Source organism: Mercurialis annua, linkage group LG5, assembly GCF_937616625.2.
Source record: "Mercurialis annua linkage group LG5, ddMerAnnu1.2, whole genome shotgun sequence".
NCBI classification, from domain to species: Eukaryota; Viridiplantae; Streptophyta; class Magnoliopsida; order Malpighiales; family Euphorbiaceae; genus Mercurialis; species Mercurialis annua.
In genome coordinates, this window is record NC_065574.1 from 32,562,778 (window position 1) to 32,634,866 (window position 72,089).

Here is a 72,089-nt window from a genome sequence, read left to right on the forward strand (position 1 = left end):
CCGCACTGGACACAACTATAACTCGAGCGCAACCTCAAATACTATCCCTATTAAAACCACTATATTCTGATACTACAGACTATTCACTCACAACGTAAACGTCCAATATCCATCATCATACAAGAGTATTTGTCTAGCTATCTTTCGGTAACAGTTTCAAAATCCTTTGAAATTCAACCACTTTATGAATAAGTTTATCACTATGTGACTCGCTAGCTCGTTTCAAAACATCTTTCACAAAACTCTTTATCGATAAAGTCATTTTATATAATTGTGCGCCAGGGTGATGACAGCTCTCATCCCCAAAGAGTTGCATCGAACTCTAATTATTTATATGCACGTGATGCATGTACTATTATGCATGTATCAATTATTAATTTATCTTTAATTAGTGAACATACATAGTGCTCAATGTAATCATATCTGTGACATTATAAATGCATGTTCATGATATGTCTGGGCACAATTACGTGTTGAAAATATTTCAAATATTTTAACAAATCAACCTTAGAAATCTATTTCCCAATAAAACATTTGCTAGACTTTACACTCTGTGAGATGTGCACTCGATAACCTCAAAATATATCTCAAACTCCATACTTGCAATCTACCGACATTCGATGTCATATAACAACTCAACCTAATATCTATGTTACAACTCTTCTGTAGAAGTATTCAACTAACCTCAATTCAAACTGAAACTTATACCCAAGGGAAAATAACACATCTCATACATTTCTACGTAAACTACCGCCAGCTCCCGCATCGCATCATAAATTGATGTAGCCACCAGTGTGTTAATACACTGATCAATCTCCTCCGGTCATAATTTCCAATATCCTTTCCAGGATAATCAGAAACCATCAACCATTTCAGGGGTATACTCACCTTCGTCTTTCTCGATATTGAAACCCAAAGATTTCGATCCACGAAACAAACCGCAAAACCCCGAGTAATTCAAAATCTAACAAGGTAACCAGGGTCAAGACAAAAGTCTTACCCAAAGGTCAAAATCATACATCGAGGTAAGTCAACCATGCCCATGATTAAATCATCTCACGTGCTACTCCGCACGAAGAGACGAACAAAATAATCACCTTAGTCCAACAGACAAGCGAGTTATACACCGCAATTTATTTCCAAAAGACATCAAATCTGAAAATTATAAGCCACGTAAGCATGTCATTCAGCAAAACAACTTAATCATTCCAAAAGACAATTATCAAGACATGCGAGGACAAGCTTTGAATTTTCGTATTAATATCCACTTCTAATCATATTATCTTTTAAGAGTACGCTTCAAAATTTATTTTGAAATTTAAAGTCCAATAGAAAAACTTCCAAAAGTTTTAATTGAGCTCCACGGTTAAAACAAATCACAATTTGTAAGAGTCTCTTCTTATTTATAAATTTCTTTAAAACGGATACCCAAGTATCTCAAACCATAAAATCATCGAGCTAGCCGAGTCATTACAACTATCAAGCTCAACTCCTAAATTTGGGTGACCCAAGTCGATCCCAAAACAATCGTTTATAAAACGTTTTCAAAATATTTTTAAATCCGGAAAAATATTTAAATAAATTTTTTTTCCCTTTTAAAATTAAGAGCTTAACAAACCCAAACGTGAAACAGAGATTTAAAACTCAAATGAGAAATCTTTAATCTCAAACAACCATTTTTTAAATCCCAATATTCTAAGACGTGACAAAATAAAATTAACGTTAAATTTTTAACACGACAAATTATCTTGTAAATAATAATCTTTAGGAAATCGTCGTTTGTCAACATCAAACCAAATATAATGTTTCAAAATACTATAATTTCTTTTACTGGTAATTTAACAAAAATCAAACTCATAAGGATATAAAATCAAACTTCTCCTTTGATTCTGTGTCAAAACACAAATCAAATAAAAATAACTTCCTCAATAAAAACCCTTAAAACAACATGTGATCAAACAAGTATGACCACAAAACATAATAAAAGATTTTATAATCGAAATCATTTATATTAGAAACAAGGCCAAAGCCTAACAAAATATTATTTTTTTAATTATCCATGTTCTCGGCCCAAGCCAAACTACTCACTAAATAACTCAAAGTTATTAAAATCATAAAAGGCAAAGTTTATCAAACAACATCATACCCAAGTATGAGTTTTAGAAAAATTTACCAACCTAAGTTTTCCCAAGAAATCGAAAGCAATAATAATCACCCAAGTGAAATAATCTTAACATGATAAAACACAGCAAGTAACATCCAAGTGAAATTAATTGTCAATCATAGCATTAACACCAAATAAAAACTGACAGACATCACCTTTAGGATGTAGGCTGAAAGTTTGAAAACAAATGATGACGTTTTAATGAAAAGACATGAATCCTAATTCCGCAGTAGTTCCTATGACACGACATCAACTTATTACCAAAATATTTAAACATATAACATGCAATAAGGCCTTGGTTTGATACCAAAGCTCTGATACCAAGTTTGTCACGACCCATTTTCATGAATCGTGACCGGTGCTAGGGTATGGGTATGGTTGTACCAAAACCCGTAGCAAGCCATATAAGTACATAAACCTGCAAGAAACCCATGCTCGGGGGCAACCGAGACTTCAGCCTAATTCTAGCAGTTTATAATAATCACATTTATATATTAAGTGCTCGAACAACTGCGAGTCTCCAACATGGCATAAATACATATTAACCCAAGTTAATATAAGAATGCTAAATAAAATATAAATCAATTGAATAATTGTATAACAAGTATTAGACAAATAAGACTTCTAATTACTACTGCGGTCTAAGAATAAAATCAATTTAATAACTTTAATAAAAATAAGACCTCCGAGGAAATAAAGAATCGGAGACCGGCTGACTCGCTCAAAATCATAACCCTGGAAAAATTGGGAAAACAACGGGGTCAGATATACTGAGATGAGTTCATATAACTATTTACATTTATTACGTGAAAACCTTTAAAACACTTTTAAAACATTTGTAAAGCAATTTATTATGGATAAGCATTGAAACCCTAAACCACAATATACTAAATCCATTGTCGTGTCGGTGAGACGTATCTCAATAACCGATCCCCGACTGTCACTCGAATAAAACATGTGAGTCCCAGGAGACGTATCTTCCACCGGCGCCCTCACTAGGTGAGACGTATCTCTAACCTACCTCAAATACCATATATGATCATACCGGTGCGCACACAGTCTCGATGATGCCCATCGAGTAGCCCGTTCCAATTCAGATCCATAATGCCGAAAACAGTTCGAAATCTGTTTATACAATATATACATATATACAAAATACAATTTACTTAATAAAGCGGTAAATAGCGATATAAACTCACTGCTTGCTAATCTACGTGAAAACTCCTGGCAAGCAGCTTAAACTCGGTTCGTCTCAAAAGCACGAATAGTCGACGAGTCTAAACAAATATAAATAATCATTAAAAACAGACCCTAACTCTATGGAGTACTAGACACCACATAGGACTAGCACAAACAACAAGTCAAGGTAAAGCCAAACAGAGTAAACGCAATACTCAAATAATTATACAGTTAACAACAAGTCAAGTTTATCGAGTTCTCGCTTTAAAGTCCTTTTCAGAAAATATTATTTAAATATTTATTAGATAATAACCCAAGTTAAAATCCATACCAGTGAGTCAGGCGAGTTATCAAAACTACCAAGCTTCTTCCCACTTGTCGGGCGACCAAAGTCTAACCCGACCTAAAAGCTTTATCAAAGTATAAACCCAAGTTTATAATTTTAAAACAACTTTAATAAATAATATATTACCCAAATTATAAACCATAGTTTATAATTAAATATAACATTGATAAAATAATTATACTTATATCCCAATTATAAACCATAGTTTATAATTATGAAAATAACTTTGATAATTAAAAATCAAAATTTAAAACGGAACTCAATAGCTTAAAGTTTAAGTAACCAAAGTTACAATCAAATACTTAACTAAAATAAGTTAAGAAAACGTTAGGGGCTAAACTGTAAATTAGCCAAGTTGACATTTCAATCAAAATTAAATATAATTACCCGAGTAATTATATTAATTAAGTTATAAAATATTTATCGTTTTCAAATTGCCCAATTATAAATCAAAATGAAATGAAAGTTATTATCACAATAATGACAATAGCTAGAAACAATCTTGAGGGGTTCAATTGATTAAAACAATAAACAATGAGAATTCAAATAGTTAAGGCAATTTTAACCCATGACTTAAAAATACCATTAGCCATCTCCTACATACAAAATCATGATTTCCCCGCCAACCACCATTTGAAAAATATCAAACATGTCAAGCCAAGAATGTAAGGTTTCTGAGTTTAGAAATCTAAATATTAATGAACCTCTAAACCTAAACTACCTAAAAGCGTGAAACCAAACCCACGACAGCCATAACAACTACGACATCTCAAGATTTACGGCGGCAACAAAGAACTTTCAAACGGCAAATTGAGACAACACCGAAGAACAATCACAATTCAAGTAAAAGGGTTTATTACTACATATATGAAAGATTACAGCAAGGCCATGGCAACCAGAATTCAAAAAGAACAACAATAGCAACGTGTGAAATCGATGGCGAAACGAACGGCATAGGAACGGGAGAATTTTACGTACCAATTTCGATACCATTGCCTTAGGATTATAGAGGACGATAAGCACGAAGCAACGCAGAAACCCATCTCGGAACGGTGCTAAGCAAAATGTAGAGACATGAGTTATACAACGGCAAAGCGATACCGAAAGGTTAACACGAAGAAGAGTAATGAAATCTTACCGAATCCACGAGCGAAGAAGAGGGATGAAGGATGTAATGTTTCAGAGCGTTTTGACAAGGTGGGACGGCCAGGGTTTGTGTTAAATTTAGGGTTTTAAAAGAATAAAAGAAAAGGGTCGTGTGGTAACAGGTCTATTTATAGACCTGTTACTGCCGCAGAAATAGGTGTGCGATCGCACACCTGAAGTGTGCGTTCGCACACTGCACAACTTCAAGAGTGTGCGTTCGCACACTAGGTGTGCGTTCGCACACTCGCACACTACTCCAATTTGACTTAAATTTTGATCCAACGGTCAACTTTTTATTATGCACAACATATCCAAAGATGAGCCCGATCCAACGGTGAAATTGGGAGATATGGATGGTTTATCAAAACACATCAGATTTAGAAGGCACACGAACACAACAGCGATTGTAATTCGGATACAAATCAAATCGTCATCGAAACTTCACGCGACACGTGCGACATATACAAGATACAACTCCAACCCCAAATAAAGTTTCACACTTGCTAAGTCCACCATTAATAATCCGAAACTAAGTCGGAAACACAGCAAAACCATGACTGAAAAATACAGGATATTACATAACATTTGTAAACGTTCGGCTTAAATCGCCAAAAAAGGTGAAACGTTTGGATTTGATTCGTAACGTTTGTAAACGTTTGGCTTAAATTGCTAAAAATTTGAAACGCTTGGATTTGTTCCGTAACGTTTGTAAACGTTTGGCTTGAATTACTAAAAAGGTGAAATGCTTGAATTTGTTTCAGAACGTTTGTAAACGTTTGGCTTAAATTGCTAAAAATGGAAAACGTTTCATGAAAATGGGTTGCTACGGGTTTTGGTACAACCATGCCCATATCCTAGCGCCAATCACGATTCATGAAAATGGGTCGTGACAAACTTGGTATCAGAGCTTTGGTTTCAAACCAAGGCCTTTTAGATGTTAAATGTGTAATTGTTTTGGCATGTTAAGTGATTAAATTGTCCTAGGGACTACTGCGGAATTAGGATTCGAGTCTTGTCTTTGAAAGATCATCTTTTGTTTTCAAAACTTTCTGCCTACTCCTATAGGAATGTCGTGAGTCAGCCGTGTGGATTTAATTGATGTATTACTTATTATATGGTTTATTTCAATTGGGTGATTACTTGTTGGATGATTCGCCATGTTGTGTTTATTTGGTTAGATTTTGTTTATATTTAGAAATTTTGTTTCATTCTTAGTAATGAATACTTGTATTCGTGCTGCGGCTCAGCAAAATGCTGAGGCTGATGACGCGATCTCTATGGAGGTGGACCAGAATGAACCAGAGGTTCGAGCTGCTAGAGGACTAGCAGGCAGAGGCCCAGCTGGTCGGGGTCGAGCTGGTCGAGGTCGAGGTGGCCGAGGCCAAGCTGGCAGAAGTAGAGGCAGAGGCGTCGGACGCGGTGCTACAGGGGGGTGCTCAAGCACCAGGTGTGGCACAACCTGAGTTGGACGATTTTGACTTCAACACTTTTCTGGCTGGAGTTGCTGCTCTACAACTCAATCAGGTTCAGCTGCAAGCGGGACAAGTCGCTTTGCAGGATCAGTATGCGGTTTTGGGTCAGATTGCTCAGCAACAGCAACCACAGGCTGGTGGTGCAGTAGTTGATGGTGTCGGAACCACTGACAGGGATCTGGTATTGGCTTACATGAGGCTGAAGCCAACTGAGTTTGACGGTTCTGGAGACGCTCTAGATTTTCTCGAGGAGGTTGAGCAGAATGCTCGGCGACTACAGGCTACTGAGCGTCAGACCGTCGTTCTAGTCGAGATGTCCATGAAGGGTTCAGCTGGGGACTGGTTTCGTAGCTCTATTCATGATGACATGGCTACCATCTCTTGGGCTCCGTTCGTGGCGAGATTCAGAGCTTTCTTCTTACCGTTTTCAGTGACAGAGGGTCACAGAGACAGGCGCTTACTAGGGATGATAGGTCAGTATCCGAGTACACGACAAAGTTTGTGAGGTTGGGTCGGTTCGCTCCGGACTTGCAGACAGATCAGCAAAGTGTGAACAACAGATACGTAAAAGGCTTAGGGCGCGATTTTGTGAGTTTGCTGACTGGGACACGCAGAGACTTTACAGACGTAGTAGACAGTGCTCGACGTATGGAGAGCTCGTTATTGCAGTTTGAGGATATTTCTGGTCCTGCTCAGACTAAGAAGTCTTCTGGCCCTGGACAGCAGAGTGGTGGTGGTAGCTGCCAATCGGCACCTTCTCAGTACAAGAACAAGAAGAGGGGTGTCAAGAAGAATTATCAGCCGTACACCTACAGTTCAGGCAACAACGGTAGCAGCCGCAGTTTTGGGCGTGGTAACATTGGAGGTGCTAGTTTTACTTTCTGCCAGAATTGCAGACGTCGACATCCAAGCGAGTGTCGTTTAGCAATAGGGGGTTCTTTTACTTGTGGCCATCCGGGACACTTTGTGAGAGAGTGTCAGGCATCTGGGCAGCATATGTCGGCAGCTAGCGTTGCTCAGCCATCCTATCAGAGTTAGACTAGTGTTCTCTGCACCAGCAGGGTTTTCTCAACCTGCTGCGTCTTTTGGTGGCCAGCGGGGCGGAGGTTGTGGAGGGCGTGATTTTGGAGGCCGTGGCAACGGCGGTAGAGGTTGTAGCAGCTATGGAACTGGACAAAGCTCTCAGCAGCAAAGTCAGGGTCAGGCCAGAGTTTTCGCTTTGACTCCTCAGGATGCACACGCATCTAAAGAAGTGGTGCAAGGTACTATTCAGATTGCCTTTGTAGATGCTTTAGTTTTATTTGATGCGGGTGCAACCCATTCTTTTGTATCTACGTGTTTTGTAGCTAAGTTTGGTGTAACACCAACGGGTTTGAGTGAACCTTTATCTATTTCTACTCCTTTGTCTGACTGTGTGGTGGTGGACGTTGTGTATCCATCGTCTTCCGTGGTGATCCATGGAAGAGATTTACGTGCTGATTTAGTTGTTTTGGATGTACTTTCGTTTGACGTGATTTTGGGGATGGATTGGCTGGCACGCCATTATGCTTCGATCGACTATCGAGAAAAGTCGGTTGAGTTTCGGATTCCAGGTGATCTACCATTTTCTTTTCAAGGGGAAAAGGCGGAGATACCGAAGAATCTGATTTCTGTGATCAAGGCAAAGCGGATGATGAGTAAGGGTTGTCAAGCTTTCTTAGCTGTGGTTCGAGACATGGATGCTGAGGTGGGCAGTATGAACACTGTCCTTATAGTGAATGAGTTCACTGACGTTTTTCCAGATGAGTTGCCTGGATTACCACCTGATTGGGATATCGAGTTTTGCATTGACGTTGTTCCTGGAACTGGTTCTATTTCGATACCGCCGTATCGGATGGCTCCTGCTGAGCTGAAGGAGTTGAAGGAACAGTTACAAGAACTTTTGGACAATGGCTTCATCAGACCGAGTACTTCTCCGTTGGGTGCTCCAGTTCTGTTTGTTAAGAAGAAGGATGGTTTCTTTCGGCTATGTATCGACTACATGCAGTTGAATAAGGCTACCATCAAGAACAGATATCCCCTTCCTCGCATCGACGACTTGTTTGATCAGTTGCAGGGTGCAAAGTGCTTTTCCAAGATTGACTTGAGATCCGGGTATCACAAACTTCAGATTCGGGATTTCGATGTGCCTAAGACTGCTTTCAGAACGCGTTATGGGCATTTTGAGTTTCTAGTCATGTCGTTTGGGTTGACTAACGCACCAGCAACGTTTATGGATATGATGAATCGGGTTTTCAAGCCGTTTTTGGATCAGTTTGTTATCGTCTTCATTGATGACTTCCTGATTTATTCTCGAAGTAAGGAGGAGCATGCTTATCACTTGAGGACTATACTACAGACCTTGCGAGAGCATCAGTTGTATGCTAAGTTCTCAAAGTGCGAGTTTTGGCTGGAACAAGTTACCTTCTTAGGACACGTGGTGTCGAAGGATGAGATCAAGGTTGATCCGAAGAAGATAGAGGCGGTTATGGATTGGCAGAGGCCGAGGTGAGTTACCGAGATCAGGAATTTTCTTAGGTTAGCTGGCTACTACCGTCGGTTCATGCAGGATTTCTATCGAATATCTGCACCATTGACTAAGCTGACACAGAAGGGTGTTAAGTTTGAGTGGAACGACAAGTGTGAGGCAAGTTTCGAGAAGCTGAAGGAGATTCTGACTACAGCTCCTGTTTTGGCGTTGCCTTCTGGCATTTAAGGTTTTTACTGTGTACTGCAATGCTTCTCGGATTGGCTTAGGTTGCGTGTTGATGCAACATGGACAGGTGATCGCCTATGCTTCCCGTCAGCTAAAGAAGTATGAGGTGAATTACCCTACACATGACTTGGAGTTAGCTGTTGTGGTTTTTGCTCTGAAGATCTGGAGGAACTACTTGTACGGTGCGACTTGCGAGATCTTCACTGATCACAAGAGTCTGAAGTACATCTTTGATCAGCGAGAGTTGAATCTGAGACAGAGGAGGTGGCTAGAGTTGCTGAAAGACTACGACTGTACTATTCAGTACCATCCTGGAAAAGCTAATGTGGTAGCCGATGCTTTGAGTCGCAATTCTTCGGGCAGTTTGGCCCATATTTCTGAGGTTGGGCGTAGACCCATGGTTCGAGAGTGGCATGGTTTGATAGCTTCAGGCTACGATTTTCAGGTTTCTCATAATGGTTTTGATTAATAGGATTAAAGCTTTACAAGCTGAGGATCCACAATTGAAACGGATTATGGATGAGATCCATCTGGATGGGAATTCCGAGTTTATTTTTGTTGACGGAGTTCTCAGGTTTGGTTCTAGACTGTGCGTTCCGGATTTGGATGGTTTGAGAGACCAGATTCTGGAGGAAGCGCATAGATCGGCTTACAGTGTTCATCCGGGATCTACCAAGATGTACCATGACCTCAAGGGTACGTATTGGTGGAGCAGAATGAAGAAAGATGTTGTAGAGTACGTTTCCAAGTGTCTGACTTGCCAGCAGGTGAAGCTGGAACATCAGAGGCCTTTTGGCTATCTGCAACCACTACCTATTCCAGAGTGGAAGTGGGAGCGGATTGCCATGGACTTTGTTGTTGGTTTACCACGTACTCGACAGGGGTACGATTCCATATGGGTGATAGTTGACCGTATGACCAAGTCAGCTCATTTCCTTCCGATCAAGGTTTCGTATCCTGCTTCGAAGTTGGCTCAGTTGTACATCGACAGGATTGTCAGTTTGCATGGTGTACCGGTTTCGATTGTTTCTGATAGAGGTTCTGTCTTCACTTCGAGGTTCTGGAAAGCGTTACAGGAGTCCTTGGGTTCTCGATTGGACTTCAGTACAACTTTTCATCCTCAGACTGATGGTCAGTCTGAGAGGACTATTTAGACATTGGAGGATATGCTCAAGATGTGCATTCTTGATTTTCAGGATAGCTGGGATACTCATTTGTCGTTGATTGAATTTTCCTACAACAACAGTTACCATGCGAGCATTGAGATGGCACCTTATGAGGCTCTGTACGGACGCAAGTGTCGATCTCCTATCTGCTGGAAAGAGGTCAGCGAGCGGAAGTTGTCTGGTGCTGAGATTATTCAGATTACCTCAGAGAAGGTACCGTTGATAAAACGGATGTTGGAGACAGCTTTTAGTCGGCATAAGAGTTATGCAGATCCGAAGAGGAAAGACATCGAATTTAAGGTGGGAGACTTTGTGTTTCTTCGGGTTTCGCCTATGAAAGGCGTGGTTCGTTTTGGTGTCAAGGGAAAGTTGGCACCGAGGTAAATTGGTCCCTATGAGATTTCAGAGAGGATTGGAGATGTGGCTTATCATCTGGTTCTGCCGCTAGACATGTCGTTAGTGCATCCTGTTTTTCATGTTTCTATGCTGAGGAAGTGCATCTCAGATCCTTCACATGTGATTGTGCCCCAGAGCGTTGAGATTGACCAGGAGCTGTCCTATGAGGAACAGCCAGTTGAGATTGCCGATACTCAAGTGCGTAGGTTACGGAACAAGGAGATTCCGATGGTCAAAGTTCTGTGGCGGAATCATTCTGTTGAGTGCACTTGGGGGACGGAGTCCGATATGCGGAAACAGTATCCTTTCCTCTTTTCTTGAGGTACGTGTATCGTTGCTTATGTGTTTTAGTTGATTGTTTCTGTGCTTGTTGTGTTGTTATGTTTATTTGTTGTGTTTAAATTCGAGGACGAATTTTTTTTACAAGTTGGGGAGAATGTAACATCCCGTATTTTTAAATTATTTTTCCGTCAAGCTTTAAATAATTTATTATTATAATTATATATTTTTATTTAATTTTTACTTTAGTCGCTCGTTAATTCGATCGTGCTTCGATTCGTGTTTAGTATGTATTATTAAATTTAAAAGAAAAAATTAAAAGCAAAAGAAAAATTAAATTGAAATGTGAATCATGGCATAAGCCCATTACGTTGGCTTTCAAAATCTAATGCATGGTAAGTCTTTTTTAAAAATCAATCAATCCCACCACTTTTCTATTATATGAATATATCATATTCATGTTGCATTATTAATGCACCATATGAAGCTTTTCTTTCTTTCCTATTAAAACGTTCTGTTACGTTTCTTTATCCCTAACCTAATATTTTCCATCACTTTTAATCAAACCTCAGCAGCCACTCTCCCTTAGAAATCCAGAAACTTCATCAATCGTCATCCTTCCATTTGATTCAAGTCTCTCGGTAAGTAATCGTTCGACTTATTTTATTGTTACGATATCGTCATAAAACGGTTCTTGAATTCTGTCTCGTTGTATTAGCTTACGTCTGATTATTCTTTGACGGTTCGCATCGACTCAACGTTCTCTTCGATCCCTACGTTTCGGAATCATAAACGGCACGTAAAACCCCCTCCGTTTGTCGCCGTTTCGATTTCGACGTGTTCTTGTTATGAAACTTCCGATATGATTATTTGCTGCTACGTTCTTTTATTTATCATTGCTGCAAATTCTGCTTTTGTTTCATATTATAGACGTACTCAAAAAGGAACCCTTACTTGATCTTGCGTTCGTTTCGTTTCTTTTTGAATCGCCATTGTTATTTTCGGATTGTTGCCAATGACGATAGATTCGTGATTGCTGCCGTTTAAGTCATGTGTATTGCCCTAATTTCATACTTCTAAGTTGTGTATGTGATTTAGTTTTAAAATCCAGTAGCTTGCAAATTGATGGCTTATTATGGTGTTGGTTTTAAATTGAAATAATGGCTCTGTGTTGGTTTGTTCTTTTTGGATGAAGAAGATGGCTAAATGGCCATTTCAATGAGCAAAGGATCACTTTCACCCCTGAACTTGTGTCAAAGTATCAAAAAAGTCCAAAGCTGGAAAATAGGATCACTTATACCCTGAACTTGCGTATTTCGGCTCAAAAACACCCCTCCCCACTCTCACCTCAGAGAGTGAGTTACACTCTCCGGTTTTAGATAGTGGTTTTCTTTTCAAAGTGGTTTTTAAAAAAAAAGGTTAAAATGGTGCTTAAAATTTTCAATTTTTTTAAATTAACATATAAAACTTTCAAATTAATAATTTAATTTAAAACTTTATTTATTTTCTTAATAGTATTTAAAATATAAGGACTTTATAGTATATTTTACATTTTTATTTATTTATTTTTATTAAAAAGTGTTTTCCCGCGAGGAGGAGCTCCTCCTCGCCGGAGCCGAGGAGCTTGCTCCTAAACTGAGGAGTAGAGCTCCTCGTTTTTCCGAGGAGCTTCTGCTCCTCGGATGAAGAGCAGAGCTCCTCTTCAACGAGGAGGCTGTGCTCCTCATCGGAGGAGCAGATCTACTCCTCCGATGAGGAGCAGATATGCTCCTCATCTGGGGAGCAGAGCCTCCTCGTGAAAACGAGGAGCACTGCTCCTCCGATGAGGAGCAGCGCCTCCTCTTTCATGAGTAGGCTCTGCTCCTCATCGGAGGAGCAGCGCCTCCTTTTTCATGAGGGGGCATGCTCCTCATCGGAGGAGCAGCGCCTCCTTTTTCATGAGGAGGCTCTGCTCCTCATCAGAAAGTTGAGGAGCTGCTGCTCCTCTGAAAAACGAGGAGCAGCAGCTCCCAAAAAAAAATTAAAAATATTTTTTTGGATAAAAATTAAAAAAGTCCCTCATTTATTTAATGGTATATTATAATTAATTAGTGGTAAAATTTGATTAATTAGTGTTGATTATAATTAATTAGTGTAAGATACGATTAATTTCAATCTCACTCTCCAATTAAGGTGCCACGTCAGCAAAGGGGTCTTTTTCAGCCGGTTTACACAAGTTCAGGGTATAAGTGATCCGGTTTTCCAGCTTTGGACTTTTTTGATACTTTGACGCAAGTTCGGGAATGAAAGTGACCCTTTATTCCCACTTCAATCATCAAACTATTTTGTTTAAATCAAGTGATCACTTCGAGTTAGTTTTGTTTATTGTTAATTGATTCGATATTAGCTTTTAGTTGGTTTCGAACTATAAATTGGTAAATTGAAAACGACTTGTACTTTATAACTAAAATTTATATTTAATTTTAATTTCGATTAATATGCCAATTTGGCTAATACAATTTAGCCCCTAAAGTTCATAAGAGCTTATTCAATTAAATTTTATCTATAAGATAAATTTTTGGACTTTAGTGATTTATAATTTAATAAACTAAGGACAAGCAATCAAATTAATTTCGAATATCGAATTATCATGAATTTGGCTAAATTACAATTTAACCCCTGAACGTTTTTATAACTTAATTAAGTAAGTTTTTGGGTTAGTAACTTTATACTTTGTTTTAATTATAACAAAAGTAATTAATTTGATTTCGGGTACCAAATTGGCTAAAGTACAGTTTAGTCCGTAATTGGCTAAAGTACAGTTTAGTCCGTAATTGGCTAAAGTACAGTTTAGTCCCTAATTGGCTAAAGTACAATTTAGTCCCTAATTGGCTAAAGTATAGTTTAGTCCCTAATACTTTATGATACTTATTTGATCAAGTTTTGGTTTGTAACTTAGGTTACGTAATTTGCATGATATTGAATTCCATTTTAAAATGGATAATTATTTTATTAAATTATTTTAATTTATAAACTCGGATTTATAAATTTAATAAGTTTTATTTTGGGTTAGACTGTGGTCGCCCGATAAGTGGGAAGAAGTTTGGTAGTTTTAAATAACTCGGCTGACTCACTAATATGGATTTTAACTCTGGTTTATTTAAATTATTTTACGAATCATTTTAAATATGTTTATATGATTTGTACTCTGTACCTTGAGTTATTTTTTGGAATGCATTTAATATAGGTGTTATTAAATGTGACTTGGTATTGTGTTGTGCTAGTCCTATGTGGTGTCTAGTACTCTTTAGAGTTAGGGCCTTATTTTAATTATGATATTAGTATTTTATTTAGACCCGTCGACTGTTCGTACTTCTGAGGCGAACCAGAGTTAGATTGCTTGTCAAGTTTCACGTGGAATAGCAAGCAGTGAGTTTATTATTTACCTCTTTATTAAGCAATTATTATATTTTTATATATAGATATGTATAAGCAGCTTTTGAACTGTTTTTTGGCATTGTGGATTTGATTTATAACGTGCTACTCGATGGGCATCATCGGGACTGCATGCGCGCCAGTAATGATTATGGTATTGAGGTAGGTTTGAGATACGTCTCACCTTAGTGAGGGCACCGGTAATGATTATGGTATTGAGGTAGGTTTGAGATACGTCTCACCTTAGTGAGGGCACCGGTGGAAGATACGTCTCCTGGGCTCACTATTTATTAAGTGATAGTCGGGAATCGATTATTGAGATACGTCTCACTAACACGACAATGGATTTAGAATTGTGGTTTAGGGTTTCATTGATAATCCATAATAAAATTGTTTTATTAAACGTTTTTAAAGGTTTTTAACTTAATAAATATAAATGGTTATATAAACTCTACTCAGTAAATCTGACCCCGTTGTTTTCCCAATTTTTCCAGGTTTGTGATTTGAACATTTGTCGATCTCCGTTTCTTCATTCCCGGAGGTTCTTTATTTATTTTCAGAATAAAAGAGTTGAACATTTGTAGTAGTATTGGATTATTTATGTTTTAGTCTTATACTTATTATTTTAGACTATTGTTTGTTGATATAGTTAAACTATGATTTTATCGCTTTTGCCATGATTACAGTATTTATGGTATTTATATTATATTGCCATACTGTTGGAGTTATAATTTGAGATAAGTATACTTTGAATATATGTTGCTTATTGTACTGTTAGACTAGGCTGAAGTCTCGGTTGCCCCCGAGCATGTGGTTTTCTGCAGGTACATTGTTTTAAATGATATAAGTTGGTTATCCGCAAGGCTAGCTACGGGTTTTGGTACAACCATACCCATACCCTAGCGCCGGTCATGATTCATGAAAATGGGTCGTGACAGTATTGTTTGTAAACGTTTGGCTTAAATTGCGAACAATGTGAAACGTTTTGTTACGTAAAGTTTATAAATGTTTGGCTTAAATTGTTAACAATGTGAAACGTTTTGATTTGTTCATAACGTTCTAAACGTTTGGTTTTGTTTCGTAATGTTTATATACGTTTGGCTTAAATCGCTAAAAAGGAGAAACGTTTAGATTTGTTTCGTAACGTTTGTAAACGTTTGGCTTAAATTGCTAAAAAGGTAAAACGTTTGGATTTGTTTCGTAAAATTTTGTAGGAGTTTGGCATTAATCGCTAAAAAGGGGAAACATTTGTAAATGTTTGGCTTAAATAGCTAAAAAGATAAAACATTTGTTTTTTTGTAACCTTTGTAAACGTTTGGCTTAAATTGCTAAAAAGGTAAAACATTTGGATTCGTATCGTAACGTTTGTAAACGTTTGGCTTAAATCGCTAAAAACGTGAAACGTTTAAATTTGTTTTATAACATTTGTATACGTTTGCCTTAAATTGCTAAAAAGGTGAAACGCTTGGATTTGTTTCGTAAGTTTGTATATGTTTGGCTTAAATCATTAAAAAGGGGAAACGTTTGGATTTGTTTCCTAATGTTTGTAAACGTTTGGCTTAAATAGCTAAAAAGGTGAAATGTTTTGATTTGTTTCATAACAATTTGTGAACATTTGGCATAAATCGCTAAAAACGCAAAACGGTTGTAAATGTTTGGCTTAAATCGCTAAAAAGGTGAAACGTTAAGATTTGTTTGGAAAAGTTTGTAATGGCTAGGCTTAAATCGCTAAAAAGGGAAAACATTTGGATTTGTTTCGTAATGTTTGTAAACGTTTGGCTTAAATCGCTAAAAAGGTGAAACGTTTGGATTTTTTCGTAACATTTGTATACGTTTGGCTTAAATTGCTTAAAAGGTGAAATGCTTGGATTTGTTTCGTGATATTTGTAAACGTTTTGCTTAAATTGTTAAAAATGTGAAATGCTTGGATTTGTTTCGTAACATTTGTAAGGGTTTGGCTTAAATCGCTAAAAATGTGAAACGTCTGGATTTGTTTCGTAACATTTGTATACGTTTGGCTTATATCGCTAAAAAGGTGAAACTTTTGGATTTGTTTCGTAACGTTTGTAAACGTTTTGGCTTAAATTGCTAAAAAGGCAAAACCTTTGGATTTGTTTCTAACATTTTTTAAACGTTTAGCATAAATCGCTAAAAAGGGGAAACATTTGTAAATGTTTAGCTTAAATCGCTAAAAAGATAAGACCTTTGGATTTTTTTGTAACTTTTGTAAATGTTTGGCTTAAATTGCTAAAAAGGTAAAACGCTTGGATCTGTTTCGTAAAGTTTGTAAATGTTTGGCATAAATTGCAAAAAAGGTAAAACGCTTGGTTCTGTTACTTATCGTTTGTAAACGTTTGGCTTAAATATCTAAAAAGGTGAAACACTTGGATTTGTTTCGTAACGTTTGTAAATGTTTGGCTTAAATTGCTAAAAAGGGGAAACATTTGAATTTGTTTCTTAACCTTTGTAAATGTTTGGCTTAAATCGCTAAAAATGCGAAATGTTTAGATTTTTTTGGTAACGTTTGTAAACGTTTGGCTTAAATTGCTAAAAAGGTGAAACGCTTGAATTTGTTTCATGACGTTTGTAAACATTTGGCTTAAATTGCTAAAAAGGTGAAACGCTTGGATTTGTTTCGTAACGTTTGTAAACATTTGGCTTGAATTGCTAAAAAGATGAAAAGTTTGCATTTGTTTCTAACCGTTTGTTAACGTTTGACTTAAATCGCTAAAAAGGTGAAGTGTTTTTGATTTGTTTCGTAACGTTTGTAAACGTTTGGCTTAAATTGCTAAAACGGTGAAACGCTTGGATTTGTTTCGTATAGTTTGTAAACGTTTGGCTTAAATTGCTAAAAGGGAGCAACGTTTGGATTTGTTTCGTAACGTTTGTAAACGTGTGGCTAAAACTGCTAACAATGTGAAACGTTTGAATTTATTTTGCAACGTTTGCAAACCTTTGGCTTTAATCGTTAAAAAGGTGAAACGTTTGGATTTGTTTTGTAACGTTTGTAAATGTTTGGCATTAATCTCTAAAAGATGAAACGTTTGGATTTGTTTCATAACGTTTTATACGTTTGGCTTAAATCGCTAAAACGGGGAAACGTTTGGATTTGTTTTGTAACGTTTGTAAATATTTGGCTTGAATTTCTAAAAAGGGGAAATGTTTAGTTTTGTTTCATAACGTTTGTAAACGTTTGGATTTGTTTCACAACGTTTGTAAACGTTTGACTTAAATCGCTAAAAAGGTGAAACGCTTGGATTTGTTTTGTAACGTTTGTAAATGTTATGCATAAATTACTAAAAAGTTGGGTTGGATTTGATTCAGAAAGTTTGTAAACGTTTGGCTAAAATTGCTAAAAAGGTGAAACGCTTGGATTTGTTTTGTAACGTTGGTAAACGTTTGGCTTAAATTGCAAATAAGGTGTAACGCTTGGTTTTATTTCATAACGTTTGTAAAGGTTTTGCTTAAATCGCTACAAATGTGAAACGTTTTGATTTGTTTCATAACGTTCTAAACGTTTGGTTTTATTTTGTAATGTTTGTATACGTTTGGCTTAATCGCTAAAAAGGGGGAACGTTTGGATTTGTTTCGTAACGTTTGTAAACGTTTGGCTTAAATTGCTAAAAAGGCAAAACGTTTGGATTTGATTCGTAATATTTTGTAAACGTTTGGCATAAATCGCTAAAAAGACAAAATGTTTGTAAATGTTTGGCTTAAATCACTAAAAAGATGAAACATTTAGATTTTTTTTGTAATGTTTGTAAATGTTTGGCTTAAATCGATTAAAAGGAGAAACGTTTGGATATGTTTCGTAAGGTTTGTAAAGGTTTGGCTTAAATCGCTAAAAACATGAAACGTTTGAATTTGTTTCGTAACATTTGTAAACTTTTGGCTTAAATTGCTAAAAACGTGAAACGCTTGGATTTGTTTCGTAACGTTTGTAAAGGATTGGCTAAAATCGCTAAAAATGTGGAACGTCTGGATTTGTTTCGTAATGTTCTAAACGTTTGTATTTGTTTCATAATGTTTAAATACGTTTGGCTTAAATCGCTAAAAAGGTGGAACGTTTGGATTTGTTTCATAACGTTTGTAAATGTTTGGCTTAAATTGCTAAAAAGGCAAAACGTTTGGATTTGTTTCGTAACATTTTGTAAACATTTGGCATAAATCGCTAAAAAAGGGAAACGTTTGTAAAGGTTTGTCTTAAATCGCTAAAAAGGTGAAACGTTTGGATTTGCTTCGTAAGGTTTGTAAGCTTAAATCGCTAAAAATGTGAAACGTTTGGATTTGTTTCGTAAAGTTTCTATACGTTTGGCTTATATTGGTAAAAAGGTGAAACGTTTGGATTTGTTTCGTAACGTTTGTAAACGTTTGGCTTAAATTGCTAAAAAGCTGAAACGCTTAGATTTGTTTCGTAACCTTTGTAAACCTTTGGCTTAAATTACTAAAAAAGTGGCTTGGATTTGATTCGGAAAGTTTGTAAACGTTTGGCTTAAATTGCTAAAAAGATGAAACGCTTGGATTTGTTTCGTAACGTTTGTAAACGTTTGACTTAAATTGCTTAAAAGGTGAAACGCTTGGATTTGTTTCGTAAAATTTGTAAACGTTTGGCTTAAATTACCAAAAACGTGAAACGCTTGGTTTTCTTTCGTAACATTTATAAACGTTTGGCTTAAATCTCTAAAAATGTAAAATTTTTGGATTTGTTTCGTAACCTTCTAAACGTTTAGTTAAGTTTCGTAATGTTAGTATAAGTTTGACTTAAATCGCTAAAAAGGTGGAACGTTTGGATTTGTTTCGTAAAGTTTTTAAACGTTTGGCTTAAATTGCTAAAAATGTGAAATGTTTGGATTTGTTTCGTAACATTTTGTAAACGTTTGGCATAAATCGCTAAAAAGGTGAAACGTTTGTAAATGTGTGGCTTAAATCGCTAAAAAGGTGAAACGTTTGGAATTGTTTTATAACGTTTGTAAACATTTGGCTTAAATCGCTAAAAAGGTGAAATGTTTGGATTTGTTTCGTAACGTTTGTAAACGTTTGGCTTAAATCGCTAAAAAGGTGAAACGTTTGGATTTGTTCCGAAACGTTTGTATACGTTTGGCTTAAATTGCTAAAAAGGTGAAATACTTGTATTGGTTTCGTAACATTTGTAAACGTTTGGCTTCAATTGCTAAAAAGGTGAAACACTTTGATTTGTTTCGTAACGTTTATAAACGTTTGGCTTAAATTGGTAAAAACGTGAAGCATTTTGATTTGTTTCGCAACCTATAAAACGTTAGGCTTAAATCACTAAAAAGGTGAAATGTTGAATTTGTTTCTAAACCTTTGTAAATGTTTGGCTTAAATTGCTAAAAAGGTGAAACGTTTGGATTTGTTTCATAACGTTTGTTAATGTTTGGCTTCAATCGCTAAAAAGGGGAAAAGTTTGGATTTGTTTCGTAACGTTTGTAAACAATTGGCTTCAATCGCCAAAAATTGAACTGTTTGGATTTGTTTCATAACGCTTGTAAACGTTAAGCATAAATCGCTAAAAAGGTGAAATTTTTGGATTTTTTTCGTAACGTTTTAAACGTTTGGCTTAAATCGCTAAAATGGAAAAACGTTTGGATTTGTTTTGTAACATTTGTAAACGTTCGGCTTAAATCACTAAAAAGGTGAAACGTTTGAATTTGTTTCGTAATGTTTGTAAACGTCCGGCTTAAATCGACAAAAAAGGTGAAAAGTTTGGATTTGATTCGTAACATTTGTAAAGGTTTGGATTAAATTGCTAAAAAGGTGAAACGCTTGGATTTTTTTTCGTAACGTTTGTAAACGTTTGGCTTAAATTACTAAAAAGGTGAAATGCTTGAATTTGTTTCGGAAAGTTTGTAAACGTTTGGCTTAAATTTCTAAAAATGTTAAACGCTCAGATTTTTTTCGTAACGTTTGCAAACGTTTGGTTTAAATATCTAAACAGGTGAAACGCTTGGTTTTGTTTCGTAATGTTTGTAAAGGTTTGGTTTAAATCGCTAAAAATGTGAAACGTTTGATTTTCTTTTGTAATATATGTAAACGTTAGGCTTAAATCGCTAAAAAGGTGAAACTTTTGGATTTGTTTGGTATCATTTGTATACGTTTGTCTTAAATTGCTAAAAAGGTAAAATTCTTGGATTTGTTTCATAACAGTTGTAAACGTTTTTCTTAAATTGCTAAAAAGGTGAAACACTTGGATTTGTTTCATAACGTTTGTAAAGGTTTGGCCTAAATCGCTAAAAATGTTTGGTTTTGTTTCGTAATGTTTGTATACGTTTGGCTTAAATCATTAAAAAGGGGATCGTTTGAATTTGTTTCGTAACGTTTCTAAATGTTTGGCTTAAATTGATAAAAAGACGAAACGTTTAAATTTGTTTCGTAACAATTTGTGAACGTTTGGCATAAATCGCTAAAAAGGCAAAATGTTTGTTAATGTTTGGCTTAAATCGCTAAAAAGGTGAAACGTTTAGATTTGTTTGAAAAAGTTTGTCAACGTTTGGCTTAAATCGCTAAAAAGGGGAAACGTTTGGATTTGTTTCGTAATGTTTGTAAACGTTTGGATTAAAACGCAAAAAAGGTGAAACGATTGGATTTGTTTCATAACATTTGTATACGTTTTGCTTAATTTGCTAAAAAGGAGAAACATTTGGATTTGTTTCGTAACGTTTGTAAATGTTTGGCTTAAATCGCTAAAAAGGTGAAACGCTTGGTTTTGTTTCATAACATTTTTAAACGTTTTGCTTAAATTGCTAAAAAGGTGAAACGTTTTGTTTTGTTTCGTAACGTTTGTAAACGTTTTGATTTATTTCGTAACGTTTGTAAACGTTTGGCTTAAATTGCTAATAAGGTTAAACGCTTCGATTTGTTTCGTAACGTTTGTAAACGTTTGACATAATTTACTAAAAAGGTAAAACGCGTGGATTTGTTTCAGAACGTTTGTAAACGTTTGCCTTAAATTACTAAAAAGGTAAAACACCTGGATTTGTTTCATAACGTTTGTAAACGTTTGGCTTAAATTGCAAAAAAGGTGAAACACTTGGTTTTGTTTCGTAACGTTTGTATAGGTTTGACTTAATTCGCTAATAATGCGAAACGTTTGAATTTGTTTCATAACGTTTTAAACGTTTGGTTTTGCTTTGTAACGTTTGGATTTGTTTGAATTTAAGCCAAATGTTTGGTTTTGGTTCGTAACGTTTGTAAACGTTTGGCTTAAATCGGTAAAAAGGGGAAACGTTTGGATTTCTTTCGTAACGTTTGTAAACGTTTGGCTTAAATTTCTAAAAAGGTAAAACGTTTGGATTTTATTCGTAAGATTTTGTAAATGTTTTGCTTAAATCGCTAAAAATGTGAAACGTTTGGATTTTATTTGCACTGTTTGTACATGTTTGGCTTAACTCGCTAAAAAGTTGAAACGTTTGGATTTGTTTTGTAACGTTTGTAAATGTTTGGCTTAAATCGCAAAAACGGTGAAACTGTAATAACCCGTAAAAAATTTTGAAAATTAAATTGCGAGTTTCGGAAATTATTTGAGTCGTTTTACGTATTTGAAATTCGAGTTGGTTCGATTCAAGTCCGGGTTGGGCGTGGTTCGACCAGTAGTGGGTTGAATCAGGCCTCGCTTGAACCAAAGGTCTCAAACGAGACCTGGTTTGGTTCGGTCTCGAACGAGAATTGGAAGTCTCATTCGAGACTTCACATCTTTGGCAGGTCTCGAACGAGACCTGCAATTTCTCGTTCGAGAACAGCCTCAGAATTGTGTTGAGGCACGATTCTGAAGCTCTTCTTCCCCGCATATCTCGCCCCAAATCCTGAACTATACTCACCACGATCCAAACCCTATTATACCTAATATAATCACAAACCCAGCCTCTCTTTTCCTCTTAAAAACATTCCAGAAATTCTGCACCAAATTTCCGTGGGAATTCAGTAAGTTTCTAGCTTTTGAACTCTGTTTTCAAACTGAAAACTACGTCTCCGTTCATAGCTGATATCTCTTTCGTTACAGAACCAAATCGTGTTCCGTTTGATTCCAGAGATTGTAGACTCAACCCTCTACAAGTCCGAGCTTAGTTTTCACACAACGGTACATTATCTTTCTCGTAATTGCTGTAACCGTTGCCGCGTTTACGTAAATTCTGTTTTTTAGTTTTAAATCGACCTCTTGGGATTTCAATTCGTTTGGTAGCCGTTCGGAGGTCGAAATCAATTCCGTTTGTTTCCTGTGAAAGTAGACTCACACATCTACGTTTCTACACCCTTCGTTCGTCAAACGGCACGTAAACGAACCCGTAGTAATCGCCGCCGTCTCGCCGTATTATTTTGTTTAAAACTGTTTAAGTGTTAGATTTGCTACTGCCGAATTCTTTAAGCCTATTAACTATGATTTTGTTTTCCTTTTGGGGTTATGATTATGCTAGACTATGATCATAAGTTTTGGTGTTAGAATCATTAAACTCTTAGCAAGTGTTTATCGTTCGGTTTTAGGATTCATCGTTTTTGTTTCTCGGTTTCAAGTTTCGGTAAATGGCTTCTTTGATTTTCGATTCATGTATCTTGCTTGGAGTATTGATCTTGATTATGTGTTGTTTGATTAATTATTGATTCATTAATGTTAGGATAAAAAAATTAGTAAAGGAAAGGTTAAGATGGAATTATCATGGTTTTAAATTATGAAGCTTGGGTTCGTTGTTTTGTTTCTGCAAATGTGAAGTTGGTAAGATGGAGAAGGTGATAAGGTGGCGGCTGCTTATTTGTTATTTTAAATTCCTATGGTAAAATATTCTTTTAAGTCATTGATTCATTTTGCTTAAAACATATTGATTCCTAAACTTAGTGTAGTAACTATTTTGTATTTGGTTTTTGATTTTAATTTATGAAATTGGTTTCGACTTATTAATTAGCGATTCAAATAATAATATTATTTATAATTTGAAATTACTCCGGGCATTAATATTTTAAGTTTAAATTAAATATTAATTTTATTATAGTTGTACGTAAAATTTTATATTGACTATATTAAATAAGTATTGGGGATTTTATTTTATTTAAAAGTTTGTCAAATTAATTATATTATTTTTTAAGGCATAAAAATAATATTTGAATATTTAAAAATTATATTAATAATTATTATTTAATTGTTAAATTGATATTTTTGGCTTAGAATGCCTTTGGAATTAAATTTATATTTTAGCTTTATTTTTTATTTAATTAATTGAGATAATTGTTGGTAATATTTAATTACTTGAGTTTCAAGCTATTGAGTTCTATTTTGATATTAATTAATATTTTATTTAATATTAATTATAAACTGGGGTTTATAAACTCTGAAATATCAGTTGGGTCGGTTTGGACTTGTGTCACCGACATGTGGGTTTAGCTTGGTAGTTTTGAAAAACTCGGCTAACCCACTATTTGAGGAATTGATTTTATTTATCAATTAGATATTATTTTAATAATATTTTCGGATTGGATTTAAGTGCGAACTCAATAGTCTTGAATTAATTACGACATTATAATTTATTTGAGAATTGTGTTTCTCTGTGATTTATTTGGTTATTTAATTGTGCTAGTCCTACGTGGTGTCTAGTGATCTTAGAGTTAGGGGTCGTACGGATTTTAACCTGTTTATTATTTTAGACCCGTCGACTGCTCGTGCTTCGGAGTCTACGCAGGGTTAGCTGTTTGCCAAGATCACGTGGATAAGCAAGCAGTGAGTTTGTAGTACTATTTACTGCTTTATTAAGTACCGCATCGTATTTTAATATTATAAATGTTTGTGAACTGTTTTTACGGATTATGGAACTGGATTGAAACGAGCTACTCGATAGGCTTGTATCGAGACTGTGTACACCGGTGAGTACTCTGGGAAACGGCAGACTAATGTCTTGCTTACGCTGGTATATATTTATGACGAGGATTTGTTCCCGTCCACTCTGGGTTTATCAGTATGCTATGTCATACTTACGCTGGGATCATTTCAATATTGTTTTTCCATAATCATACTATATTAGTATAAACTGTTTTGATTTAAGGGTTTTAAACTTAATAAATGTAAATAGTATTGCGAACTCATCTCAGTATATTTGACCCCGTTGTTTTCCCAAATTTTCCAGGTTTATGATTTAAAAGCTGGTCCACTCCGATTCTTTTGATTCCTCGGAGGTTTTTTTATGTTATTTAAACTAGTTACTGTTTTCGAACTCTTAGACCGCAGTAGAACTAGTTATTTATTTCATTTGATATTACACTTTGGAATTGTCGATATATTCGATTATTTATATTTGGCATGATTACTCAGGATTACGATATTGTTATATATAAGTCATGCTGGTGAACATTTAAGATATTTAAGTTATTTATATTAGAACTGTAATATAAATTGCGAGACCTAGGTTGGAGTCTCGGTTGCCCCTGAGCAGTTTTCTGCAGGTTTAAATGTTTATTTGATTTCCGCGAGGCTTGCTACGGGTTTTGGTACAACCATACCCATACCCTAGCGCCGGTCACGATTCATGAAATTGGGTCGTGACAGAAACGTTTGTATTTATTTCATAACGTTTGTAAACGTTTGGCTTAAATCTCTAAAAAGGTGAAATTTTTGAATTTGTTTTGAAACGTTTGTAAACGTTTGGCATAAATCGCTAAAAATGTTAAACGTTTGAATTTGTTTTGTAACGTTTTTAAACGTTTGGCTTATATTGCTGAAAAGGTGAAACATTTGAAATTTCGTAACGTTTGTAAACGTTTGGCTTAAATAGCTAAAAAGGTGAAGCACTTGGATTTGTTTTGTAATGTTTGTAAACGTTTGGGTTAAATTACTAATAAGGTGAAACATTTGTATTTGTTTCGTAACGTTTTAAACGTTCGGTTTTGTTTCGTAATGTTTGTAAAGGTTCGGCTTAAATCGCTAAAAATGTGAAACGTGTGTTTTTATTTCGTAGCGTTTGTAAACGTTTGTCTTAAATCTCTAAAAAGGGGAAACGTTTGGATTTGTTTCGTAATGTTTGTAAACGTTTGGCTTAAAACGCAAAAAAGGTGAAACGATTGGATTTGTTTCATAACATTTGTATACGTTTGGCTTAATTTGCTAAAAAGGAGAAACATTTGGATTTGTTTCGTAACGTTTGTAAATGTTTGGCTTAAATCGCTAAAAAGGTGAAACGCTTGGTTTTGTTTCATAACATTTTTAAACGTTTTGCTTAAATTGCTAAAAAGGTGAAACGTTTTGTTTTGTTTCGTAACGTTTGTAAACGTTTTGATTTATTTCGTAACGTTTGTAAACGTTTGGCTTAAATTGCTAATAAGGTTAAACGCTTCGATTTGTTTCGTAACGTTTGTAAACGTTTGACATAATTTACTAAAAAGGTAAAACGCGTGGATTTGTTTCAGAACGTTTGTAAACGTTTGCCTTAAATTACTAAAAAGGTAAAACACCTGGATTTGTTTCATAACGTTTGTAAACGTTTGGCTTAAATTGCAAAAAAGGTGAAACACTTGGTTTTGTTTCGTAACGTTTGTATAGGTTTGACTTAATTCGCTAATAATGCGAAACGTTTGAATTTGTTTCATAACGTTTTAAACGTTTGGTTTTGCTTTGTAACGTTTGGATTTGTTTGAATTTAAGCCAAATGTTTGGTTTTGGTTCGTAACGTTTGTAAACGTTTGGCTTAAATCGGTAAAAAGGGGAAACGTTTGGATTTCTTTCGTAACGTTTGTAAACGTTTGGCTTAAATTTCTAAAAAAGTAAAACGTTTGGATTTTATTCGTAAGATTTTGTAAATGTTTTGCTTAAATCGCTAAAAATGTGAAACGTTTGGATTTTATTTGCACTGTTTGTACATGTTTGGCTTAACTCGCTAAAAAGTTGAAACGTTTGGATTTGTTTTGTAACGTTTGTAAATGTTTGGCTTAAATCGCAAAAACGGTGAAACTGTAATAACCCGTAAAAAATTTTGAAAATTAAATTGCGAGTTTCGGAAATTATTTGAGTCGTTTTACGTATTTGAAATTCGAGTTGGTTCGATTCAAGTCCGGGTTGGGCGTGGTTCGACCAGTAGTGGGTTGAATCAGGCCTCGCTTGAACCAAAGGTCTCAAACGAGACCTGGTTTGGTTCGGTCTCGAACGAGAATTGGAAGTCTCATTCGAGACTTCACATCTTTGGCAGGTCTCGAACGAGACCTGCAATTTCTCGTTCGAGAACAGCCTCAGAATTGTGTTGAGGCACGATTCTGAAGCTCTTCTTCCCCGCATATCTCGCCCCAAATCCTGAACTATACTCACCACGATCCAAACCCTATTATACCTAATATAATCACAAACCCAGCCTCTCTTTTCCTCTTAAAAACATTCCAGAAATTCTGCACCAAATTTCCGTGGGAATTCAGTAAGTTTCTAGCTTTTGAACTCTGTTTTCAAACTGAAAACTACGTCTCCGTTCATAGCTGATATCTCTTTCGTTACAGAACCAAATCGTGTTCCGTTTGATTCCAGAGATTGTAGACTCAACCCTCTACAAGTCCGAGCTTAGTTTTCACACAACGGTACATTATCTTTCTCGTAATTGCTGTAACCGTTGCCGCGTTTACGTAAATTCTGTTTTTTAGTTTTAAATCGACCTCTTGGGATTTCAATTCGTTTGGTAGCCGTTCGGAGGTCGAAATCAATTCCGTTTGTTTCCTGTGAAAGTAGACTCACACATCTACGTTTCTACACCCTTCGTTCGTCAAACGGCACGTAAACGAACCCGTAGTAATCGCCGCCGTCTCGCCGTATTATTTTGTTTAAAACTGTTTAAGTGTTAGATTTGCTACTGCCGAATTCTTTAAGCCTATTAACTATGATTTTGTTTTCCTTTTGGGGTTATGATTATGCTAGACTATGATCATAAGTTTTGGTGTTAGAATCATTAAACTCTTAGCAAGTGTTTATCGTTCGGTTTTAGGATTCATCGTTTTTGTTTCTCGGTTTCAAGTTTCTGTAAATGGCTTCTTTGATTTTCGATTCATGTATCTTGCTTGGAGTATTGATCTTGATTATGTGTTGTTTGATTAATTATTGATTCATTAATGTTAGGATAAAAAAATTAGTAAAGGAAAGGTTAAGATGGAATTATCATGGTTTTAAATTATGAAGCTTGGGTTCGTTGTTTTGTTTCTGCAAATGTGAAGTTGGTAAGATGGAGAAGGTGATAAGGTGGCGGCTGCTTATTTGTTATTTTAAATTCCTATGGTAAAATATTCTTTTAAGTCATTGATTCATTTTGCTTAAAACATATTGATTCCTAAACTTAGTGTAGTAACTATTTTGTATTTGGTTTTTGATTTTAATTTATGAAATTGGTTTCGACTTATTAATTAGCGATTCAAATAATAATATTATTTATAATTTGAAATTACTCCGGGCATTAATATTTTAAGTTTAAATTAAATATTAATTTTATTATAGTTGTACGTAAAATTTTATATTGACTATATTAAATAAGTATTGGGGATTTTATTTTATTTAAAAGTTTGTCAAATTAATTATATTATTTTTTAAGGCATAAAAATAATATTTGAATATTTAAAAATTATATTAATAATTATTATTTAATTGTTAAATTGATATTTTTGGCTTAGAATGCCTTTGGAATTAAATTTATATTTTAGCTTTATTTTTTATTTAATTAATTGAGATAATTGTTGGTAATATTTAATTACTTGAGTTTCAAGCTATTGAGTTCTATTTTGATATTAATTAATATTTTATTTAATATTAATTATAAACTGGGGTTTATAAACTCTGAAATATCAGTTGGGTCGGTTTGGACTTGTGTCACCGACATGTGGGTTTAGCTTGGTAGTTTTGAAAAACTCGGCTAACCCACTATTTGAGGAATTGATTTTATTTATCAATTAGATATTATTTTAATAATATTTTCGGATTGGATTTAAGTGCGAACTCAATAGTCTTGAATTAATTACGACATTATAATTTATTTGAGAATTGTGTTTCTCTGTGATTTATTTGGTTATTTAATTGTGCTAGTCCTACGTGGTGTCTAGTGATCTTAGAGTTAGGGGTCGTACGGATTTTAACCTGTTTATTATTTTAGACCCGTCGACTGCTCGTGCTTCGGAGTCTACGCAGGGTTAGCTGTTTGCCAAGATCACGTGGATAAGCAAGCAGTGAGTTTGTAGTACTATTTACTGCTTTATTAAGTACCGCATCGTATTTTAATATTATAAATGTTTGTGAACTGTTTTTACGGATTATGGAACTGGATTGAAACGAGCTACTCGATAGGCTTGTATCGAGACTGTGTACACCGGTGAGTACTCTGGGAAACGGCAGACTAATGTCTTGCTTACGCTGGTATATATTTATGACGAGGATTTGTTCCCGTCCACTCTGGGTTTATCAGTATGCTATGTCATACTTACGCTGGGATCATTTCAATATTGTTTTTCCATAATCATACTATATTAGTATAAACTGTTTTGATTTAAGGGTTTTAAACTTAATAAATGTAAATAGTATTGCGAACTCATCTCAGTATATTTGACCCCGTTGTTTTCCCAAATTTTCCAGGTTTATGATTTAAAAGCTGGTCCACTCCGATTCTTTTGATTCCTCGGAGGTTTTTTTATGTTATTTAAACTAGTTACTGTTTTCGAACTCTTAGACCGCAGTAGAACTAGTTATTTATTTCATTTGATATTACACTTTGGAATTGTCGATATATTCGATTATTTATATTTGGCATGATTACTCAGGATTACGATATTGTTATATATAAGTCATGCTGGTGAACATTTAAGATATTTAAGTTATTTATATTAGAACTGTAATATAAATTGCGAGACCTAGGTTGGAGTCTCGGTTGCCCCTGAGCAGTTTTCTGCAGGTTTAAATGTTTATTTGATTTCCGCGAGGCTTGCTACGGGTTTTGGTACAACCATACCCATACCCTAGCGCCGGTCACGATTCATGAAATTGGGTCGTGACAGAAACGTTTGTATTTATTTCATAACGTTTGTAAACGTTTGGCTTAAATCTCTAAAAAGGTGAAATTTTTGAATTTGTTTTGAAACGTTTGTAAACGTTTGGCATAAATCGCTAAAAATGTTAAACGTTTGAATTTGTTTTGTAACGTTTTTAAACGTTTGGCTTATATTGCTGAAAAGGTGAAACATTTGAAATTTCGTAACGTTTGTAAACGTTTGGCTTAAATAGCTAAAAAGGTGAAGCACTTGGATTTGTTTTGTAATGTTTGTAAACGTTTGGGTTAAATTACTAATAAGGTGAAACATTTGTATTTGTTTCGTAACGTTTTAAACGTTCGGTTTTGTTTCGTAATGTTTGTAAAGGTTCGGCTTAAATCGCTAAAAATGTGAAACGTGTGTTTTTATTTCGTAGCGTTTGTAAACGTTTGTCTTAAATCTCTAAAAAGGTGAAACGTTTGGATTTGTTTCGTAACGTTTGTAAACGTTTGGCATAAATCACTAAAAAGGTTAAACGTTTGGATTCGTTTCGTAACGTTTCTAAACGTTTGGCTTAAATTCTTAAAAAGTTGAAACATTTGAAATTTCGTAACGTTTGTAAACTTTTGGCTTAAATAGCTAAAATGGAAAAGCACTTGAATTTGTTTCGTAGCGTTTGTAAACGTTTGGCATAAATACCTAAAAATGTGAAATGTTTTGTTTTATTTCATAACCTTTATAAACGTTTCGCTTAAATCGCTAAAAAGGTGAAACTTTTGGATTTGTTTAGTAACATTTGTAAACGTTTTTCTTAAATTGCTAAATAGGTGACACATTTGGATTTGTTTCGTAACCTTTGTAAACGTTTGGCTTAAATCGATAAAAAGGGGAAACGTTTGGATTTGTTTTGTAACGTTTGTAAACGTTTGGCTTAAATCGCTAAAAAGGTGATACGTTTGGATTTGTTTCATAACGTGTGTAAATGTTTGGCTTAAATCGCTAAAAAGGTGAAACACTTGGATTTCTTCCGTAACGTTTGAAAATATTTGGCTTAAATTGCAAAAAAGGTGAAACATTCGGTTTTGTTTCGTAAAGTTTTGTAAACGTTCATCTTAAATCGCTAAAATGGTGAAACGTTTGGATTTGTTTTGTAATGACGGGAAACGTTCGTCTTAATCCCTAAAAAAGGGGAAACGTTTGGATTTGTTTTGTAATGACGGGAAACGTTCGTCTTAATCCCTAAAAAGGGGAAACGTTTTTAAACATTTAGCTTAATTCGCTAAAAAGGTGAAACATTTGGATTTGTTTCATAACGTTTGCAAACGTTTCGCTTCAATTGTAAATAATGAAACGTTTAGATTTGTTTCGTAACGTTTGTAAACGTTTGACATAAATCGCTAAAAAAGGCGAAATGTTTGGATATGTTTCGTATCGTTTTAAACGTTTGGCTAAAATCGCTAAAATGGGGAAACGTTTGGAATTGTTTCGTAACGTTTATAAACGTTTGGCTTAAATTGCTAAAAAAGGTGAAATGTTTGGTTTTGTTTCGTAAAGTTTATAAACGTTCGGCTTAAATCCCTGAAAAGGTGAAACGTTTTGATTTGTTTCGTAATGTTTATAAACATTTGGCTTAAATTGCTAAAAAGGTGAAACGCTTCGATTTGTTTCGAAACGTTTGTAAACGTCTGGCTTAAATTACTAAAAAGGTGAAACGCTTGAATTTTTTTTGGAACGTTTGTAAACGTTTGGCTTAAATTGCTAAAAAGGTGAAACGCTTGGTTTTGTTTCGCAACGTTTGTAAGGGTTTGGCTCAAATCGCTAAAAATTTGAAACGTTTGGATTTGTTTCGTAACGTTTTAAACGTTTGGTTTTGTTTCGTAACGTTTGTAAACATTTGGTTTAAATCGCTAAAAGGGGAAACATTTGGATTTGTTTCGTAATGTTTGTAAACGTTTGACTTAAATTGCTAAAAAGGCGAAATGTTTGGATTTGTTTCGTAACGTTTGTAAACATTTGGCATAAATCGCTAAAACGGTGAAACATTTGGATTTGTTTCGTAACGTTTGTAAACGTTTGGCTTTAATTGCTAAAAAGGTGAAACGTTTGGATTTGTTTCGTAACGTTTGTAAATATTTGGCTTAAAACACTATAAAGGAGAAACGTTTGGATTCGTTTCCTAATGATTGTAAACGTTTGGCTAAAATTGCAAAAACGGTGAAACACTTGGATTTGTATCGTATAGTTTGTAAACGTTTGGCTTAAATTGCTAAAAAGGTGAAACACTTGGATTTGTTTCATAACGTTTGTAAACGTTTGGCTTAAATTGCTAAAAAGGGGAAACATTTGGATTTCTTTCGCAACCTTTGTAAACGTTTGGCTTAAATCGCTAAAAAGCTGAAACGTTTGGATTTGTTTCGTAACGTTTGTAAACCTTTGGATTAATTAGCTAAAAAGGTGAAACCTTTGGATTTGTTTCGTAAAGTTTGTAAATGTTTGGCTTCAATCGCTAAAAAGGTGAAACGTTTGGATTTTTTTCGTAACGTTTGTAAATGTTTTGCTTCAATCGCTAAAAAAATGAAGCGTTTATATTTGTTTCGTATCGTTTTAAACATTTGGTTAAAATTGCTAAAATGGGGAAACGTTTGGATTTGTTTCATAACGTTTGTAAACGTTTGGCTTAAACTACTAAAAAGGTGAAATTTTTGGTTTTGTTTCGTATCGTTTGTAAACGTTCAGCTTAAATCCCTGAAAAGGTGAAACGTTTGGATTTGTTTTCTAACTTTTGTAAATGTTTGGCTTAAATTGCTAAAAAGGGGAAATGCTTTGATTTGTTTCGTAACGTACGTTTGGCTTAAATTGCAAAAAGGTGAAATGCTTGATTTTGTTTTGTAACATTTGTAAACGTTTGGCTTAAATTGCAAAAAAGGTGAAATGCTTTGATTTGTTTCGAAACGTCTGTAAACGTTTGGCTTAAATTACTAAAAAGGTGAAACGCTTTAATTTGTTTCAGAACGTTTGTAAACGTTTCCCTTAAATTAAAAAAAGGTGAAACGCTTGGATTTGTTTCGTAACATTTGTAAACGTTTGGCTTAAATTGCTAAAAAGGTGACACGCTCGGTTTTGTTTCGCAACGTTTGTAAGGGTTTGGCTTAAATCGCTAAAAATTTGAAACGTTTGGCTTAAATCGCTAAAAAGGGGAAACGTTTGGACTTGTTTCGTAACGTTTGTAAACGTTTGGTTTAAATTGCTAAAAAGGCAAAACATTTGGATTTGTTTCGTAAGGTTTGTAAACGTTTGGTTTTGTTTCGTAACGTTTGTAAACATTTGGCTTAAATCGCTAAAAAGGCGAAACATTTCGATTTGTTTCATAACGTTTGTATACGTTTTGCTTAAATTGCTAAAAAGGCGAAACATTTGAATTTGTTTTGTAACGTTTGTAAACGTTTGGCATAAAATGCTAAAACAGTGAAATGTTTGGATTTGTTTCGTAAGATTTGTAAACGTTAGGCTTTAATTGCTAAAAAGGTGAAATGTTTGAAATTTCGTAACGTTTAATACGTTTGGCTTAAATAGCTAAAAAGGTGAAACGCTTGGATTTGTTTTGCAACGTTTGTAAACGTTTGTCTTAAATTTCTAACGAGGTGAAACGTTCAGATTTATTTCGTAACGTTTTAAACGTTTGGTTTTGTTTCGTAACGTTTGTAAACGTTCGGCTTAAATCGTTAAAAATGTGAAACGTTTGCATTTATTTTATAACGTTTCTAAACGTTCGGCTTAAATCTCTAAAAAGGGGAAACGTTTGGATTTGTTTCGTAACGTTTGTAAACGTTTGACATAAATTGCTAAAAAGGCTAAACGTTTGGATTCGTTTCGTAACGTTTTTAAACGTTTGGCTTAAATTGATAAAAATGTGAAACACTTGAAATTTCGTAAAGTTTGTAAACGTTTGGCTTAAATAGCTAAAAAGGTGAAGCACTTGGATTTGTTTCATAACGTTTGTAAACGTTTGGGTCAATTGCTAATAAGGTGAAATGATGGGATTTGTTTCGTAACCTATTAAACATTAGGCTTAAATCGCTAAAAAGTTGAAATACTTTGATTGGTTTCGTAACGTTTGTAAACGTTTGGCTTACATTGCTAGAAAGGTGAAACACTTTGTTTTGTTTTGTAACGTTTGTAAATGTTTGGCTGAAATTGGTAAAAAGGTGAAACATTTGGATTTGTTTCGTAGCCTATAAAACGTTAGGCCTAAATTGCTAAAAAGGTGAAACGTTTGAATTTGTTTCTTAACCTTTGTAAATTTTGGCTTCAATCGCTAAAACATTGAACTGTTTGGATTTGTTTTGTAACGCTTGTAAATGTTTCGCATAAATCGCTAAAAAGGTGATATGTTTGGATTTGTTTCGTAACGTTTTAAACATTTGGCTTAAATCTCTAAAATGGAAAAACGTTTGGATTTGTTTCGTAACATTTATAAACGTTCGGCTTAAATCACTAAAAAGGGGAAACGTTTGGATTTCTTTCGTAACGTTTGTAAACGTTCGGCTTAAATCGCTAAAAAGGTGAAACATTTGGATTTGTGTCGTAACGTTTGTAAACGTTTGGCTTAAATTGCTAAAAAGGTGAAACGCTTGGATTTGTTTCGTAATGTTTGTAAACGTTTGGCTTAAATTGCTAAAAAGGTGAAACGTAAACGTGTGGCTTAAATTGCTAAAAAGGTGAAACGCTCGGATTTGTTTCGTAATGTTTGTAAACATTTGGCTTAAATTGCTAAAAAGGAGAAACTCTTGATTTTGTTTAAATCGCTAAATATGTGAAACGTTTGGTTTTCTTTCGTAATGTATGTACACGTTTGGCTTAAATCGCTTAAAAGGTGAAACATTTGGATTTGTTTCGTAACATTTGTAAACGTTTGGCTTAAATTGCTAAAAAGGCGAAACGTTTGGATTTGTTTCGTAACGTTTGTAAATGTTTGGCTTAAATCGCTAAAAAGGTGAAACGTTTGGATTTGTTTTGTAACATTTTTAAACGTTTTGCTTAAATTGCTAAAAAGGTGAAACGTTTTGTTTTTTTTATAACATTTGTAAACGTTTGGATTTGTTTCGTAACGTTTGTAAACGTTTGGCTTAAATTGCTAATAAGGTTAAACGCTTTGATTTGTTTCGTAACGTTTGTAAAAGTTTGGCTTAATTTACTAAAAAGGTGAAACGCTTGGATTTGTTTCGGAACGTTTGTAAACGTTTGCCTTAAATTACTAAAAAGGTGAAACACCTGGATTTGTTTTGTAACGTTTGTAAACGTTTGGCTTAAATTGCTAAAAAGGTGAAACACTTGGTTTTCTTTCGTAACGTTTGTATAGGTTTGAATTGCTAAAGAGGGGAAACATTTGGGTCAAACGTTTACAAACTTTACGAAACAAATCCAAACGTTTCGCCTTTTTAGCGAGTTAAGCCAAACGTTTACAAACGTTACGAAATAAATCCAAACATTTCCCATATTAAGCAATTTAAGCCAAACGTTTACAAACGTAACGAAACAAATCCAAAAGTTCATCTTTTTAGCAATTTAAGCAGAACCTTTACAAATGTTATGAAACAAAACCAACCGTTTTACGTTTTTTGAATTTTAAGCGAAATGTTTACAAACGTTACGAAACAAATTCAAGCGTTTCCACCTTTTTAGCAATTTAAGCCAAACGTTTACAAACGTTGCGAAACAAAACCAAACGTTTCCCCTTTTAGCGATTTAAGGTAAACGTTTACAAATATTACCAAACAAAACCAAATGTTTCACCTTTTTAGCGATTTAAGCCAAACGTTTATAAATTTTATGAAACAAAACCAAACGTTTACAAACGTTACGAAACAAATCAAAACGTTTCCCCTTTTTAGCGATTTAAGCCAAACGTTGACAAACATTACGAAACAAATCCAAACGTTTCACCTTTTTAGCGATTTAAGCCAAACGTTTACAAACGTTACGAAACAAATCCAAACGTTTCACCTTTTTAGAGATTTAAGCCAAACGTGTACAAATGTTACAAAAAAATCCAAACGTTTCACTTTTTTGGCGATTTAAGCCAAACATTTACAAAAAACAAATCCAAACGTTTTCCCTTTTTAGTGATTTAAGACAAACGTTTACAAACGTTACGAAACAAAACCAAACGTTTAAAATGTTATGAAACAAATCTAAACGTTTCACATTTTTAGAAATTTAAGCCAAATGTTTACAAAAATTACAAATAAAATTCAAGAGTTTCACCTTTTTAGCAATTTAATCCAAACGTTTACAAATGTTACAAAAACAAATCCAAACGTTTCACCTTTTGGCGATTTAAGCCAAACATTTACAAAAAAACAAATCCAAACGTTTTCCCTTTTTAGTGATTTAAGCCAAACGTTTACAAACGTTACGAAACAAAACCAAACGTTTAAAACGTTATGAAACAAATCCAAACGTTTCACATTTTTAGAAATATAAGCCAAATGTTTACAAAAATTACAAAACAAATCCAAGAGTTTCACCATTTTAGAAATTTAAGCCAAACGTTTACAAACGTTACGAAACAAATCCAAAGGTTTCACATTTTTAGCGAGTTAAGCCAAAAGTTTATAAACGTTATGAAATAAATCAAAATGTTTCACCTATTTAGCGATTGAAGCCAAGCGTTTACAAACGTTACGAAACAAATCCAAACGTTTCCCCTTTTTAGCGATTTAAGCCAAACGTTTACAGAGGTTAGCAAACAAATCCAAATGTTTCGCCTATTTAGCAATTTTAGCCAAATGTTTACAAACATTATGAAATAAATCCAAGCGTTTCACCTTTTTAGCAATTTAATCCAAATGATTACAACCGTTACGAAATAAATCCAAACGTTTCACCTTTTTAGCGATTTAAGCCAAACGTTTACAAACGTTACGAAACTAATTAAAACGTTCCACCTTTTTAGCGATTTAAGCCAAACATTTACAAACCTTACGAAACAAATCCAAACGTTCCACCTTTTTAGCAATTTAAGCCAAACGTTTACAAACGTTACGAAACAAATCCAAACGTTTCCCATATTAAGCAATTTAAGCCAAACGTTAACAAACGTTACGAAACAAAACCAAGCGTTTCACCTTTTTAGCAATTTAAGCCAAACGTTTTCAAACGTTACGAAACAAAACCAAACATTTCACCTTTTTAGCAATTTAAGCCAAACGTTTAGAAACGTTACAAAAAAAATCCAAACGTTTCCCCATTGTAGCTGTCTAAGACAAACATTTAAAACGCTACGAAACAAATCCAAACGTTTCCCCATTGTAGCTGTTTAAGACAAACGTTTAAAACGTTACGAAACAAATCCAAACATTTTACCTTTTTAGCAATTTATATCAAACGATTGCAAACGTTACGAAGCAAATCCAAACGCTTCCACTTTTTAGCGATTGAAGCCAAACGTTTACAAACGTTACGAAACAAATGCAAACATTTCACCTTTTTAGAGATTTAAGCCCAACGTTTACAAACGTTACGAAACAAATCCAATAATTTAACGATTTAAGGCAAACGTTTACAAAGGTTAGGAAACAAATTCAAATGTTTCCCCTTTTTAGCAATTTAAGCCAAACGTTTACAAAATCTATGAAATAAATCCAAGCGCTTCACCTTTTTAACAATTTTTGCCAAACGTTTACAAACGTTACGAAACAAATCCAAACGTTTCTCCCTTTTATCGATTTAAGCAAAACATTTATAAATGTCACGAAAAATCCAAACATTGCGCCTTTTTAGCGATTTAAGCCAAACGTTTACAAATCTTACGGAACAAATCCAAACGTTTCGCCTTTTTAGCAATTTAAGCCAAACCTTTACAAACGTTACGAAACAAATCTAAATGTTTCACATTTTTAGTGAATGAAGCCAAACGTTTACAAACGGTACGAAACAAATCAAATCGTTTCCCATATTTAGCGATTTAAGCCACACATTTACAAACGTTATGAAACAAAACCAAGCGTTTTACGTTTTTTGCATTTTAAGCCAAACGTTTACAAACGTTGCAAAACAAATTCAAGCATTTCCACCTTTTTAGCAATTTAAGCCAAACGTTTACAAACGTTACGATACAAAAACAAGCGTTCCCCCTTTTAGCGATTTAAGGCAAATGTTTACAAACATTACCAAACAAAACCAAATGTTTCACCTTTTTAGCGATTTAAGCCAAACGTTTATAAACTGTATGAAACAAAACCAAACGTTTACAAACGTTACGAAAAAAATCCAAACATTTCATCTTTTTAGCGATTGAAGCCAAACGTTTACAAATGTTATGAAACAAATCCAAACTTTTCACCTTTTTAGCGATTTAACCCAAACGTTGACAAACAATACGAAACAAATCCAAAAGTTTCACCTTTTTAGCGATCTAAGCCAAACGTTTACAAACGTTTCGAAACAAATCCTAACGTTTCACCTTTTTAGCGATTTAAGCCAAACGTTTACAAACGTTATGTAAAAAATCCAAACGTTTCACCTTTTTGGCGATTTAAGCCAAACGTTTACAAACATTACGAAACAAATACAAACGTTTAACCTTTTTCGCGATTTAAGCCAAACGTTTACAAACGTTACGAAACAAAACCTAACGTTTAAAATGTTACGAAATAAATCCAAACGTTTCACATTTTTAAAAATTTATACCAAATGCTTACAAAAATTACAAAACAAATCCAAGCGTTTCACCGTTTTTGCAATTTAAGCCAAACGTTTACAAACATTACGAAACAAATCCAAACTTTTCACCTTTTAGCGAGTTAAGCCAAACGTTTTCAAACGTTACGAAACAAGTCAAAACGTTTCACCTTTTTAGCGATTTAAGCCAAACATTTACAAAGGTTAGGAAACAAATCCAAATATTTCCCCTATTTAGCAATTTTAGCCAAATGTTTACAAACATTATGAAATAAATTCAAGCGTTTCACCTTTTTAGCAATTTAATCCAAACGTTTACAGCCGTTATGAAATAAATCCAAACGTTTCACCTTTTTAACAATTTAAGTCAAACGTTTACAAACGTCACGAAACAAAATCAAAATGTTTCACCTTTTTAGCGATTTAAGCCAAATGTTTACAAACTTTACGAAACAAATCAAAACATTTCACCTTTTTAGGGATTTAAGCCAAACATTTACAAACGTTACGGAACAAATCCAAACGTTTCCCATATTAAGCAATTTGAGCCAAACGTTAACAAACGCTACGAAACAAATCCAAGCGTTTCACCTTTTTAGCAATTTAAGCCAAATGTTTACAAGTGTTACGAAACAAATCCAAACATTTCACCTTTTTAGCGATTTAAGCCGGACGTTTACAAACGTTACGAAACAAAACCAAACATTTCACCTTTTTAGCAATTTAAGCCAAACGTTTACAAACGTTACGAAATAAATCCAAACGTTTCCCGATTTTAGCTATTTAAGACAAACGTTTAAAACGTTACGAAATAAATCTAAACATTTCATCTTTTTAGCGATTGATGTCAAACGATTACAAACCTTACGAAACAAATCTAAACGTTTCCCCTTTTTAGCGATTGAAGCCAAACGCTTACAAATATTATGAAACAAATTTAAACATTTCACCTTTTTAGCGATTTAAGTTAAACGTTTACAAACGTTACGAAACAAATCCAAACATTTCACCTTTTTAGTGATTTAAGCCAAACGTTTGCAAAGGTTAGGAAACAAATTCAAATGTTTCTCCTTTTTAGAAATTTAAGCCAAATGTTTAAAAACTTTATGAAATAAATGCAAGCGCTTCACCTTTTTAGCAACTTAAGCCAAACGTTTACAAACACTACGAAACAAATCCAAACGTTTCTCACTTTTAGCGATTTAAGCAACACGTTTACAAACCTTACGAAAAAAATCCAAACGTTTTGCCTTTTTAGCGATTAAATCCAAACGTTTACAAACCTTACGGAACAAATCCAAACGTTTCCCCTTTTTAGCGATTAAAGCCAAACCATTACAAACGTTACGAAACAAATCCATATGTTTCACATTTTTAGTAAATGAAGCCAAACGTTTACAAACATTACGAAACAAATCAAAACGTTTCCCATATTTAGCAATTTAAGCCAAACGTTTACAACATTACGAAACAAAACCAAACATTTCACCTTTTTAGCTATTTAAGCCAAACGTTTACAAACGTTACGAAACAAATCCAAACGTTTCACTGCTTTAGCAGTTTAAGCCAAACGTTTGCAAAACATTACGAAACAAATCAAGATGTTTCACCTTTTAAGCGATTTAAGCCAAACCTTTAAAAACGTTACGAAATAAATCCAAATGTTTCACATTTTTTGCGAATGAAGCCAAACGTTTACAAACGTTACGAAACAAATCAAAACGTTTCCCATATTTAGCAATTTAAGCCAAACGTTTACAATGTTACGAAACAAAATCAAGCGTTTCACGTTTTTAGCAATTTAAGCCAAACGTTTACAAACGTTACGAAACAAAACCAAACGTTTCACCTTTTAGTGATTTAAGGCAAACGTTTGCAAACATTACCAAACAAAACCAAACGTTTCACATTTTTAGCGACATAAGCCAAACGTTTATAAATGTTATGAAACAAAGCCAAACGTTTACAAACGTTACGAAACAAATACTAACGTTTCATCTTTTTAGCGATTTAAGCCAAACGTTTACAAACGTTACGAAACAAATCCAAACGTTTCACCTTTTTATCGATTTAAGCCAAACATTTACATATTTTACGAAATAAATCCACAAGTTTCACCTTTTTAGCGATTTAAGCCAATCATTTACAACGTTACGAAACAAAACCAAATGTTTAAAAAGTTACGAAAAAAATCCAAACATTTAACATTTTTAGCAATTTAAGCCAAACGTTTAAAAAAATTACAAAACAAATCCAAGCGTTTCACCTTTTTAGCAATTTAAGCCTAACGTTTACAAAGGTTACGAAACAAATCCAAGCATTTCACCATTTTAGCAATTTAAGCCAAACGTTTACAAACGTTACGAAACAAATCCAAACATTTCACCGTTTTTGTGATTTAAGCCAAACATTTGCAAAGGTTAGGAAACAAATCCAAATGTTTCACCTTTTTAGCAATTAAAGCCAAACGTTTAATAACTTTATGAAAAAAATACAAGCGTTTCACCTTATTAGAAATTGAAGCCAAACGTTTACAAACGTTACGAAACAAATCCAAGAATTTCACCATTTTAGCGATTTAGGCCAAACGTTTACAAACATTGCGAAATAAATCCAAACGTTTCACCTTTTTAGCGAATTAAGTCAAACGTTTACAAACATTACGAAACAAATCCAAACGTTTCTCCTTTTTAGAAATTTAAGGCAAACGTTTACAAACGTTACAAAATAAATCAAAACGTTTCATCTTTTTAGCGATTTAAGCCAAACGTTTACAAACATTATGAAATAAATCCAAACATTTCACCTTTTTAGCTATTTAAGACAAACATTTACAAACGTTTCGAAACAAATCCAAACGTTTCTCCTTTTTTGCAATTTAAGCCAAACGTTTACAAACGTTACGAAACAAATCCAAACGTTCTCCTTTTTAGCGATTTTAGCCAAATGTTTACAAACGTTACGAAATAAAACCAAACATTTAAAACGTTACAAAAAAGATCCAAACGTTTCACATTTTTAGCTATTTAAGCTAAACCTTTACAAACGTTAAGAAATAAAAACAAGCGTTTCACCTTGTTAGCAATTTAAGCCAAACGTCTACAAACGTTATGAAACAAATCCAAGCGTTTAACCTTTTTAGCAATTTAAGCTAAACGTTTACAAACGTTCCGAAACAAATCCAAGCGTTTCACCTTTTTAGCTTATTTAAGCTAAACGTTTGCAAATGTTACGAAAGAAATCCAAACATTTCACCTTTTTAGCGATTTAAGCCGAACGTATAAAAACGTTACGAAAAAAATCAAACATTTCACCTTTTTAGAAATTTAAGCCAAATATTTACAAACGTTACGAAACAAATCTAAACGTTTCCCCATTCTAGCTATTTAAGACAAACGTTTAAAATGTTACGAAACAAATCCAAACATCTCACCTTTTTAGCGATTTATGCCAAACGTTTACAAACGTTACAAAACAAATCCAAATGTTTCACCTTTTTAGCTGTTGAATTCAAATGTTTACAAAAATTACGAAACTAATCCAAACGTTTCACCTTTTTAGCGATTGAAGACGAACGTTTACAAACGTTTCACATTTTTAGCGGTTTAATCAAACGTTTACAAAGGTTATTAAACGAATCCAAATTTTTTAACTTTTTAACAATGTAAGTCAATCGTTTACAAACCATACGAAACAAATCCAAGCGTTTCACCTTTTTAGCAACATAACCCAAATGTTTACAGATGTTACGAAACAAATCCAAGCGTTTCACCTTTTTAGCGATTTAAGTCAAACATTTACAAACGTTACGAAACAAATCAAAGCGTTTCCCTTTTTTAGCGATTTAAGCCAAACGTTCACAAATGTTGCGACACAAATCCAAACGTTTCACCTTTTAAGCGATTTAAGTCAAACGTTTACAAATGTTACGAAACAAATCAAAACGTTTCCTCTTTTTTGCAATTCTAGCCAAACATTTACAAACGTTACGAAATAAATCCAAACGCTTCCCCTTTTTAGCGATTTAAGTCAAACATTTACAAATGCTACGAAAAAAATCCAAACCTTTCCCCATTTTTGCGATTTAAGCCAAACGTTTACAAACGTAACGAAACAAATCCAAAAATTTCACCTTTTTAGCGATTTAAGCAAACGTTTACAAATGTTACAAAACAAATCAAAACGTTTCCCCTTTTTAGCAACGTAAGTCAAACGTTTAAAAACGTTACAAAAAAATCCAAACGTTTCAGATTTTTAAAAATTTAAGCCAAACATTAACAAACGTTACGTAACAAAACCAAACGTTTCTCCTTTTTAGCAATATAAGCCAAACGTTACGAAACAAATCCAAATCTTTCACCTTTTTAGCGATTTAAGCCAAATGTTAACAAACGTTACAAAACAAATCCAAACGTTTCACCTTTTTAGCGATTTAAGCCATATGTTTACAAACGTTAAGAAACAAAACCAAACGTTTAAAACATTAAGAAACAAATCCAAATGTTTCTCATTTTTAGCGATTTAAGCCAAACGTTTACAAACGTTTCGAAACAAAACCAAGCGTTTCCCCTTTTGAGCAATTAAAGCCAAACGTTTACAAACGTTACAAAACAAATCCCAGCGTTTCACCTTTTTAGAAATTTAAGCCAAACTTTTACAAACGTTATGAAACAAATTCAAACATTTCACCTTTGTAGCGATTTAAGCAAAACGTTTACAAACTTTATGAAACAAATCCAAACATTTCACCTTTTTAGCGATTTAAGCCAAACGTTTACGAAGGTTAGGAAACAAATCAAAATGTTTCCGCTTTTTTGCAATTCATTCCAAACTTTTAGAAACGTTACAAATAAATCCAAGCGTTTTACATTTTTAGCAATTTATGCCAAACGTTTAGAAACATTACGAAGAAATTCCAAACGTTTCACCTTTTTAGCGATTTAAGCCAAACATTTACAAAGGTTACGAAATAAATCCAAATGTTTCACCTTTTTAGCGATCTAAGCCAAACGTTTACAAACATTACGAAACAAATCTAAACCTTTCTCCTTTTTAGCCATTTGAGCCAAATGTTTACAAACGTTACTAAACAAATCTAAGCGTGTCACATTTTTATCAATTTAAGCAAAACGTTTACAAACGTTACGAAACAAATCCAAGCGTTTCACCTTTTCAGCAATTTAAGCTAAACGTTTACAAATGATACGAAACAAAATCAAATGTTTCACCTTTTTAGCTATTTAGGCCAAACGTTTACAAATGCTACGAAAAAAATGAAAACATTTTACCTTATTAGCGATTTAACTCAAACGTTTACAAAGGTTATGAAACAAATCCAAACATTTCACTTTTTTAGCAATTTAGGCCAAACATTTACAAACGTTTAAAACGTTACGAAAAAAATCCAAACATTTCATCTTTTTAGCGATTTATGCCAAACGTTTACAAACGTTATGAAACAAATCCAAACAATTCACCTTTTTAGCGATTGAAGCCAAGCGTTAACAAACTTTACGAAACAAATCCAAACGTTTCACCTTTTTAGCGATTTAAACAAAACGTTTACAAACGTTACGAAACAAATCCAAACATTTCACCTTTCTAGCGATTTAAGCCAAATTTTTACAAAGGTTAGGAAACAAATCCAAACGTTTCATCTTTTTAGCGATTTAATCCAAACGTTTACAAACGTTCCAGATTTTTAACGATTTAAGCCAAACGTTTACAAACGTTACGAAACAAATCCAAACGTTTCACCTTTTTAGCGAATTTAGCCAAACGTTTGCAAACGTTACGAAACGAATCCAAATGTTTAGCATTTTTAGCCATTTAAGCAAAACGTTTACAAACGTTACGAAATAAATCCAAACATTTCACATTTTTAGCGATTTAAGCCAAACTTTTACAAACATTACGAAACAAAACCAAACGTCTAAAACGTTACGAAACAAATCCAAACGTTTCCCATTTTTAAAGATTTAAGCCAAACCTTTACAAACGTTACGAAACAAAACCAAGCTTTTCACCTTTTTAGCAATTTAAGCCAAACGTTTACAAACGTTAAGAAACAAATCCAAGCTTTTCACTTTTTTATTAATTTAAGCCAAACGTTTACAAACGTTACGAAACAAATCCAAACGTTTCCCTTTTGTAGCAATTTAAGGCAAACATTTACAAAAGTTACGAAACAAATCCAAACATTTCACAATTTTAACGATTTAAGCCAAACGTTTACAAAGGTTAGGAAACAAATCAAAATGTTTCCCCTTTTTAGCAATTTAATCCTAACGTTTACAAACGTTACGAAACAAATCAAAGCGTTTAACCTTTTTAGCAAATTAAGCCAAACTTTTACAAACGTTACGAAACAAATTCAAGCATTTAATTTTTTAGCAATTTAAGCCAAACGTTTACAAACGTTACGAAACAAATCCAAGCGTTTTACCTTTTTTGCGATTTAAGCCAAACGTTTACAAACATTGCGAAACAAATCCAAACGTTTCCCCTTTTTAGTGATTTAAGTCAAACGTTTACAAATGTTACGAAACAAATCCAAACATTTCCACTTTTTAGCGATTTTAGCCAAAAATTTACAAACGTTACGAAATAAATCCAATTGCTTTGCCTTTTTAGCGATTTAAGCCAAACGTTTAGAAATGCTACGAAACAAATCCAAATGATTCTCTAGTTTAGCGATTTAAGCCAAACGTTTACAAACGTAACGAAACAAATCAAAAAGTTTTACCTTTTTAGCGATTTAAGCCTAACGTTTACAAACGTTACGAAACAAATCCAAACTTTTCAGATTTTGAACAATTTAAGCCAAACGTTTACAAACTTTACGAAACAAAACCAAATGTTTAGCCTTTTTAGCGATTTAAGGCAAACGTTCCGAAACAAATCCAAACGTTTCTTCTTTTTAGCAATTTAAGCCAGACGTTTACAAACGTTACGAAACAAATCCAAACGTTTCACCTTTTTAGCAATTTAAGCCAAACGTTTACAAACGTGACGAAGCAAAAACAAACGTGTAAAACATTAAGAAAGACATCCAAACGTTTCCTATTTTTAGCGATTTATGACAAAAGTTTACAAACGTTTCAAAAAAAAAAGCGTTTCACCTTTTTATCAATTTAAGACAAACGTTTACAAACGTTACAAAACAAATCCAAGCGTTTCACCTTCATAAAAATTTATGCCAAACGTTTACAAACGTTACGAAACAAATCCAAACGTTTCATCGTTTTAGCGATTTATGCCAACGTTTATAAACGTTACAACATAAATCCAAACATTTCTCCTTTTTAGCGATTTAAGCCAAACGTTTACAAAGGTTTGGAAACAAATCCAAATATTTCCCCTTTTTAGCAATTTAAGCCAAACATTTACAAATGTTATGAAATAAATCCAAGCGTTTCAACTTTTGAGCAATTAAAGCCAAACGTTAAGAAACAAAACCAAACGTTTAAAACATTAAGAAACAAATCCAAATGTTTCTCATTTTTAGCGATTTAAGCCAAACGTTTACAAACATTTCGAAACAAAACCAAGCGTTTCCCCTTTTGAGCAATTAAAGCCAAACGTTTACAAACGTTACAAAACAAATCCCAGCGTTTCACCTTTTTAGAAATTTAAGCCAAACTTTTACAAACGTTATGAAACAAATTCAAACATTTCACCTTTTTAGCGATTTAAGCAAAACGTTTACAAACTTTATGAAACAAATCCAAACATTTCACCTTTTTAGCGATTTAAGCCAAACGTTTACGAAGGTTAGGAAACAAATCAAAATGTTTCCGCTTTTTTGCAATTCATTCCAAACGTTTAGAAACGTTACAAATAAATCCAAGCGTTTTACATTTTTAGCAATTTATGCCAAACGTTTAGAAACATTACGAAGAAAATCCAAACGTTTCACCTTTTTAGCGATTTAAGCCAAACATTTACAAAGGTTACGAAATAAATCCAAATGTTTCACCTTTTTAGCGATCTAAGCCAAACGTTTACAAACATTACGAAACAAATCTAAACCTTTCTCCTTTTTAGCCATTTGAGCCAAACGTTTACAAACGTTACTAAACAAATCTAAGCGTGTCACATTTTTATCAATTTAAGCAAAACGTTTACAAACGTTACGAAACAAATCCAAGCGTTTCACCTTTTCAGCAATTTAAGCTAAACGTTTACAAATGATACGAAACAAAATCAAATGTTTCACCTTTTTAGCTATTTAGGCCAAACGTTTACAAATGCTACGAAAAAAATGAAAACATTTTACCTTATTAGCGATTTAAGTCAAACGTTTACAAAGGTTATGAAACAAATCCAAACATTTCACTTTTTTAGCAATTTAGGCCAAACATTTACAAACGTTTAAAACGTTACGAAAAAAATCCAAACATTTCATCTTTTTAGCGATTTATGCCAAACGTTTACAAACGTTATGAAACAAATCCAAACAATTTACCTTTTTAGCGATTGAAGCCAAGCGTTAACAAGGTTTACGAAACAAATCCAAACGTTTCACCTTTTTAGCGATTTAAACAAAACGTTTACAAACGTTACGAAACAAATCCAAACATTTAACCTTTCTAGCGATTTAAGCCAAATTTTTACAAAGGTTAGGAAACAAATCCAAACGTTTCATCTTTTTAGCGATTTAATCCAAACGTTTACAAACGTTCCAGATTTTTAACGATTTAAGCCAAACGTTTACAAACGTTACGAAACAAATCCAAACGTTTCACCTTTTTAGCGAATTTAGCCAAACGTTTGCAAACGTTATGAAACGAATCCAAATGTTTAGCATTTTTAGCCATTTAAGCAAAACGTTTACAAACGTTACGAAACAAATCCAAACGTTTCACATTTTTAGAGATTTAAGCCAAACTTTTACAAACATTACGAAACAAAACCAAACGTCTAAAACGTTACGAAACAAATCCAAACGTTTCACATTTTTAAAGATTTAAGCCAAACCTTTACAAACGTTACGAAACAAAACCAAGCTTTTCACCTTTTTAGCAATTTAAGCCAAACGTTTACAAACGTTAAGAAACAAATCCAAGCTTTTCACCTTTTTATTAATTTAAGCCAAACGTTTACAAACGTTACGAAACAAATCCAAACGTTTCCCTTTTGTAGCAATTTAAGACAAACATTTACAAAAGTTACGAAACAAATCCAAACATTTCACAATTTTAACGATTTAAGCCAAACGTTTACAAAGGTTAGGAAACAAATCAAAATGTTTCCCCTTTTTAGCAATTTAATCCTAACGTTTACAAACGTTACGAAACAAATCAAATCGTTTAACCTTTTTAGCAAATTAAGCCAAACTTTTACAAACGTTACGAAACAAATTCAAGCATTTAATTTTTTAGCAATTTAAGCCAAACGTTTACAAACGTTACGAAACAAATCCAAGCGTTTTACCTTTTTTGCGATTTAAGCCAAACGTTTACAAACATTGCGAAACAAATCCAAACGTTTCCCCTTTTTAGTGATTTAAGTCAAACGTTTACAAATGTTACGAAACAAATCCAAACATTTCCACTTTTTAGCGATTTTAGCCAAAAATTTACAAACGTTATGAAATAAATCCAATTGCTTTGCCTTTTTAGCGATTTAAGCCAAACGTTTAGAAATGCTACGAAACAAATCCAAATGATTCTCTAGTTTAGCGATTTAAGCCAAACGTTTACAAACGTAACGAAACAAATCAAAAACTTTTACCTTTTTAGCGATTTAAGCCTAACGTTTACAAACGTTACGAAACAAATCCAAACTTTTCAGATTTTGAACAATTTAAGCCAAACGTTTACAAACTTTACGAAACAAAACCAAATGTTTCGCCTTTTTAGCGATTTAAGCCAAACGTTCCGAAACAAATCCAAACGTTTCTTCTTTTTAGCAATTTAAGCCAGACGTTTACAAACGTTACGAAACAAATCCAAACGTTTCACCTTTTTAGCAATTTAAGCCAAACGTTTACAAACGTGACGAAGCAAAAACAAACGTGTAAAACATTAAGAAAGACATCCAAACGTTTCCTATTTTTAGCGATTTATGACAAAAGTTTACAAACGTTTCAAAAAAAAAAAAGCGTTTCACCTTTTTATCAATTTAAGACAAACGTTTACAAACGTTACAAAACTAATCCAAGCGTTTCACCTTCATAAAAATTTATGCCAAACGTTTACAAACGTTACGAAACAAATCCAAACGTTTCATCGTTTTAGCGATTTATGCCAACGTTTATAAACGTTACAACATAAATCCAAACATTTCTCCTTTTTAGCGATTTAAGCCAAACGTTTACAAAGGTTTGGAAACAAATCCAAATATTTCCCCTTTTTAGCAATTTAAGCCAAACATTTACAAATGTTATGAAATAAATCCAAGCGTTTCAACTTTTGAGCAATTTATGCCAAACGTTTACAAACGTTACGAAACAAATCCAAATGTTTCCCTTTTTCAGCGATCTAAGCTGAACGTTTAAAAACGTTTTAAAACAAATCCAAATGTTTCACTTTTTTAGCGATTTAGTCAAACGTTTCCAAACATTACGAAACAAATGCAAATATTTCACCTTTTTGGCGATTTTAGACAAACGTTTACAAACGTTATGAAACAAATCCAAACATTTTGCCTTTTTAGCAATTTAAGCCAAACGTTTACAAACGTTATGAAACAAATCCAAGCGTTTCACATTTTTATCAATTTAAGCCAAACGTTTACAAACGTTACGAAACAAATGCAAGCGTTTCACCTTTTTCGCAATTTAAGCCAAACGTTTACAAACGTTCCAACACAAATCCAAGTGTTTCACCTTTTTAGCAATTCAAGCCAAACGTTTACAAATGATACGAAACAAAATCGAATGTTTCACCTTTTTAGCGATTTAAGCCAAACGATTACAAACGTTACGAAACAAATCCAAACATATTACCTTTTCAGCGATTTAAGTCAAACGTTTACAAAGGTTAGCAAAAAAATACAAATGTTTCACCTTTTTAGCAATTTAAGCCACACGTTTACAAATGTTACGAAACAAAACCAAACGTTTCACCTTTTTAGTAATTTAAGCCAAACGTATACAAATGTTACGAAACAAATCCAAATGTTTCACCTTTAGAGATTTAAGCAAACGTGTACAAACGTTATGTAACAAATCCAAACATTTCACCTTTCAAGCTATTTAAGCCAAACGTTTACAAAGGTTAGGAAACAAATCAAAATGTTTCATCTTTTTAGCGATCCAATCCACACGTTTACAAATATTACGAAACAAATTCAAACATCTCACATTTTTAGCAATTTAAGCCAAACGCTTACAAACGATACGAAGCAAATCCAAACGTCTCACCTTTTTAGTGAAATTAGCTAAACGTTTACAAACGTTACGAAACAAATCCAAACATTCACCTTTTTAGCGATTTAAGCAAAACGTTTACAAACGTTACTAAACAAAACCAAACTTTTCACCATTTTAGCAATTTAAACCAAACGTTTACAAACGTTACGAAACAATTCCAAGTGTTTCACCTTTTAACAATTTAAGCCAAACGTTTACAAACGTTCCGAAACAAATCCAAGCGTTTCACCTTTTTAATAATTTTAGCCAAATGTTTACAAACGTTACCAAACAAATCAAAACTTTTACCTTTTTAGCAATTTAAGCCAAACGTATACAAAGGTTAGGAAACAAATCTAAACGTTTCACCTTTTTAGCGATTTAATCCAAACGTTTATAAACGTTATGAAACAAATCCAAACATTTCACCTTTTTAGCAATTTAAGCTAAACGTTTACAAAGGTTAGGAATCAAATCCAAAAGTTTCACCTTTTTAGGAATTTAATCCAAACGTTTCCAAACGTTACGAAACAAATCCGAACATTTCACATTTTTAGCTATTTAAGCCAAACGTTTACAAACGCTACGAAACAAATCCAAACATTTCACCTTTTTAGCAATTTAAGCTAAACGTTTACAAAGGTTAGGAATCAAATCCAAAAGTTTCACCTTTTTAGCGATTTAATCCAAACGTTTACAAACGTTACGAAACAAATCCAAATGTTTCACATTTTTAGCGAATTAAGCCAAACGTTTACAAACGCTACGAAAGAAATCCAAACGATTCGTTGTTTTAGCGGTTTAAGCCAAACGTCTACAAACGCTACGAAACGAAACAAGACGTTTTGATCTTTTTAGCAATTTAAGCCAAACTTTGCAAATGTTACGAAACAAATCCAAGCGTTTTACCTTATTAGAAATTTAAGCCAAACATTTACAAACATTCCGAAACAAATCTAAGCGTTTCACCTTTTTAATAATTTAAGCCAAATGTTTACAAACGTGACCAAACAAATCCAAGTGTTTCATCTTTTTAGCAATTTAAGCCAAATGTTTATAAAAGTTACAAAACAAATGCAAACCTTTCTCCTTTTTAGCGATTTAAGCCGAACGTTTACAAACGTTATGAAAAAACAACAAAACATTTCAGCTTTTTTGCAATTTAAGCCAAACGTTTACAAATGTTACGAAACAAATCCAAACGTTTCCCCATTTTAGCGATGTAAGCCAAACATTTAAAACATTATGAAACAAATCAAAAAAATTCACCTTTTTAGCGATCTATGCCAAACATTTACAAACATTACGAAACAAATCCAAACGTTTCCCTTGTTTAGTGATTGAAGCCAAACGTTTACAAACGTTACGAAACAAATCAAAACGTTTCAATTTTTAGCGATTTAAACTAAACGTTTACAAGTGTTTTGAAACAAATCTAAACGTTTCACCTTTATAGCGATTTAAGCCAAACGTTTACAAAGGTTGTAAAACAAATCCAAATGTTTCAACTTTCTAACAATTAAAACAAACGTTTACAAACGTTACAAAAAAAAATCCAAGTGTTTCACCTTTTGAGGGATTTAAGCCAAACGTTTACAAACGCTACGAAAAAAATCCAAACGTTTCGCCTTTTTAGCGATTGAAGCCAAACGTTTACAAACGTTATGAAACAAATCCAAACATTTCACCTTTTTAGCTATTTAAGCCAAACGTTTACAAACGTTTCGAAACAAATCCAAACGTTTCCCCTTTTTAGCAAATTAAGCCAAACGTTTACAAACGTTACGAAACAAATCCAAATGTTTCCCCTTTTTAGCGATTTAAGCTAAACCTTTACAAACGTTACGAAACAAAACCAAGCGTTTCACCTTTTTAGAAATTTAAGCCAAATGTCTACAAACATTATGAAACAAATCCAAGCGTTTAACCTTTTTAGCAATTTAAGCTAAACGTTTACAAACTTCCCGAAATAAAGCCAATCGTTTCACCTTTTTAGCAATTTAAGCCAAAAATTTGCAAATGTTACGAAACAAATCCAAGCGTTGCATCTTTTTAGCAATTTAAGCAAAACGTTTACAGACTTTACGAAACAAATATAAACATTTCACCTTTTTAGGGATTTAAGCCAAACTTTTAAAAACGTTACGAAACAAAATAAAACATTTCACTGTTTTAGCAATTTAAGCTAAACGTTTACAAACGTTACGAAACAGATCTGAGCGTTCCCCCATTTTAGCTATTTAAGATAAACATTTAAAACGTTACGAAACAAATCCAAACATTTCACCTTTTTAGCGATTTATGCCAAACGTTTAAAAACGTTACGAAACAAATCCAAACGTTTAATCTTTTTAGCGATTGATGCCAAACGTATACAAACGTTACGAAACAAATCCAAACGTTTCACCTTCTTAGAGATTGAAGACAAACGTTTACAAACGTTACGAAATAAATCTAAACGTTTTACCTTTTTAGGGGTTTAATCAAACGTTTACAAAGGTTAAGAAACGAATCCAATTTTTTTTATCTTTTTAGCAATTTAAGCCAAATGTTTACAAACCTTACGAAACAAATCGAAGCGTTTCACCTTTTTAGAAAGTTAAGCCAAACGTTAACAAACGTTACAAAACAAATCCAAGCGTTTCACCTGTTTAGCGATTTAAGCCAAACGTTTACAAACGTTACGAAACAAATCCAAGCGTTTCACCTTTTTAGCAATTTAAGCCAAACGTTTACAAACATTGCGAAAAAATCCAAACGTTTCACCTTTTAAGCGATTTAAGTCAAACGTTTACAAATGTTACGAAACAAATCCAAATGTTTCCCCTTTTTAGCAATTTTAGCCAAACACTAACAAACGGTACGAAACAAATCCAAACGCTTCCCCTTTTTAGCGATTTAAGCCAAACGTTTACAAATGCTACGAAACAAATCCAAATGTTTCCCCATTTTAGCGATTTAAGCCAAACGTTTATAAACGTGACGAAAAAAATCCAAAACTTTCATCTTTTTAGCGATATAAGCCAAACGTTTACAAACGTTACGAAACAAATCCAAACGTTTCCCCTTTTTAGCGATTTAAGCCAAACGTTTACAAACGTTACGAAACAAATCCTAATATTTCACCTTTTTAGCGATTTAAGCCAAACATTTACAAACGTTACGAAACAAATCCAAACGTTTCACCTCTTTAGCGATTTAAGCCAAACGTGTACAAACGTTACGAAACAAAACCAAATCTTTAAAACATTACGAAACAAATCCAAACGTTTCACATTTTTAGCAATTTAAGCTAAACTTTTACAAAAATTACAAAATAAATCCAAGCGTTTCAACTTTTTAGCAATTTAAGCCAAACGTTTACAAAAGTTACGAAACAAATCCAAGCATTTCACCATTTTAGCGATTTAATCCAAACATTTACAAATGTTACGAAACAAATCCTAACGTTTCAACTTTTTTGCGATTTAAGCCAAACATTTGCAAAGGATAGGAAATAAATCCAAATGTTTCCCCTTTTTAGCAATTTAAGCGAAACGTTTACTAACTTTACGAAACAAATACAAGTGTTTAACCTTATTAGCAATTGAAGCCAAACGTTTACAAACATTACGAAATAAATCAAATAATTTCACCATTTTAGCGATTTAAGCAAAACGTTTACCAACATTGCGAAACAAATCCAAACATTTCACCTTTTTAGCGATTTAAGCCAAACGTTTACAAACGTTTCGAAACAAATCCAAACGTTTTTCCTTTTTAGCAATTTAAGCCAAACGTTTACAGACGTTACGAAAAAAATCCAAACGTTTCACCTTTTTAGCAATTTAAGCCAAACGTTTACAGACGTTACTAAACAAAACCAAACATTTAAAATGTTACGAAAAAAATCCAAACATTTCATATTTTTAGCTATTTAACCTAAACCTTTACAAACGTTACGAAACAAAACCAAGCGTTTCACCTTTTTAGCAATTTAAGCCAAACGTCTACAAATGTTATGAAACAAATCCAAGCGTTTAACCCTTTTAGCAATTTAAGCTAAACGTTTACAAACGTTCCGAAACGAATCCAAGCATTTCACCTTTTTAGCAATTTAAGCTAAACGTTGACAAAAAATACGAAACAAATCCAAAAATTTCATCTTTTTAGCGATTTAAGCCGAACGTATAAAAACGTTACGAAACAAAATCAAACATTTCACCTTTTTAGCAATTTAAGCCAAACGTTTACAAACGTTACGAAACAAATCTGAACGTTTCACCTTTTTAGAGGTTTAATCAAATGTTTACAAAGGTTATGAAACGAATCCAAATTTTTTACCTTTTAAGAAATTTAAGCCAAACTTTTACAAACCTTACGAGACAAATCCAAGCGTTTCACCTTTTTAGCAACTTAAGCCAAGCGTTTACAAACGTTACGAAACAAATCCAAGTGTTTCACCTTTTTAGCGATTTAAACCAAACGTTTTCAAACATTGTGAAACAAATCCAAACGTTTCATCTTTTAAGCGATTTAAGTCAAACGTTTACAAATGTTACGAAATAAATCTTAACGTTTCCCCTTTTTTGCAATTGTAGCCAAACATTTACAAACGTTACGAAACAAATCCAAACGCTTCCCCTTTTAGCAATTTAAGCGAAACGCTTGCAAATGTTACGAAACAAATCCAACCGTTTCGCCTTTTTAGCGATTTAAGCCAAACGTTTACAAATGCTACGAAACAAATTCAAACGTTTCCCCATTTTAGCGATTTAAGCCAAACGTTTACAAACGTAACGAAACAAATCCAAAAGTTTAACCTTTTTAGCGATTTAAGCCAAACGTTTAAAAACGTTACAAAACAATTCCAAACGTTTCCCCATTTTAGCGATTTAAGCCAAACGTTTACAAACATTACGAAACAAATCAAAATGTTTCAACTTTTTAGCGATTTAAGCCAAACGTTTACAAACGTTACGAAACAAAACCAAACTTTTCCTCTTTTTAGCAATATAAGCCAAACGTTTACATACATTACGAAACAAATCCAAACATTTCACCTTTTTAGCGATTTAAGCCAAATGTTTACAAACGTTACGAAACAAATCCAAACGTTTCACCTTTTTAGCGATTTAAGCCAAACGTTTGCAAACGTTATGAAACAAAACCAAACGTTTAAAACATTACAAAATAAATTTAAACGTTTCCCTTTTTTAGCGATATAAGCAAAACGTTTACAAACGTTGCGAAACAAAATGAAGCGTTTCACCTTTTTAGCAATATAAGCCAAACGTTTACATAGGTTACAAAACAAATCCAAGCGTTTCACCTTTTTAGAAATTTAAGCCAAACGTTTATAAACGTTACGAAACAAATCCAAACGTTTCACCTTTTTAGCGATTTAAGCCAAACGTTTACAAACGTAACGAAACAGATCCAAAAGTTTCACCTTTTTAGCGATTTAAGCCAAACGTTTACAAACGTTACGAAATAAATCCAAGCGCTTCACCTTTTTGGCAATTTAAGACAAACGTTGCAAACGTTACGAAACAAATCCACATGTTTCACCCTTTTAGCGATTTAAGTCAAACTGTTATAAACGTTACGAAACCAATCAAAACGTTTCAGTGTTTTAGTAGTTTAAGCCCAACGTTTGCAAACATTACGAAACAAATCCAAACGTTTCCCATTTTAACGATTTAAGCCAAACCTTTACAAACGTTACAAAATAAATCGAAATGTTTCCCATTTTTAGCGAATGAAGCCAAACATTTATAAACGTTACGAAACAAATCAAAACGATTCCCATATTTAGCAATTTAAGCCAAACGTTTACAAAGGTTACGAAACAAAACCAAGCGTTTCACGTTTTTAGCATTTTAAGCCAAACGTTTACAAACATTACGAAACAAATTCAAGCTTTTCCACCTTTTTAGCAATTTAAGACAAACGTTTACAAACGTTACGAAACAAAACCAAACGTTTCACCTTTTAGCGATTTAAGGCAAACGTTTACAAACATTACCAAACAAAACCAAACGTTTCACCTTTTTAGCGACTTAAGCCAAACGTTTATAAACGTTATGAAACAAAATCAAACGTTTACAAACATTAGTAATTAAATCCAAACGTTTCACCTTTTTGGCCATTGAAGCCAAACGTTTACAAACGTTACGAAACAAATCCAAATGTTTTACCTTTTTAGCGATTGAAGCCAAACGTTGTAAAACATTACGAAACAAATCCAAACATTTCTCCTTTTTAGATATTTAAGCCAAACGTTTCAAAACGTTACGAAACAAATCCTAACGTTTCACCTTTTTAGCGATTTAAGCTAAACGTCTACAAACGTTACGAAACAAATACAAACATTTCACCTTTTTAGCGATTTAAGCCAAACATTTACAAACGTTACGAAACAAATCCAAACGTTTCCCCTTTTTAGCGATTTAAGCCAAACATTTACAAACGTTATAAAACAAAACCAAATGTTTAAAACGTTACGAAACAAATCCAAACGTTTCACATTTTTAGCAATTTAAGCCAAACGTTTACAAAAATTACAAAACAAATCCAAGCGTTTCACCTTTTTAGCAATTTAAGACAAACGTTTACAAATGTTACGAAACAAATCCAACCGTTTCACCTTTTTTGCGATATAAGCCAAACATTTGCAAAGGTTTGGAATCAAATCCAAATGTTTCACCTTTTTAGAAATTTAAGCCAAACGTTTACAAACTTTACGCAACAAATACAAACGTTTCACCTTATTAGCAATTGAAGCCATACGTTTACAAACGTTACGAACCAAATCCAAGTATTTCACCATTTTAGCGATTTAAGCCAAACGTTTACAAACGATGCGAAACAAATCCAAACGTTTCACTTTTTTAGAGATTTCAGCCAAACGTTTACAAACGTTACGAAACAAATCCAAATGTTTCACCCTTTTTAGCAATTTAAGTCAAAAGTTTACAAACGTTACGAAATAAATCCAAACGTTTCCCCTTTTTAGCAATTTAAGCCAAACGTATACAACATTACGAAACAAAACCAAACATTTCACCATTTTAGCTATTTAAGCCAAACGTTTACAAACGTTACGAAACAAATACAAACGTTTCACTGTTTTAGCGGTTTGAGCCAAACGTTTGAAAACGTTTGAAAACATTACGAAACAAATCAAGACGTTTCACCTTTTTAGAGATTTAAGCCAAACCTTTAAAAACGTTACGAAATAAATCCAAATGTTAAACATTTTTAGCGTATGAAGCCAAACGTTTACAAACGTTACGAAACAAAATCAAGTGTTTCACGTTTTTAGCATTTGAAGCCAAACGTTTACAAACGTTATGAAAAAAATTCAAGCGTTTTTACCTTTTTAGCAATATAAGCCAAATGTTTACAAACGTTACGAAACAAAACCAAACGTTTCACCTTTTAGCGATTTAAGGCAAACGTTTGCAAACATTACCAAACAAAACCAAACGTTTCACATTTTTAGCGACATAAGCCAAACGTTTATAAATGTTATGAAACAAAATCAAACGTTTACAAACGTTACTAAACAAATCCAAATGTTTCACCTTTTTAGCGATTTAAGCCAAATGTTTACAAACTTTACGAAACAAATCCAAACATTTCACCTTTTTAGGGATTTAAGCCAAACATTTACAAACGTTACGGAACAAATCCAAAAGTTTCCCATATTAAGCAATTTGAGCCAAACGTTAACAAACGCTACGAAACAAATCCAAGCGTTTCACCTTTTTAGCAATTTAAGCCAAACGTTTACAAATGTTACGAAACAAATCCAAACATTTCACCCTTTTAGCGATTTAAGCCGAACGTTTACAAACGTTACGAAACAAAACCGAACATTTCACCTTTTTAGCAATTTAAGCCAAACGTTTACAAACGTTACGAAATAAATCCAAACGTTTCCCCATTTTGGCTATTTAAGACAAACGTTTAAAACGTTACGAAACAAATCTAAACATTTCATCTTTTTAGCGATTGATGTCAAACGATTACAAACCTTACGAAACAAATCTAAATGTTTCCCCTTTTTAGCGATTGAAGCCAAACGTTTACAAACGTTATGAAACAAATTCAAACATTTCACCTTTTTAGCGATTTAAGTTAAACGTTTACAAACGTTACGAAACAAATCCAAACATTTCACCGTTTTAGTGATTTAAGCCAAACGTTTGCAAAGGTTAGGAAACAAATTCAAATGTTTCTCCTTTTTAGAAATTTAAGTCAAACATTTACAAACTTTATGAAATAAATCCAAGCGCTTCACCTTTTTAGCAATTTAAGCCAAACATTTACAAACATTACGAAACAAATCCAAACGTTTCTCACTTTTCGCGATTTAAGCAACACGTTTACAAACCTTACGAAAAAAATCCAAACGTTTTGCCTTTTTAGCGATTAAATCCAAACGTTTACAAACCTTACGGAACAAATCCAAACGTTTCCCCTTTTTAGCGATTAAAGCCAAACCTTTACAAACGTTACGAAACAGATCCATATGTTTCACATTTTTAGTAAATGAAGCCAAACGTTTACAAACATTACGAAACAAATCAAAACGTTTCCCATATTTAGCAATTTAAGCCAAACGTTTACAACATTACGAAACAAAACCAAACATTTCACCTTTTTAGCTATTTAAGCCAAACGTTTACAAACGTTACGAAACAAATCCAAACGTTTCACTGTTTTAGCAGTTTAAGCCAAACGTTTGCAAAACATTACGAAAAAAATCAAGACATTTCACCTTTTTAGCGATTTAAGCCAAACCTTTAAAAACGTTACAAAATAAATCCAAATGTTTCACATTTTTTGCGAATGAAGCCAAACGTTTACAAACGTTACGAAACAAATCAAAACGTTTCCCATATTTAGCAATTTAAGCCGAACGTTTACAATGTTACGAAACAAAATCAAGCGTTTCACGTTTTTAGCATTTTAAGCCAAATGTTTACAAACGTTACGAAAAAAATTCAAGCGTTTCAACCTTTTTAGCAATTTAAGCCAAACGTTTACAAACGTTACGAAACAAAACCAAATGTTTCACCTTTTAGCGATTTAAGGCAAACGTTTGCAAACATTACCAAACAAAACCAAACGTTTCACATTTTTAGCGACATAAGACAAACGTTTATAAATGTTATGAAACAAAATCAAACGTTTACAAACGTTACTAAACAAATTCAAATGTTTCACCTTTTTAGCGATTGAAGCCAAACGTTGGCAAACATTACGAAACAAATCCAAACATTTCTCCTTTTTAGCGATTTAAGCCAAATGTTTACAAACGTTACGAAACAAATGATAATGTTTCATCTTTTTAGCGATTTAAGCCAAACGTTTACAAACATTACGAAACAAATCCAAACGTTTCACCTTTTTAGCGATTTAAGCCAAACATTTACAAAAGTTACGAAATAAATGTACACGTTTCAGCTTTTTAGCGATTTAAGCCAAACGTTTACAAACGTTATGAAACAAAACCAAATTTTCAAAAAGTTACGAAAAAAATCCAAACATTTCACATTTTTAGCAATTTAAGCCAAACTTTTAAAAAAATTACAAAACAAATCCAAGCGTTTCACCTTTTTAGCAATTTAAGCCTAACGTTTACAAAGGTTACGAAACAAATCCAAGCATTTCACCATTTTAGCGATTTAAGCCAAACGTTTACAAACGTTACAAAAAAAATCCAAACGTTTCACCTTTTTTGTGATTTAAGCCAAACATTTGCAAAGGTTAGGAAACAAATCCAAATGTTTCACCTTTCAAGCAATTAAAGCCAAACGTTTAAAAACTTTATGAAACAAATACAAGTGTTTCACCTTATTAGAAATTAAAGCCAAACGTTTACAAACGCTACGAAACAAATCCAAGAGTTACACCATTTTAGCGATTTAGACAAAACGTTTACAAACATTGCGAAACAAATCCAAACGTTTCACCTTTTTAGCGATTTAAGCCAAAAGTTTACAAACATTACGAAACAAATCCAAACGTTTCACCTTTTTAGCAATTTAAGGCAAACGTTTACAAACGTTACAAAATAAATCAAAACGTTTCACCTTTTTAGTAATTTAAGCCAAACGTTTACAAACATTAAGAAATAAATCCAAGCATTTCACCTTTTTAGCTATTTAAGCCAAACATTTACAAATGTTTCTCCTTTTTTGCAATTTAAGCCAAATGTTTACAAACGTTACGAAACAAATACAAACGTTTCCCCTTTTTAGCGATTTAAGCCAAACGTTTACAAACTTTAGCGATTTAAGCCGAACGTTTACAAACGTTACGAAACAAAACCGAACATTTCACCTTTTTAGCAATTTAAGCCAAACGTTTACAAACGTTACGAAATAAATCCAAACGTTTCCCCATTTTAGCTATTTAAGACAAACGTTTAAAACGTTACGAAACAAATCTAAACATTTCATCTTTTTAGCGATTGATGTCAAACAATTACAAACCTTACAAAACAAATCTAAACGTTTCCCCTTTTTAGCGATTGAAGCCAAACGTTTACAAACGTTATGAAACAAATTCAAACATTTCACCTTTTTAGCGAATTAAGTTAAACGTTTACAAACGTTACGAAACAAATCCAAACATTTCACCGTTTTAGTGATTTAAGCCAAACGTTTGCAAAGGTTAGGAAACAAATTCAAATGTTTCTCCTTTTTAGAAATTTAAGTCAAACGTTTACAAACTTTATGAAATAAATCCAAGCGCTTCACCTTTTTAGCAATTTAAGCCAAACTTTTACAAACATTACGAAACAAATCCAAACGTTTCCAACTTTTAGCGATTTAAGCAACACGTTTACAAACCTTACGAAAAAAAATCCAAACGTTTTGCCTTTTTAGCGATTAAATCCAAACGTTTACAAACCTTACGGAACAAATCCAAACGTTTCCCCTTTTTAGCGATTAAAGCCAAACCGTTACAAACGTTACGAAACAGATCCATATGTTTCACATTTTTAGTAAATGAAGCCAAACGTTTACAAACATTAATAAACAAATCAAAACGTTTCCCATATTTAGCAATTTAAGCCAAACGTTTACAACATTACGAAACAAAACCAAACATTTCACCTTTTTAGCTATTTTAGCCAAACGTTTACAAACGTTACGAAACAAATCCAAACGTTTCACTGTTTTAGCAGTTTAAGCCAAACGTTTGCAAAACATGACGAAACAAATCAAGACATTTCACCTTTTTAGCGATTTAAGCCAAACCAATAAAAACGTTACGAAATAAATCCAAATGTTTCACATTTTTTGCGAATGAAGCCAAACGTTTACAAACGTTACGAAACAAATCAAAACGTTTCCCATATTTAGCAATTTAAGCCAAACGTTTACAATGTTACGAAACAAAATCAAGCGTTTCACGTTTTTAGCATTTTAAGCCAAATGTTTACAAACGTTACGAAAAAAATTCAAGCGTTTCAACCTTTTTAGCAATTTAAGCCAAACATTTAAAAACGTTACGAAACAAAACCAAACGTTTCCCCTTTTAGCGATTTAAGGAAAACGTTTGCAAACATTACCAAACAAAACCAAACGTTTCACATTTTTAGCGACATAAGCCAAACGTTTATAAATGTAATGAAACAAAATCAAACGTTTACAAACGTTACTAAACAAATTCAAATGTTTCACCTTTTTGGCAATTGAAGCCAAACGTTGGCAAACATTACGAAACAAATCCAAACATTTCTCCTTTTTAGCGATTTAAGCCAAATGTTTACAAACGTTACGAAACAAATGATAATGTTTCATCTTTTTAGCGATTTAAGCCAAACGTTTACAAACGTTACGAAACAAATCCAAACGTTTCACCTTTTTAGCGATTTAAGCCAAACATTTACAAAAGTTACGAAATAAATGTACACGTTTCACCTTTTTAGTGATTTAAGCCAAACGTTTACAAACGTTATGAAACAAAACCAAATGTTCAAAAAGTTACGAAAAAAATCCAAACATTTCACATTTTTAGCAATTTAAGCCAAATTACAAAACAAATCCAAGCGTTTCACCTTTTTAGCAATTTAAGCCTGACGTTTACAAAGGTTACGAAACAAATCCAAGCATTTCACCATTTTAGCGATTTAAGCCAAACGTTTACAAACGTTACAAAAAAAATCCAAACGTTTCACTTTTTTTGTGATTTAAGCCAAACATTTGCAAAGGTTAGGAAACAAATCCAAATGTTTCACCTTTCAAGCAATTAAAGCCAAACGTTTAAAAACTTTATGAAACAAATACAAGCGTTTCACCTTATTAGAAATTAAAGCCAAACGTTTACAAACGTTACGAAACAAATCCAAGAATTTCACCATTTTAGCAATTTAAGCAAAACGTTTACAAACATTGCGAAACAAATCCAAGAGTTTCACCATTTTAGCGATTTAGGCCAAACGTTTACAAACGTTACAAAAAAAATCCAAACGTTTCACTTTTTTTGTGATTTAAGCCAAACATTTGCAAAGGTTAGGAAACAAATCCAAATGTTTCACCTTTCAAGCAATTAAAGCCAAACGTTTAAAAACTTTATGAAACAAATACAAGCGTTTCACCTTATTAGAAATTAAAGCCAAACGTTTACAAACGTTACGAAACAAATCCAAGAGTTTCACCATTTTAGCGATTTAGGCCAAACGTTTACAAACATTGCGAAACAAATCCAAACGTTTCACCTTTTTAGCGATTTAAGCCAAAAGTTTACAAACATTACGAAACAAATCCAAACGTCACCTTTTTACCAATTTAAGGCAAACGTTTACAAACGTTACAAAATAAATCAAAACGTTTCACCTTTTTAGCGATTTAAGCCAAACGTTTACAAACATTAAGAAATAAATCCAAGCATTTCACCTTTTTAGCTATTTAAGCCAAACATTTACAAACGTTTCGAAACAAATCCAAACGTTTCTCCTTTTTTGCAATTTAAGCCAAATGTTTACAAACGTTACGAAACAAATACAAACGTTTCCCCTTTTTAGCAATTTAAGCCAAACGTTTACAAACGTTACGAAACAAAACCAAACATTTAAAACGTTACGAAAAAGATCCAAACTTTTCACATTTTTAGCTATTTAAGCTAAACCTTTACAAACATTACGAAACAAAACCAAGCATTTCACCTTTTTATCAATTTAAGCCAAACGTCTACAAACGTTATGAAACAAATCCAAGCGTTTAACCTTTTTAGCAATTTAAGCTAAACGTTTACAAACGTTCCGAAAAAATCCAAGTGTTTCAGCTTTTTAGCAATTTAAGCTAAACGTTTGCAAATGTTACGAAACAAATCCAAGTGTTTCACCTTTATAGCAATTTAAACCAAACGTTTACAAACTTTACGAAACAAATCCAAACATTTCACCTTTTTAGCGATTTAAGCCGAACGTATAAAAACATTACAGAAAAAATCAAACATTTCACCTTTTTAGAAATTTAAGCCAAATGTTAACAAACGTTACGAAACAAATTTGAAGGTTTCCCCATTCTAGCTATTTAAGACAAACGTTTAAAATGTTACGAAACAAATCCAAACATTTCACCTTTTTAGCGATTTATGCCAAACGTTTACAAACGTTACGAAACAAATCCAAACGTTTCACCTTTTTAGCTGTTGAAGCCAAATGTTTACAAATGTTACGAAACAAATCCGAACTTTTCACCTTTTTAGCGATTGAAGACAAACGTTTACAAACGTTTCACATTTTTAGCAGTTTAATCAAACGTTTACAAAGGTTATGAAACGAATCCAAATTTTTTACCTTTTTACCAATTTAAGTTAAACGTTTACAAACCATACGAAACAAATCCAAGAGTTTCACCTTTTTAGCAACATAAGCCAAATGTTTACAAATGTTACGAAACAAATCCAAGCGTTTCACCTTTTTAGTAATTTAAGCCAAACGTTTACAAACGTTACGAAATAAATCCAAACGTTTCCCCATTTTAGCTATTTAAGACAAACGTTTAAAACGTTACGAAACAAATCTAAACATTTCATCTTTTTAGCGATTGATGTCAAACGATTACAAACCTTACGAAACAAATCTAAACGTTTCCCCTTTTTAGCGATTGAAGCCAAACGTTTACAAACGTTATGAAACAAATTCAAACATTTCACCTTTTTAGCGATTTAAGTTAAACGTTTACAAACGTTACGAAACAAATCCAAACATTTCATCGTTTTAGTGATTTAAGCCAAACGTTTGCAAAGGTTAGGAAACAAATTCAAATGTTTCTCCTTTTTAGAAATTTAAGTCAAACGTTTACAAACTTTATGAAATAAATCCAAGCGCTTCACCTTTTTAGCAATTTAAGCCAAACGTTTACAAACATTACGAAACAAATCCAAACGTTTCTCACTTTTAGCGATTTAAGCAACACGTTTACAAACCTTACGAAAAAAATCCAAACGTTTTGCCTTTTTAGCGATTAAATCCAAACGTTTACAAACCTTACGGAATAAATCCAAACGTTTCCCCTTTTTAGCGATTAAAGCCAAACCTTTACAAACGTTACGAAACAAATCCATATGTTTCACATTTTTAGTAAATGAAGCCAAACGTTTACAAACATTACGAAACAAATCAAAACGTTTCCCATATTTAGCAATTTAAGCCAAACGTTTACAACATTACGAAACAAAACCAAACATTTCACCTTTTTAGCTATTTAAGCCAAACGTTTACAAACGTTACGAAACAAATCCAAACGTTTCCCTGTTTTAGCAGTTTAAGCCAAACGTTTGCAAAACATTACGAAACAAATCAAGACGTTTCACCTTTTTAGCGATTTAAGCCAAACCTTTAAAAACGTTACGAAATAAATCCAAATGTTTCACATTTTTTGCGAATGAAGCCAAACGTTTACAAACGTTACGAAACAAATCAAAACGTTTCCCATATTTAGCAATTTAAGCCAAACGTTTACAATGTTACGAAACAAAATCAAGCGTTTCACGTTTTTAGCATTTTAAGCCAAATGTTTACAAACGTTACGAAAAAAATTCAAGCGTTTCAACCTTTTTAGCAATTTAAGCCAAACGTTTACAAACGTTACGAAACAAAAGCAAACGTTTCACCTTTTAGCGATTTAAGGCAAACGTTTGCAAACATTACCAAACAAAACCAAACGTTTCACATTTTTAGCGACATAAGCCAAACGTTTATAAATGTTATGAAACAAAATCAAACGTTTACAAACGTTACTAAACAAATTCAAATGTTTCACCTTTTTAGCGATTGAAGCCAAACGTTTGCAAACATTACGAAACAAATCCAAACATTTCTCCTTTTTAGCGATTTAAGCCAAATGTTTACAAACGTTACGAAACAAATGATAACGTTTCATCTTTTTAGCGATTTAAGCCAAAGGTTTACAAACGTTACGAAACAAATCCAAACGTTTCACCTTTTTAGCGATTTAAGCCAAACATTTACAAAAGTTACGAAATAAATGTACACGTTTCACCTTTTTAGCGATTTAAGCCAAACGTTTACAAACGTTACGAAACAAAACCAAATGTTCAAAAAGTTACGAAAAAAATCTAAACATTTCACATTTTTAGCAATTTAAGCCAAACTTTTAAAAAAATTACAAAACAAATCCAAGCGTTTCACCTTTTTAGCAATTTAAGCCTAACGTTTACAAAGGTTACGAAACAAATCCAAGCATTTCACCATTTTAGCGATTTAAGCCAAACGTTTACACACGTTACAAAAAAAATCCAAACGTTTCACCTTTTTTGTGATTTAGGCCAAACATTTGCAAAGGTTAGGAAACAAATCCAAATGTTTCACCTTTCAAGCAATTAAAGCCAAACGTTTAAAAACTTTATGAAACAAATACAAGTGTTTCACCTTATTAGAAATTGAAGCCAAACGTTTACAAACGTTACGAAACATATCCAAGAATTTCACCATTTTAGCGATTTAGGCCAAACGTTTACAAACATTGCAAAACAAATCTTAACGTTTCACCTTTTTAGCGATTTAAGCCAAACGTTTACACACATTACGAAACAAATCCAAACGTTTCACCTTTTTAGCGATTTAAGGCAAACGTTTACAAACGTTACAAAATAAATCAAAACGTTTCACCTTTTTAGCGATTTAAGCCAAACGTTTACAAACATTAAGAAATAAATCGAAGCATTTCACCTTTTTAGCTATTTAAGCCAAACATTTACAAACGTTTCGAAAAAAATCCAAGCGTTTCTCCTTTTTTGCAATTTAAGCCAAATGTTTACAAACGTTACAAAACAAATACAAACGTTTCCCCTTTTTAGCGATTTAAGCCAAACGTTTACAAACGTTACGAAACTAAACCAAACATTTAAAACGTTACGAAAAAGATCCAAACGTTTCACATTTTTAGCTATATAAGCTAAACCTTTACAAACATTACGAAACAAAACCAAGCATTTCACCTTTTTATCAATTTAAGCCGAACGTCTACAAACGTTATGAAACAAATCCAAGTGTTTAACCTTTTTAGCAATTTAAGCTAAACGTTTACAAACGTTCCGAAAAAATCCAAGTGTTTCAGCTTTTTAGCAATTTAAGCTAAACGTTTGCAAATGTTACGAAACAAATCCAAGTGTTTCACCTTTATAGCAATTTAAACCAAACGTTTACAAACTTTACGAAACAAATCCAAACATTTCACCTTTTTAGCGATTTAAGCCGAACGTATAAAAACATTACAGAAAAAATCAAACATTTCACCTTTTTAGAAATTTAAGCCAAACGTTAACAAACGTTACGAAACAAATTTGAAGGTTTCCCCATTCTAGCTATTTAAGACAAACGTTTAAAATGTTACGAAACAAATCCAAACATTTCACCTTTTTAGCGATTTATGCCAAACGTTTACAAACGTTACGAAACAAATCCAAACGTTTCACCTTTTTAGCTGTTGAAGCCAAATGCTTACAAACGTTACGAAACAAATCCAAACCTTTCACCTTTTTAGCGATTGAAGACAAACGTTTACAAACGTTTCACATTTTTAGCGGTTTAATCAAACGTTTACAAAGGTTATGAAACGAATCCAAATTTTTTACCTTTTTACCAATTTAAGTTAAACGTTTACAAACCATACGAAACAAATCAAAGCGTTTCACCTATTTAGCAACATAAGCCAAATGTTTACAAATTTTACGAAACAAATCCAAGCGTTTCACCTTTTTAGCGATTTATGCCAAACATTTAAAAACATTACGAAACAAATCCAAGCTTTTCCCCTTTTTAGCGATTTAAGCCAAACGTTTACAAACATTGCAAAACAAATCCAAACGTTTCCCCTTTTAAGCGATTTAAGTCAAACGTTTACAAATCTTACGAAACAAATCCAAACGCTTCCCCTTTTTAGCGATTTAAGTCAAACATTTACAAATGCTACAAAAAAAATCCAAACGTTTCCCCATTTTAGCAATTTAAGCCAAACGTTTACAAACGTAATGAAACAAATCCAAATATTTCATATTTTTAGCGATTTAAGCCAAACGTTTACAAATGTTGCGAAACAAATCCAAACGTTTTCCATTTTTAGCAATTTAAGTCAAACGTTTACGAACAATACGAAAAAAATCCAAACGTTTCAGATTTTGAACAATTTAAGCCAAACATTTCCCCTTTTTAGCGATTTAAGCCAAACGTTACGAAACAAATCCAAATCTTTCACCTTTTTAGCGATTTAAGCCAAATGCTTACAAAAGTTACGAAACAAATCCAAACGTTTCACCTTTTTAGCGATTTAAGCCAAACGTTTACAAACGTTAAGAAACAAAACCAAACGTTTAAAACATTAAGAAACAAATCAAAATGTTTCTCATTTTTAGAGATTTAAGCCAAACGTTTACAAACGTTTCGAAACAAAACCAAGTGTTTCCCCTTTTTAGCCATTAAAGCCAAACGTTTACAAACGTTACAAAACAAATCCAAGCGTTTCACCTTTTTAGATATTTAAGCCAAACCTTTACAAACGTCATGAAACAAATCCAAACGTTTCACCTTTTTAGCGATTTAAGCCAAACGTTTATTAACGTTATGAAGCAAATCCAAACATTTCACCTTTTTAGCGATTTAAGCCAAACGTTTACGAAGGTTAGGAAACAAATCAAAATGTTTCCGCTTTTTTGCAATTCAAGCCAAACGTTTAGGAACGTTACAAATAAATCCAAGCGTTTCACCTTTTTAGCAATTTATGCCAAACGTTTAGAAACATTACGAAGAAAATCCAAAAGTTTCACCTTTTTAGCGATTGAAGCCAAACGTTTACAAAGGTTACGAAACAAATCCAAATGTTTCATCTTTTTTGCGATTTAAGCCAAACATTTACAAACGTTACGAAACAAATCCAAACCTTTCTCCTTTTTAGCCATTTAAGCCAAACGTTTACAAACGTTACTAAACAAATCTAAGCGTGTCACATTTTTATCAATTTAAGCAAAACGTTTACAAACGTTACGAAACAAATCCAAGCGTTTCACCTTTTCAGCAATTTAAGCTAAACGTTTACAAATGATACAAAACAAAATCAAATGTTTTACCTTTTTAGCTATTTAGGCCAAACGTGTAAAAACGTTACGAAAAAAATAAAAACATTTTACCTTATTAGCGATTTAAGTCAAACGTTTACAACGATTATGAAACAAATCCAAACATTTCACTTTTTTAGTAATTTAAGCCAAACATTTAAAAACGTTACGAAAAAAATCTGAACGTTTCCCCATTTTAACTATTTAAGACCAACATTTAAAACGTAACGAAACAAATCCAAACATTTCACCTTTTTAGCGGTTTATGCCAAACGTTTACAAACGTTATGAAACAAATCCAAACATTTCCCCTTTTTTGCGATTGAAAGCCAAACGTTTACAAACTTTACGAAACAAATCCAAACGTTTCACCTTTTTAGCGATTTAAGCAAAACGTTTACAAACGTTACGAAACAAATCCAAACATTTCACCTTTGTAGCGATTTAAGCCAAACATTTACAAAGGTTAGGAAGCAAATCTAAACGTTTCATCTTTTTAGAGAATTAATCAAACGTTTGCAAACGTTTCAGATTTTTAGCGATATAAGCCAAACGTTTACAAACGTTACGAAACAAATCCAAACGTTTCACCTTTTTAGCAAATTTTGACAAACGTTTGCAAACGTTACGAAACGAATCCAAATGTTTTGCATTTTTAGCCATTTAAGTAAAACGTTTACAAACGTTACGAAACAAATCCAAACATTTCATATTTTTAGCGATTTAAGCCAAACGTTTACAAACATTACGAAACAAAACCAAACGTCTAAAACGTTACGAAACAAACCCAAACATTTCACATTTTTAAAGATTTAAGCCAAACCTTTACAAACGTTACGAAACAAAACCAAACTTTTCACCGTTTTAGCAATTCAAGCCAAACGTTTACAAACGTTAAGAAACAAATCCAGCCGTTTCACCCTTTTAGCAATTTATGCCAAATGTTTACAAACGTTCCGAAACAGATCCAAGCGTTTCACCATTTTAATAATTTAAGCCAAATGTTTACAAACGTTACCAAACAAATCCAAGCGTTTTACCTTTTTAGCAATTTAAGCCAAACGTATAAAAATATTACGAAATAAATCCAAACGTTTCACCTCTTTTCAATTTAAGCCAAACGTTTACAAACATTACGAAACAAATACAAACATTTCACCTTTTAAAAGATTTAAGCCAAACCTGTAAAAATGTTATGAAACAAAACCAGACTTTTCATTTTTTTTAGCAATTTAAGCCAAACATGTTGGCGCAGCGGGAGGCGCGGGTCTGGATCGTATATTTCAATTCAAAATTGAAATTCTAACAATCCGGATCCTAAAGTTGATCATATCAACAACAAATGGATCGTCGTATCATTTAGTAATTAAAGCACGCATCTAAGAATCGTAAGAAGAATACCTATGTCGATTCTCCAACGATTCTTGTAGTCCCGAAAGTACGGCGACCTCAAGCTCGTCCACACGAGTATGCGTCCGATTGAATCCTCGCCTTGAAGTAATCCTGCAAGAGTTCCTCTTGCCGAGCAGCCCTAAGCTCAAACTCTCGCCGCGATCACTACCTTGCTCGGATGTATGAAAAACGTCGCCAAGTTTTTCCCGTGATTGATGACTACTTGAACTCCTTCAAGTGCTTTCTCTCTCTACAACTTTGTAGTGAGATGTGTGTTGTGTGTTATGTTGAAATGAGCAAGGACATGCTCTATTTATAGGCTAGAGCATGTCTTAAGAATGCAACACCTTGCATGCTAGGTGTCACACACCAAGCAAAGGTGTTGCCACCACATGACACCTTTCATGTGGTGACATCACATAGGTGACATCATATAGGTGATGTCATCATATGACATCACATATATGACATAGGCTTATCTCATTACATCATCACCATGACATCATCATTCCATTAGCTAATGATTAGTCATTTAAGTATCATTAATTACACTAATTAATTACTTAAACCTTTTAATCATAAAACTTGGTTAAAATATAATTAGGTTCCTACTAATTTATAAATCTTATAAATTAGTCCCTAATTAATATGGACATAATACAATTAGGTTCCTACTAATTTATAACTCTTACAAATTAGTCCCTAATTTGTACTTGTTTTTCATCTTAGATTAATTTCCGAGATATGCTAGTATCTATATGAAATCGATCTTTCGTAAACTCAATCGGTTGCACACTCTATTGTGTGTGACTAACTAGGTTCACATCTATATGGCAACGAGAGTCATAAGAAACGCCTTTCTTATATTAAATAATTAAATCCCATTTAATTATTAATTCTCGTAGATCGAGAGTGACGTCTAGCAACATATCACGACCCCCAAATAGAGATGAATGTTTCAATGCATTCTTTATGAACCATTGTTCATAATACCGTACACTCAAAATTCCCTTCATCTAAGATTCCAATCTCGACTAGTGTCACGGTTAAGTCAAACACTGTATGTCTTGATTATATGACCTCATCTCCCAGTTCTAATTCTTGATAAATATGACTTCAACTAGAAACAACTTTCTATGTAAGTCATATACACCTGCGCAGGTTTTATCATCCATCAAGAACAATTTGAGATAGCATAGAATCTTGTCTCCGTTCATCCAGAGTGATGAATCCTTTCTAGGTTCAACCCCTATCTCCATATACAACTAACTAGAGCCAACACATCCCGCGGCCCTAGCTCATGAAAGATCTAGGGTTAAGGAGTATCAAACTCTAATCACCTATATACAAGATAGTGTCACCGCAAGTCAAAGGACATATGTACAATTATGAACTAGATGATATTAAATTGACTTTAATGAATTACCATGTATAAGTCATCTAGCGTCACTTATTCAACTCACTCAACACCTTGAGTGTCCACATGTTTATTCTGATCCCCATCAAGTAGTATGAGACTCACTACTTCCTATAATTTAGTAACTCTTTACTAATCAGGAGAATAAACAGAGGTGACGATCTTTCTGGGATAATGCAATGCCCTTATTCGCAGGACCCCATCGATCGCGAACGGTTATTTAGATCACTTGTATAATAGAATCTGTCACTCATATTCTTAACACCTTAAGAATAGATTCTACCACAATGTGATAAGGACAATACGTAATACATGAACACTTAGTTGATGAGACACTTAGTTCAAATAGAACATATATATCTTTGCCATTGGGATTAGTTATACAAATATACACGATCAAATGGCCCTAGGGCATATACTACTAACAATCTCCCACTTGCACTAGTGCCATTGACAACTATATCTAAGTCCCATCTTCACAAGATGTAAATATTAATGACTATAAGTCATGTAAACCTTAATGGCTCTAAGTCATGTAAACCTTAATGACTCCAAGTCATGGGCTTTGTCAGTGGGTTAGCCGTCTTATTGGCTAATGCTATCTTTTAGAGAAACAATTTTCTCTTTCCAACAATTTTTTTAGATAATATGATAACGCCTTTCTTTATGTTCGGATAAGTTGTGAGACCCGGTTTCTTTTGCTAGGGCAGTAGCACCATTGTGGTCGCAGAAAAGAAGAACTTTTCGACTTAATGGAAGAAAACCGTACTTAGTTCAGTTATAAACTAATTTATCCAAACACCTTCTATTACGACATCTCATGTCATAATATACTCGGCTTCTATAATGGAGTATGGAGTTGACTCTTGCTTAGAACACTGCTAGCTCACTATTCCTTCATTATAGATAAATATGAATCTGGAGATAGACTCTCTATTATCCATATCTGATTATTAATCAGAATCTGTAAAACGGTCTACTTAAAAATCTCGTTCTCCATTTGTTAATACCATATCTTTAGTTCTATAAAAGTACTTAAAGATACCTTTAATAACCATCCAATGTTCTCAACATAGATTGGATTAAAACCGATTAGTCCCACTAACCGCATAGACATTTTCTAGCTTTGTATGTGGCAACACATACCTCAGACTACCAATTGCTGAAGCTTATGGTATCTTTGCTAGATTCTTTCTTTCTTCAGAAGTTTCGGAAGACATTCCCTTTGAAAGAAGAATTTTATGCCTAACTAGTATCAATCCTTCTTAGAACTTCCATATTGAACTACTTCAATATCTTTTCTAAGAAGAGCCTTTAGGAGAAACCAATTATTCTCTTAGATCTATCTCTATAGAGTCTAATACTGAGAATTTAGGCTACCTCTCCGAGGT